This window comes from Dipodomys spectabilis, unplaced genomic scaffold (assembly GCF_019054845.1).
Source record: "Dipodomys spectabilis isolate Male_0828 unplaced genomic scaffold, ASM1905484v1 ptg000050l, whole genome shotgun sequence".
Lineage (NCBI taxonomy): Eukaryota > Metazoa > Chordata > Mammalia > Rodentia > Heteromyidae > Dipodomys > Dipodomys spectabilis.
The window spans coordinates 13113854-13185942 of NW_024870727.1; positions in this window are offsets into that span (position 1 = coordinate 13113854).

A 72089-nucleotide genomic window follows, 5' to 3' on the forward strand; every position below is an offset into this window, starting at 1 on the left:
CATTTTCTATAAAGGCAGAGATTATAGATTCTGAAATCATATGCATACATGTGTACTAAAATGAAACAGAAAAACAAATGAATACAACATGGTAGGAGCCAGCTATATCATTAATAATGTAAAGAGAAGCTATATCATTATTAAAGTAAGGAGAAGGTGTATGTAATTGTGGATTTGAGTCGGGAATGTCAGGTGAAGGTATTCATGGTGTAATTCATTCCTGATACCATATGTGTGTATTTGTATATATGAGAAAACACATGGAGTATTATATATTTCTGTATTTTATTCTACTGACAATGACGAGGTCCCAAAAGCAAAGAAACCAGAGTAGAAAAAAGCTCTGTTAGCTACCAGTTATTAATTTCCAAAGGTAATTTTATAATAGAAGAGCTAAGTATTTATTCACAAAATGACAGGTTGCAAGGTCAGGCAGGAGATACACAAAGTGAGCTATAGAATATTTTATGGTGGAGAGAAATCATGTACTCAAACACACACACGTGCAAACACACATACACATACACACTCAGTACACACACAATGATGATGGTGATAATGATGATGATGATGATGATGATGGTGCTGGTGGTGGTTGTGTAAGTTTCTTAAAGGACACAGAGAGAGGTGCATATGTCAATTTAAGCACACAATATACATTCACTATATTAATATGAAAAAAATTTGAATAAATTCCATAAATGACTGTATTCAGTTTTCATGCTTCATATCAGCTGACTCCATAACCCGATACCTAAGACAAATAAACTGTAAACAGTAAAAGGCTTTCAGGACTCAGGAGTGGGAAGCTCCATTTTATGGGGTGGGGAAAGGCTCCTGTGTCATGCTGGGGCTTTGTGATGCTGAAAATCTCCCACACCTAGAGCCAGGAAGCAGAGGCACAGGCCTTACAGCATCCCATAATCCCCTTTGTAAGAAACACCTGCAAGTACCCAAGCACCTGCTGAAAGTCTTCACCTCCTGCAGGAATCCACACTTCATGGAAAGCCTGCCTTAAAACCAATCATTTAGTACACGGGCCTTTGAAGAATCTAAGCATCCAAACTATAGCAGTGTAGAATATGGGGAAAAATCATATGAAGATACATTGTCAGTAACTTATGTAGATATTCACACTTTACAGAGTAGGTCCTTGAGTAGAGGGCCAAAGAGCAAATTATCAAAAATAAACAAAACAAATGTTCCTTGAAGCAAGTACTTTTCTCAGTTTTCTCCTCAATGATATTCCCCCCTCAGAAAACAAAATGAAACAAAACAAAACAAAACAGAAAACTAAAACAAAAATACCCACCTTGATGGAGTTGGTTCAGTTACAAATGATTCAAAAGCATTATAATGTGAGGTTCACACCTGGTGAACCAAATCACACAATCATAAATAGAACAAATGTTATAGAATTTAAGGCTTCACCAATTGAATCTCATCTTTATTCCTGCTGAACAAGTCCCTGACCTTAGATCTTAATGAGTAATCACTGCCAAAGGATTAATTTTGAGATATGCTTTGAAAAATTAAGTGATTAAGGTCTTTTAAAAGTTTTAATTAGAAAGTACACTTTATGACCATTACCAGGGGAAAATGCCACTTCAAGAGAGACTTCTCTGGGCTCCTACTGTGTCAGAAAATTACAGCGTGTCCGTCTTTTGATTTGGCTTCTCAATAATAGATTTCTACCTACACATATAATGTTTTCTCCATTTTTAATGCTTGATGCTTCAGTGGAAATATGTGACATACTGCTGTGATAGTATGTTGCTATAAAATAATATTAAATTGGTGTTAAGAAGCCTGGGAAGTGTGAGAACAGAAGGGTTCCTGGAAAGTGTCCTGAGTTCTATTGTACTAAGAATGTGTGCTATCAAGGTGCATCTTTTAAGTGCCCTGACTGTGTAATTACTTTTCTGCAACTATTTATTCTGGGTTTGTCTTTGGTTTTTTAATACTATCTGGGTAAATTTTCTAGTAAGTACCTGGATGATTCCTGAGACCTTTCTAGCTTTATGTCTCAAATTCTTTCTTTCTTGGAATTTAGGGGTTTTTTTTTGTTCCACCTTGCAACTTGAAATCTGTGCCCAGTGAATTTATTTATTGACATGGCAAAAGGTGAAGTCAGACACAATCAAGACACTTGTGAACAGTGTCAGAGCTCTTCACAGTTACAAATGGAAAAATGTTTATGGATATTCACTTTTTTATTACTGGAAGTGAGATTAGCAAACCCAATTGCCTCTGAGTGTTAAATACTTAGGAGATATTGAGCTTTCTTAAATACTTCCGGCTGTCAGATACATGGCTCTGCTAATTATGATGGCCCTTGGACAGAAGCTTAAGGTGCTTAAACCAGGAAATCCTTCAAGTTATTAATATGTATCTAGTAAATAGTCATATACAAAGGTAACAATTTAGTTAAAAGAACACCTAATGCTTAGGCACATGAGGTGATAGGATAGATAGGAATAATTAAATATGGTAATTATTAAATGACATGAAAATATATTCAGTATAGTTTAGAGATATTTGTTCTGTCAAAAACGACATTCACCACTAGTTATTTATTTTTAAAAAATAATGGCATTAGCCGGGTACTGGTGGCTCATGGCCATCATCCTAACTACTGAGGAGACTGAGATCTGAGGATCTCAGTTTAAAGCCAGTCCAGGCAGGACTCAAAGCCAGTTCATGAGACTCTTATCTCCAATGAACCACCATAAAACCGGAAGTGGTGCTGTGGCTCCAGTGGTAAAGTGCTAGCCTTAAGCTGAAGAGCTGAGTGCCCAGACACAGAGTTCAAGCCCCAGGACAAAAAAAAAAAGCATCTGTGTGAATACACACACACAGACACACTCACAAAGACATGTGTGTGAAGAGAAAGAGCATTTTCTCTTTCCCCCTTGTTACTCTATTTGCAGCTCAGTTTCCAAGGTAATGGACTTAAATACCTAGATTATCTCATTCCTTTCCACAAAACCTGACACTTTTAACCCAGAGTAAGCTCTAAAATCTCAAACTTGTCCTCCATGAACTTACATCCCAGCTGTGGTCTTTCCCACTCCATCCCTGACTCTTCCTTGTCCCACTCATTCCTCAAAATACACACAATGCTCAGATTTATTTAAAACGGCCATGATCCCTCCTGATGCTTTGTACTTTGCTTACTCTCTTGGACATCATTATTCTCTTAAAACTCCAAAGTGAAGACTCTCTCCCTCTCTTACCCTCTTTCCATGACTGGTTGTCATCAAGATAGGTAGCCTAACAACTGCTTCATCCTGCCAGCTCTCTTCACCCCTGTAGCTGGGACTTCCATCCCCCACCCTCACCCTGCCCCCCTCAACTGCTCTACGCACTCAGGCTCACTTGTTATACACTTTAGTACTTTACTGCTAATCATTCTGTTAAAAAGTATTTCTAAAATTAGGGAAGGGTCTTTGTTTACTGATGTATTCTAAGCTGCCAGGAAAATTATATTGAGGAAATTGTTTCAAAGTAGCAAACTTGTAAGAAGAGAGGAAGGAAGGAAAGAAGGAAGGAAGGAAGGAAGGAAGGAAGGAAGGAAGGAAGGAAGGAAGGAAGGAAGGAAGGAAGGAAGGAAGGAAGGAAGGAGGGAAGGAAGGAGGGAAGGAAGGAAGGGAGGGAGGGAGGGAAGGAAAGGAGGAAGGAAGGAAGGAAGGAAGGAAGGAAGGAAGGAAGGAAAAGGAAGGAAGGAAGAAAGGGAGAGAGGGAGGGAGGGAAGGAAGGGAAGGAAGAAAGAGAAAGAACCAATGAATGAAAGGAAAGAAAGAAAGAAGGAGAGAGAAAGAGAGAAAGAAAGAAGGAAAGGAAGGAAGGAAGGAAGGAAGGAAAGAAGGGAGGGAGGGAGGGAGGGAGGCAGGGAGGGAGGGAGGGAGGGAAGGAGGGGAAGGAAGAAAGAGAAAGAACCAATGAACGAAAGGAAAAGAAAGAAAGAAAGAAAGAGAGAGAGAGAGGGAAGGAGGGAGGGAAGGAAGGAAAGGAGAAAGGAAGGAAGGAAGGTAGGAAGGGAGAAAGAAATGAAAGGAAGAAAGAAATGTACTATGTGATTTTTTTTGTTTCTCTTGTATGTTCTTCCCCCACGGTATAACCCCTGTTTTCACTGTATATGATGTGGGTGCCCTGCATCTTGTATATACATTTTTCTAATTTGGGGAGGGGAAGGGAAATAAAATGCTGAAACAAGGATATAGGTTGACCCATTGTAACAATGAGATGTACAAGACACTATGTTGAAAACAAACTTTACAACTTGGTAGGGGGAGTTGAGGAGGTGGGGAAGAAAGGGATGGTAGGGGATAAACAAAGAAGGAGGTAACAATGAGATGTACTCATTACCTTACTCATGTAACTGTAATCCCTCTGTACACTATATTTACAATAAAAAAAACAAAAATGAAAGAAAGAAAAAGAGAAAAGAAAAGCTGGATGAAATGACTAGAGAAGGGAGCCTTTTGGTTCCCATTAAAACAAAGAATGGGAGCACTGGTAAGTGGTAAAGTTGACATAATTCAAAATGTTAAACGTTTCCACTTGAGAGAAATAATATTTTCCTTTGCAGTAAAATAGTTGCTGTATTTCCCCCCCATTATGCCTCAGATACCTAGTCACCAATACATGTGGCTTCTTGCACGTAATAACCTTATAGTGTTCCATACTGAATGTTACAGGGTACACGCTTAATGTTACCTTTATTTCAATGCCTACAGATTGGAACATGGTGATTTGGACTTCTCTTGGTAAACACAACATCTGTTTGTAATTGGCAATACATGTGCAAAGAGCTTTTAAATGTATTACTAAATGTCAAAAGTCATATACATTGTTTGTAGAATTCTGGATTCTTTGAGTATAATTATTGCTACCACTCATGAAGATGCATATACTTTCTGTACCTCCACAGTTCAAGTTGAAAGTAGACTTGCATACTTTCCAAAGTACTGAGTTGAAAGCAAGTTCCTTCCACATAATGAGCATATTCACTGATTCAGAAAATGACATAAATAATGGTTTTTAAAAGCCACAATATTCCAATAATCCTGGTGATAAGTAGAACACCACAAAATGCATGATATGATTGGTGGTACATTTCAAACTCTGTAGGTGGAAATGGACTTTTAGACTCAGAGAATACTGCCTTCTAATGAACTTTAGCTGGATTGATTTACTCATATGTTTACAAATCATTTTTACTTCCTTTTCTAAAACTAGTGTCTTGTATTTTTTCTCTTGTTTTCAAGTGTGTGCTTTTTTGTGTCCAAATGTATGTTGGGATTGTCATGTGTCACATTTTCAATCACTTCCAGAACTTTTACAGATAAAGGCTCCGTGACTTTGCTGATGTCCCTTTTTTCCCCCACAGCTACAGAACCTGGAAATCAACCTGGCAAAGTTAACGCAGATGATAATAATATGATATGATCACAGGGACAGTATTTCTAATCCTATCTAACTTGAATAAATATAATTTTCAGTCAATGTGAACCATCGAACCAATGCTAAATATCTAATTCTTATTAACAATGATACAACCTTGCTCAAGCCCAGTTGTGTAAGAGAATTGCTGTCTCACATTGTATCACATTGTCACATTTCAAGAAATTTCTTTTGAATGAAAGGCTGAAGACTCAAAAGAATATCTGAACTGCTGTTTCCACTGAGTTTCTGAAGTATACAGAAAGATGAACCTAGTGGTTGAAATAAAGCAGATACAAACAAACTTCTCCAATTCTTAAATTGCCAGACATATTTTCTCAATTGGAATGTTTATTTGTTCAATATTTAAGAAATATAATTAAGCACAACTAGCTACACGGTAGGTATATAAACTAATAGGAACTTTTATTAGAAAATATCATTAATAAATGTCTCAGGCTGGGACAGTGGCTCAAGTGGTGGAGTGTATGTCTACCAATCCAAGGCTCTGAGTTCAAACTCAGAATCTCCTCCATGCAATGGTATATCTCACTCTCATAAGCATTGCATGTTTATACAAGGAAAGATCAACAATGAAATAAAACTGCTCTACATAATCACCAGCGTCACTGAAGATATCACGATGGAAATCCACTGAAGTCTGGTATATGCCAGAGAGAGTTCCAATTGTGTACCCCTTGAGACAATTAATTTAACAGTCTAACAAAATGAACACCAGGAAGCTTATAGTGAAGAGGGTTGGGGGAGGGAAGGTAAAGATGAGCGGGGTGGACAATGAAGAGAGGAAGGGTGGGTGAATGCTTTTGTAAGAGTCAGTGTAGATATGTAAAAATGGAAGCTGGTGGGGTTGGGAGAGACAAGGAGCAATGGTGGAAGTGGTAACACTGATGAAGCTCCATTGTAGTCATGAACTGACATGTTGAAATCACACTCCTCCTCGACTACTTAAAAGATCATACAATTTTTAATAAAAAAGAATTAGGAAATATCCAACAAAGGGAATATAAAACAGACACAGAGCAACAAGCACTGCATATTCTATTTCACGCATGGAAACAAATGGACAAGAAAACCTGAGAGTAGAATCACAGAGTCTATGAATCAGAGGAGATGCTAGAGGAGGTGGGGTGAGTGGATGGCATCCAGCTGGGTCGGGTCAGTGCAGCTGTGTTCCAGCATGGAGCTATCACTTCCGGTTCCACTGTAATGTGCCACAGACTCTGTGTGTGTGTGTGTGTGTGTGTGTGTGTGTGTGTGTGTGTGTGTAAAATGCATAGTGTCCTATGGGCTAAAGACCAAGGTGAAGAAAGAAATCTTTCAACTGGCTATGTGTGGACAAATGCTGAAATCCATTTCTCCTCTAAAAATGAAATTACTAAAACACACGATAGTTAATGTAAGAGTGCTCATTCAAAGCATTTTCCTTAACAGTATTCTGCCTCATGAAATTAACTCACTATGGTTTATAAAAGCGCAGGATGACATTCTCATACGCATCCTGACTCCCCTGACAGAATTTTTCAGTATTAGTTCAACAAGATTCAAAGCAAGAAGTATTGGCCTCATATAAATATACCAACATTCATGAGCAAAGAAGAGAATTTATCATCTTTTCATGCCTTTTCCACTTATTTTTAATCATTTCACATATATTAATGAGCACTATTTCTCTATTTCATTTTATAATATGTCACTGGAACCATTAGTGTCTTTTTTGAAATAAGTATATTCCTCAGCATTGTAGCCATTTTGTTAATGATGTCAAGGCATGTGTTTTTACGTACAGTTTATTTCTTGAAATTTGAAACTTAAATAACTGACATTTGGTGTTTACCACAAATCACATTCAAACTAAAAATAATTTTTATACAACCCAAATATCTTTCACTTTCTTTCATTACAAGACTAGTGTTGACAACTTCTTTGATGTATTGCTTTGGCAAGTTAAGTTTTCCAATTTTCTTTGAAAAATGGTGTACAATATCAGGACCAAAATAATATAACTTAAATATATAGGCACTTACATATTTATAGCTTTATTAATTTGCTAATAACATTACAAAGTTATGTCTTAAATATGCTTATTTATAGTGTGGATTACAACATCATGGAAGTCAGACAAACTAAACAATGAAAAACAAGTTTTCTTAAAGTTATTTACTTATTTATTTATTTTAAATAACTTTTTTTATTGTGAAAATACTGTACAGAGGGGTTACAATCATATGAGCAAGTAATGAGTACATTTCTTTCTTTCTTTTTTATTGTGAAAATACCGTACAGAGGGGTTACAAATACATGGGCAAGATAATGAGTACATTTCTTATCAAGCATTGTTGTCTCCTCCTTTGTTTTCCCCCTCCCATCCCTTCCTTCCCATCTCCACAACTACAATCCTCCCCCCCCCCCCCGAACCCCCCCCATGCCCTTTCGGCCTAAATTGTAAAGTTCGTTTTTGGACATAGCATCTTGTACATCTCATTGTTGTAATGGACCAACCTGTATCCCTATTTAAGCAATTTGTTTTTTCCCTTCCGCTCTCCAGATTATACCAACATCAAATACAGTGAAAAATGGTATTATACCGTGGGGGAGGGACATACAAAACAACAAAAAAATCATTTGGTACCTTATAAATACGTTAGAAACAATAGCAAGAAAGAAAAAAACCACTTGTGCCTTTATTTTGGGGTTCATTTCACTTAACATCATTCTTTCTGACCTTTTCTGCTTGTCTCAGACATATACTAGTTGTTGCAAATAAGGGAAACCATGGGACCTATGTTTCTTTGGGCCCGGCTTACTTCACTTAATATAATTTTTTCCAAGTCTTTCCATTTCCTAACAAATGGGGCAATGTCATTCTTTCTGATGGAGACATAGAATTCCCTTGTGTATATACCACATTTTCTTGATCCATTCATCTACTGAGGGGTATCTGGGTTGGTTCCATATCTTAGCTATGGTAAATAATGCTGCAGTAAACATAGTGGTGATGATAGCTTTAGTATGATCTTGTTTGTGATCATTTAGGTAAATGCCCAAAAGTGGAATTGCTGGGTCATAGGGGAGCTCTATGTGGAATCTTTTGAGGAACTTCCATACTACTTTCCAAAGTGGTTGACAAGTTTGCACTCCCACCAACAGTGCAGTAGGGTACCCTTCTGACCACAGCCCCTCCAACATCTGTTGTTAGAGTTCTTGATTATAGCCATTCTAACTGGGGTAAGATGGTATCTTAATGTTGTTTTGATTTGCATTTCTTTTATGGCTAGCGAGATTGAGCATTTCTTCATGTGTCTATTGGCCATCCTTCGTTCTTCTTCAGAGAAGTTTCTCTTTAAGTCTTTAGCCCATTTATTTATTGGGCAGTTGTTTCTTTGAGGATTTATTTTTGGGAGCTTTAACTTTTTGAGTCCCAAGTATATTTTAGATATGAGTCCCTTGTCTGTTTCATGACTAGTGAAGATCTCCCAATCTCTGGGGTTTCTATTGATCTTGCTAGCTATGTCCTTTGCCATGCAGAAGCTCTGGCAACTTCATGCAATACCATTTGTCCAACCTTTCTTTGATTTGTTGTGCTTCTGGGTCTCTATTAAGAAAATTTTTGCCTGTCCCAAGGAGACCTAGGGTTTTTCCTATTCCGTCCTGTAATATTTTCAGGGTGTCTACTTTTATTCTGAGGTCTTTGATCTATTTGGAGTTAATTCTGGTGCAGAGTGATATATAAAGATCTAGCTTTAGTTTTCTACAAGTGTTTAACCAATTTTTCCAGCACCATTTACTGAAGAGGCTGTCTTTCTTCCATTCTACTTTTTTAGCTCCCTTATTGAGGATTAGGTGGCTATAGGTTTGTGGGTTCATTTCTGGGGTTTTGATTCTATTCCATTCGTCCTGAGGTCTGTTTTTTGTGCCAGTAACAAGCTGTTTTGATTATTACGGCTTTGTAGTAGAGTTTAAAATTTGGTATTGATGTTCCTCCAACACTGTTCTTTCTGTTAAGGATCATTTTTGCTATTTGGGGTCTTTTATTGTTCCATATGAATTTTTGGATTGCCTCTTCTATTTCCTTTAAGAATGAGGTTGGAATATTGATAGGTATTGCATTGAACTTGTAGATACCCTTGGGAACTCTTGCCATTTTCATGATGTTGATCTTTCCAATCCAGGAGCATGGGAGGTTTTTCCAGTTTCTAAGTTCTAAACAAGTTTTTTGTAAGGAGTTCAGGAATGAAGAAAACTATTTTTTTCAGGGTTGCTCAGGTAAAAGAATAATTCCTGTCCTATTACTTTATCATGGCTTGTTAATCTTATGCCCTTGTCTTCATAGGATGCTCTGAAAAGGTGGACATACAGGGCATCTGACACAGCAGTAGTTCACTTCCAGAGTTCTGCCATCTGAAAGTTCAAATCCAAGGTGCTGGACTTGTGTCTAAGATAAACCAAGAAGATATAATCCAGTTAAACAGGCCAAGAAAAAGCAATGAGATTGAGGAAGTAATCAGAATTTTTCCATCAAGGGAAAGCCCTGGCCCAAATGAATTCACTGCTGAATTCTATAAGACTTTTAAAGATGAAGTAACACCAATACTCCTGAAGGTTTTCTGTAAAATAGAAACAGAGGAAGCAATTCCAAACTCATTCTGTGAAGCCAGTAACACACTCATTGCCAAACCAGGTAAGGATCAAACAACAAAAGAAAAAGAACTACAGGCCAATTTCTTTCATGCACACATATGCAAAGTTATTCAATAAAATACTAAACAACAGAATCCAGAAACAAATATTTAAGTCATGTATTTTGACCAAGTAGGATTCATCCAAGAGATGCAAATCTAGTTTAACATATGCAAATCAGTAAATGAAACAGAGCCAAACACAAGAACCCCATGATCCTCTCAATAGATGCAGAAAAGGCCTTTTGAAAAAATACAACATCTACTCTTTGGAGAAGTTAGGAATTGAAGGAATATTCCTTGTTTGTTTTATTTTTATTTTTTTATTATTGTGTAAATACCACACAGAGGGGTTACAATTACGTGGGCAAAATAAAGAGTACATTTCTTATCAAGCATTGTTGCCTCCTCTTTGTTTCCCTTTCCCATCCCTTCCCATACTCCCCACTCCTCCTACCCCCCACCAGAGTTGTAAATTTCTTTTTCGATGTAACGACTTGTACATCTCATTGTTGCAATGGGTCCACCTATATCCCTAGTTAAAAGATTTGTTTTTTCCCTTCCCCTCCACACCAACATCAAATACAGTGAAAGCTTGGGTTATACCGTGGGGGAGGGACATACAAAGCAACAAAGAAATCATGTTATAAATATGTTAGAAACAATTGCATGAAAGGAAAAAAAAACTAAAAAAACATTTGAATACTTATCTTGGGGTTCATTCCCCTAGTGGACAGAAGGGAACCTTACTGCATTGTTGGTGGGAGTGTAAACTTGTTCAACCACTTTGGAAAGCAGTATGGAGGTTCCTCAAAAGATTCCACATAGAGCTCCCCTATGACCTAGCAATCTCACTTTTGGGCATTTACCTAAATGATCACAAACAAGACCATACTAACCAGCATGACTATGTTTATTGCAGTATTATTTACCATAGCTAAGATATGGAACCAATTCAGATGCCCCTCAGTAAATGAATGGATCAAGAAAATGTGGTATATATACACAATGGAATTCTATACCTCCATCAGAAAGAATGACATTGCCCCATTTGTTAGGAAATGGAAAGACATGGAAAAAATTATATTAAGTGAAGTAAGCCAGGCCTAAAGTTTGTTTTTTTGACAAACGTCTTGTACTTCTCATTGTTGTAATGGGTCCACCTGTACCCTCTTTAAGCATTTTGTTTTTTCCCTTCCCTTCCACAAATTATATCAAGTTCAAATACAGTGAAAGCAGGGGTTATATCCTGGGGGGAGGTACATACAAAGCAACAAAAAAATCATCGTATAAATATGTTGGAAACAATTGCAAGAAAGAAAAAAACATTTGAAAGAAGGAATATTTCTTACAATTATAAAGGCCAACTGCCAACATCAGATTGAATGAGAAAAATTAAAACCATTTCCCCTAAAATCAGGAACAATGCAAGGATGTCCACTCTCTCAACTCCTCTTCAATATAGTTCTGGAGTTCATAGCAAGAGCAATAAGGCAAGAAAAGCATGTGAAAGGGATTTACATAAGGAAAGAAATCAAAATATCCCTATTTAGAAACAATATTATCATATACCTAAAGGAACCAAAAATCTCCATCCCAAACACTTAGATGATCAAACACTTTGGCAAAGTAGCAGGATACAAAATCTACCCACAAAAATCAGTAGCCTTTCTGTATGCCAACAATTTATAAACAGAAAGGAAACCCATGTATACAACTCTATTTTCAATAGCCTCAATAAAACCCCACAACAACAACAAATGTAGGAATTAACCTAAAATGTAAAAGATCTATATAGTGAAAACTGTAAAAATTCCTGAGGAAAAAAATTAAAAAGGACACCAGCAAATGGAAAGACCTTCCCTATCATGGATAGGTAGACTCAATATTGTAAAAATGGCCATGCTGCCAAAAATTATATGCAAATCAAATATTCGTCATTTTATTATTATTTTTTGGAAATCCCAATGAATTGATTTACCAATAGACAATTTACCAATAGACAAAAATATCCAAAAATTCATATGCAATAACCAAAAACCTAGTATAGCCAAAGCAATTCTAGGCAAAAAAAGCAATATGCGTGGTATCATAATAACAAACCTCAAACTCTACTACAGAGCTATAATAACATAAACAGCTTGGTCTTAGTACAGAAACAGACCTGAAGATCAATGGAATAAATCAGAAGACCCAGAACTAAAACCATACACTTGTAGTTATCTGATATTTGATAAGGGATCTAAAGACATCCAGTGGAAAAAATAATGCTCTCCTCAACAATTAGCATTGGGAAACTGGACATTCATATGCAGAAAACCAAAAGTGAATAAATGTTTTGTCACCATGCACTAACACCAACCCAAAGTTTATCAAAGACCTAAATATCAGACTCAAAAATTTGATACCTTATGGCACAGTAGAAGAAACATGAAAAATTATAGGTATAGGTAGCTACTTCTTGAAAAGAGTCCCAGGGACACAGCAGATTGGAGAAAGTCTTGAAAAGTGGGACTATATCAGAATAAAAGTATCTGCACAGCTAAGGACATAGATACTCAACTAGAAAGAAGGCCAACAGACAGGGAGAAGATCTTTACCAGCAATACGTCAGACAAATGCCTAGTATCAACTATATACATATATATGTGTGTGTGTGTGTGTGTGTGTGTGTGTGTGTGTGTGTGTGTGTGTAAGACACTCAAGAAAGTAACCCCTCTCAAACCTAATAAACCAATCACAAAATGGGCAAAGGGACCGACGGAGAGACTTCTCAGAAGAAGTACGAATGCCAAAGAAACACATGAGGAAATGCTCATCATCCCTGGCCATAAAGGAAATGCAAACTAAAACAACTGAGATTCCATCTCACTCCAGTTAGATCAGCCAATATTGTGAATTAGAGCAACAAATGTTGGTGGGAATGTGAAGAAAAGAGGACCTACTACACCTTTGGTGGGAATGTAAACTAGAATAACCACTGTGGACAGCAGTCTGGAGGTTCCTCAAAAAACAGAATACAGAACTTTTGTATGATCCAGCTATGCCACTTCTGGGCACCTACCCTGAACATCAAGAGGCAGGATATGATAGAGATACCTATACAAACATGTTCATTACAGGACTATTCACAATAGTCAAGATATTGAAACAGCCCAGATGCACCACAGTAGATGAGTGTATCGAAAAATTGTGGTACCTATACACAATGGAATTTTACACAGCCATTAGAAAAAATAAAATATATTTACAGAAAAATGGATGGAACTAGAACAAATTGTGTTATGTGAGGTAAGCCAAGCTCAGAGAAACAAATAACACATATTCTCTCTGAAAGACTGAAAGGAGATCTAAAATATACTGGTATATAATAAATTATGTAGGATTCTAAATACTCACACACAGTGAGACCATAAGAGGATATTCTTAAGAGACAAATACAGAGGTACAATGTCTTTATAACTCTTCATATCAACCTAAAATTATAGATAGATAGATAGATAGATAGATAGAGAGATAGATAGAAATGAACTCCAAGATAGAAACAAGAGACCTCTCTTGTTTTCTTTTAATTTCTTAATTTTTTTATATTTTGATTTTTGGATGATTCTGTCTTCTTTTCCTTACATATGGTGTATACAAGTGCGCATCTTCGGAAGGGTTTAGGAGAAGGTACAGACCTTGAGTGAAAAAGTACAGCCGTGGAACTCACTAGACACTGATGAAAGTGGGGACAGGGATGGGAGGGAGGGGGCTGGAAGAGAGGGAGGGAACAGAAGACACTATATGAAACGTAATGTACTCATTACCTGACTCATGTAATTGTAACCCCTCTGTTCATCATCTCTATAATAACATTAAGTATTTTAATTAATTAATTAGAAAAGAGTATCCTCCTTTGGTCTCACTGTGTGTGAATGCCTAGAGGCCTGTGTAATTTATCAAGTCCTGTTGTATTTTAGATCTAGCTTCTGCATATGGCAGGAAATGTGCCATTTGTCTTTGAGCATGGCTTCCTTCATTTCACCTGATTTGTTCTAGGTCCATCAATTTCCCTGAAAATGCTATAATAGTGTTCTTTCTAATGGCTGTGTAAAATCCCATTGAGTGTACGTACTGCATTGTTTTTGATCCGTTCATCTATTGTAAGACATGTGGGCTGTTTCTCCAACTTGGCAGCAAAAAGAACATGGATGTTCAGGTATCTTAATGGTATCCTGGCGTGTGATGTTCTGGGTAGATGTCCAGGAGTGGTATGGCTGGGTAGGAGGGAAGATCAATGTTTAGATTTTGAGAAACTTCTAGACTGCTGTCCAGAGTGGTTGTGCTAGTCTACATTCCCACCAACAGATGGGATTCCTTTTTCTTCACATCCCCACCTACATTTGTTGTTTGAATTCACCATGTTAGCTAATATAACTGGGGTACGTTGGAATCTCAAAATTGTTTTAATTTTGACCAGCCTTGTCAATGGATGGGACACCTGGACCAAAAATAAAACTTCCAATAAGGAACCTGCAGAATTAATTACCCATCGCACATAGATGAAAGAGATTTCTGTAGAAGTCACATAATGTACCTTCTCATCAACCCATGGAACTACCTCCAAAATGCTGCAGATCATTTTTGAGATCTAAAGCAAATGTGAACAAATAGAAAATATCCAAATAAATTTCTGCATTTTATCATAATACAATAGAATAAAACTAGATATCAATACCAATATAAAGTACAGGAAAATTTCTAAATCTGAACCATTCACTTTCAAAAAAACCATGTGTCAGTGAACAAAAAAGGAAAGAAATGGGAAAAAAATCCTGACAGAAAATGAGAAAAATCATGACCTTTGGGACACAGAATTCAATGCAATTGATTTTTCAAAAACAACTTTTACAGCACTCATCCAACTAATATATTTCTACAAACTCTTGAATGCTTCAAAAGTGAATAAAGAAACAAATAATGTAAATGTATTTTGATTTTAATGATCTAAGAAAGGTAGAGATGTGAGAGAATGTTTGATCTTTACAGTAGTTTTTAAACCATTTAAAATTTAGTTTAAAGTTATAGTTGTTGAGGAAGTGATCAAGTTACTGACAACATGGAGTTGGATTGTATTGCATATTTAACCTTAAAACATATTAGTAAAATAAAAGTATTGATCAGATTAAAAGAGATCTGTAATTCTATTTCAGCACCACTGGAAAATCATATTAAAGATCAATAATACTCTATAAAACACCACAAATATTGGATTATAAGCATTACTAACAATGTTAAAGAATCATCTAACATAACAAAACCGAATCATTTTAACTTAAAATAACCACAAAAAAATTATTTTTACTTTATAAGGATGTAACAGAAAGTGATAGAATCTAATGAATATAACAATAAAGCAACTTATTAAAACATTGGACTCTTATGCAGTAAGATAAGTCTTCTGATGTGTCATTATATTCTTCCTGAAGATAGAAAAATGGAAGCATGTAAAAACATGAGACAATGGTATTTGAATGAAGAAAGATACATATAACTCTGGTGTCTTCAAAGTGGGTATATTTGTTCTAAAATCCAAAAAAGACAGTACTGAGCATAAATGCATAATGAAAACACATCATTGCTAATGTGTAGTTTGCTGTTGCGAAACAGTGTTGATATCATTTCATCCAAACATTGTTTAGATGGATCTAGTAGCTCACATCTCCTACCTCACTGCCTGGGAGGGGGAGATTTGGAATATTGCAGTCCAAAGCCAGCTCACACAGAGAAATAAGGCATCTTTTCAATACAAGTCTGTAGGAGGTTCCAGTGGAGAGACTGAAGTTCAAAAACAAAAATAACCAACCAAAAGTAGGACAGGAGATATGAGTCAAATGGTGGATAGAGGACTGGCAAAGCAAACAAGTTGAACCACCAAACATTTCTGAGTTCAAACGCCAGTGCAGGCAAAAACAAAACCAGTGTTTTAAGATTTATGCACATGATACATCTTTGGGACTTCTTTTCTCTAGCTTAATGCTTTAGATCTGTTTCCACCCACAATGGGCAAAGATAACCAATCATTGCTATTCAAACCACGTGTGAGAAGTATGTAAAGAGCTTAGACTTCAGATATAGATCTCACATATTGAAGCCTATTGTCTTTCCATAGCTGCCTTTCTAGTTCAAAGTTACTTCTGAGTATAAAAGACAACAAGAGAGACGTTGATTTGTTCCAAATTACCTCTTCAGCTGTCAGCGATGGTGGAATCTATGAATTCAGTTCACATTGTGGATTGTAATTTTATTTTCCCTCACATCTGCTGACTCTGCAACTAAGGCAAAGGCCCTATTCAGATGTGTGAGCCCTTGAAGTAGACAGGGATGGTCCGTCAGTAGCTTTCACCATTGTCCCCTTCTGCATGCTGGGATTCCTATATGCTCTGAGAAGAGCATATCACAATTAAGTGAGGGTATTTCAACTCCATTTTTTGCATTATGATATCTTTACTATATAATCAACATGAAATGAAATTGCTTTTTTTCCAAATCACCACAAACAACTGAAAGTAATATTTGCTGATAATTAAATTTTGTATAAATGTATAACCACAACCAGAAGGAAGCTATAGCTGAAAAATAATCCCATTATGAATGATTTAGCAATTCTCAAAATATCTGCTTATTGAAGTAGAGTAAAGCTTGTCATTTTTTTCACTCTTTCGCTAAGTGCTATTCCAATGACTAAAACTGTTTTTGGCCCTGTGCTGATGGCTCTTGACTCTGATTCCAGCTACTCAGGAGGCTGAGGTTTGAGGATTATAGTTCAAAGCCAGCCCAGGCAGGAAAGTCTATGAAAGTCTCATCTCCAATTCACCACCCAAAAAACAGAAGTAAAGCTGTTGTTAAAGTGGTAGAGTAACAGATAAGCAAAAATGCTCAGGAACAGCACCTGGTTCCCTGAATCTGAGCCCTAGGACCTGCACAAACAAGAAACAAAAACACTTTTCAGAATAGGTATACAATATGAATTGTCTTATACCAGTTTGTGCATACTTTATAGGTTTAAAGTCAAATTTTATGACATCATTACACATTTGTATATGCTGTTAGAAATATGTAAGTATGCAATGTACATTGTATCTATTAATGTGCCTATTACTTTCTCTTTAACTGTCAGTAATTCATATTTTCTCAAAGTCATATTTAAACTTTAATATAGAACAGATTTCATTTAATAAGTGCCAATATTTTAATTTACTAGAAATAAACATATAATGCCAGTAGATTAATTAACATGCAGTTGATTATGCAATTATAAAGTCTTACATAAATTTGAATACTTCAGTCTAATCACCCACCATCTTTGGCAAAGACCTTAAATTACCCTTTTTTTTGCTTTGCCCATACATTATTATAATTTTTGTTTTATCTGATTATTTTTCATAAGCCAACTGTAGTTTCTCTGAGTAAAAATCTACCTTAGCCTCCAATTAACATTTAGAAAGCATGTCTTTCATGAGGCCAGTTACAGCTGGAGGAAGAGAATATCTTCCTCTTTCCTCCTGAAAAATTTAACTGTAATTTCCACTGACATAAAGTTGTACATTACGAATATTTCAATACTAATCATATGTGAAGAGGTGCACCTTGGAAGAGCTTCCAGGTCCTCTTCCTTCCCATTAGCAGCTCAGTGATTTATTTGTATTAATAATGAATCCAATTTTTAACAAAATCATTTCATTTCACCACAACCTATAATTCATGTATTTCTAGTTCCCATCACCAGTTGTTGAGAAAAAGAAAGAGTAGATTATATGCTATATTGTCTCTAATGGCTTGACTATGGAATGTCCCTTGCAGGGATTGTGTGGTGAACCTGGCTGGGTGATTGGTCCCCAGCTGGTACCACTTGGGAGATGATGGAAACTCTATTTGTGGGACCTTCACGAAAGAGGAATGTGGAGCATGATGGATAGATAGATAGATAGATAGATAGATAGATAGATAGATAGATAGATAGATAGATAGATAGATAGATAGATAGATAGATAGACAGACAAACAGATATGTAGATAGATAGGTAGACAGGTAGAAAGACAGATAGCTAGATAGACAGGTGATAGATATAGATGTGAGATATAGAATGATAAACCTACATTTATGTATATGTATTTCTATATTTCTATTCTTATATATATGCACATAAATACCAATATATTTCTCTCTGTGTGTTTCTCTCTTTGTCTGTGTCGCTGTCTTTCTTTTTCTCTGGATCTGTGTCTCTGCCTGTCTATCTGTCTCTTTCCCTTCCCAACTGTCATCAATTAGTACCTTGCTCCACCACACATGTCCACCATGGCGATTCTTCTCATCACAAGCTCATTAGAAACAGAGCCAGGAGAACAAACACTGTAAATCCCAAATCCATGAGCAAAAATAAATCCTTCGTGCTCTTCTGTTGTTTGTCACAGGTATGAGACATGGCACTAAAAGACTGAATAACACAATATTCTCTTATCCATCTATTATCTTAAAAGTTGTCGCAGTGGTATTTAATATTCCTAACAGTGTTCAGGGCAATAACAATTACCTTCATGACCAAATTCAATTTTATAATAATTCTCAGTATATTGATCAAATATTTTCAAATTTGAGGAGATAACAGTTCTACTTATGAAATAAATTCTAGCCGTTGGGCTGATGAATTATTCAATTTTATTCCTGCTGCTTTATTAATCATTATAGAATGACTAAATTCATACTCTCTCTAGCTTCTTTTATCTATTCATTTTATTTAAAATGTTTTCATTTTATTAAACTAATGAACATATTATTCTTCCCCACACCTGTTTTTGGTATGTTGAATTCAGTAAAGTAAACACTATTATTTCAAAATTTTAATAGCTGGTATGATGAATGAACTGAAACAAAATGCTGAGTTAATAATCATCTTTATGGAGTGCAGGTAAATTTAGTGTTGTTAAACATTCACAGTTTTTAACCACTGGACAACTACTTATTCAATTTATAAAAAGGTGAGTATTTAGAATATATATATATATATATATATATATAAGATATTTATAGGAAATATGGAACAGTTACCTTGGGAAGGAAAAGAAATCTGGGTGCTCATGGCTTACACCTACAATCCTGACTAGTTACAAGACTGAGATCTAGAGGATTTTAATTCAGCAGAAAGGAGGATCCATCACCAACCAGGAGGAGGACACAGAATTAGAGGGAATCAGGAAAAAATATACAACAGTGGGACTCATCAGCTGCACTAGACATTGATCAAAACGAACTAAGCAACTTAGTGGCAGCGATGGGAGGGAGGGAATGAGTGGGAAAAAGGGAACTGCTGACACTATGCAAAAGGAAAAAAATGTACATATCACCCAATGTAGAAGAAATAACTGTAATGTCTAAGCTCATAGAACTCATAAATTTTATAGACCACAAGAGACAATTTGTCCCATGAAAGTTAGAATGTGTTTGTAACTTTAACTAAGCATCACTATCCCACAGTACTGTGAAATTTGGGAAATTATGTAATCACTTAATCACAATAAAGAATTTGGAAAAAAAAAAAGAGAAATAACCATCCAATTGCACATCTGGGGACATGGTTTACATGGTAAAGGATCAGCAAAACAACAAGCTGAACAAGTTAGCTGAGCAAATATGAGACCCAGAGTTCAAAGCTTAGCACCATGAATAAATAAACAATTAAATTAGTTAAATGTAAATGTGCTTTGGTTGTGAACAAATCTCTCCATAGAAAAATGAACAAAAGTCAATCATGCCACGAAAAAGTAAAGACACATGACTTATTGAGCCTAATTAATTCTTTTAATCAGGCAAATATGAATGCAATAAAATAAAAGAATGACTAGCAATTTTTTTAATTCAAAATTGAAAACACAAGTCAATGTTACTCTGGTCAAATGTTTCTTATGAGTGAAGATGTTAGATTCTAATACCAACGTGCAAGTCTTCACTCTGGGAACTGTTAACTTCTATAGAAGCCATGCTTTAGGTAACTCACAAAGCTCTTCATATAATCTCAGTCTACCTTAAATGAGCATATATGTTATTGATATGTCAATTTATTGCAGCCTACTGTATGCGCTGTTTCCTCTAAACTCCTAATTTTATTTCTACAATTACTTTATGTAGTTCCAATTTATAGGAATGATTTACATTTACTGCAATTAAGTTGATTTCTCTTATTCTTTTTATTTTCCTTTGTATCAATCACATGTAGTTTGTTCTGCTGCAGCCACAAAACTGGGAAAAACTACTGGGAGAAATATCTTTTCAGGTAGAAAATTACATTTTCAACATAGTTTTTTGTACATCTCATTGTTGCAATGGGTGAACATGTATCCTTATTTAAGCATTTTTTTCCTTTCCCCTCCCCCAATTAGAGAAGTGTATATACAAGATGCAGGGCACCAACATCAAATACAGTGAACATAGGGGTTATACCGTGGGGGAGGAACATACAAAGCAACAAAAAAAATCACATGGTACATTATAAATACATTAGAAACAATAGCAAGAAAGAGAAAAGATATTTGTGTCCCTATCTTAGGGTTCATTTTGTTTAGCATCATTTTATATGGTCATATGTACAACTTCAGCAGGAGGCGGGGGGAGTATTTGTGGAGTTGGGAGGGAAGGGAATGGTAGGAGGAAAACAAAGGCAGAGGCAACAATGCTCAATAGGAAATGGACTTGTTACCTTACTCATGTAACTGTAAACTCTATACAGTATTTTTACAATAAAAAATGTACAAAAAAAGAGAAAATTACATTTAATTCAAGTTAAGTCTTCTGTAAGTTGAGGTATATTTCCTTCATATAAATGAATACCTTAATTGAAAAACAAAAGTATATGAATTTTTCCTCTCAAAATCTAGCCTTTAGGAGTTAATTCCCATTTCTTGAATAGGAACAAAGGAATGTTTCTCTTTATCTGTAACCTGCCGTCTGAGCCACTAGCTGAAGCTGACATTTCCATTTTTTTTGAAACTCTCTTTCTATTAAACTCATTGCTTTTCCAGGATTTAATTTTATGGCATAGGGATTATAGATTCCTCTAAGTAAATGATTTTGTCTGATATTACAGCATATGCAGATGGAAACAAAGTTACACACATACACATCTACCAATTTCCATTCTGTCATTTCATTAAGGATTCTAATGCTAAACAGGACATAAAAGTAGCAATTTTATTTTAAAACTAGAAATATATTTTCCCCACTACTTGAGAAAAAAAGAGGCAAAGAGTGCTCTTTGCTTCATATTCTCTTCTTATTCCTGTGATATATGATGCTAAATGCTAGTTGACAAACAGCCAAAAGGAAGGAGGAAGAAATAGAATGAAAAGTAAAACAAAATCGGTGGCATTTCCCTAAGGGAAAATATACATGGCAAAAACCATGAAAACCAAATTGTAATAGATGTTGGATGGCCATCTAAAATGACAAATGCAGTTCATATATCAAGAAAAAATGGGAAAGCAAATGTACATATTCTCATTCATACTGTTTTCACAACTACTGCCCCAAATTCCAAGTGCTCTACTCATCAACACAAGAACAGACAAGCCAACGAAGATAAATACATAGCTTCTTTCTGTCAGAAGTAGCTCTTGTATTCTTCCTAGTATCTAGGGTTGTCCCCTCTCCTCTTGTTCTACACAGCTTCAGAAATGACTTTTTTTGGTCCTGTCTTCTTGGAAAGCTGAGGAGTACACTGGAGCTCCGGATGCAAAAGACAAAGAGCACTCAGAATTTGTTCTACCCATTAACCCAAGGACAGACATCACAACAAAGATAAATATACTTCTTCTGTCAGAAATATATTCTGTGTTCATCCTAGAATCTAGGGCTGTCCCCTCCCCTCTTGCTGTCTACAGACACAGAACTGAATTTTCCTCTTGACTTCTTGCAATGCTGAGGTTGTAATTAATCAATAAAATCCTCTACTTTGAGTGCTACCCATAATTTCTCAGACATGTCACTTATCACAGTCTAATAGAGTGTCAAAAGTTGCTTTTATTGACTGGTTCTGCTTTTGTGGAAAACTATATCATGCCTGAATGAGTCTAGGGTCCTATAAGATTTTTTTACATATATGTGCTACTTCATCCTGACTTATTTTTTTAAAGACTGAGCTCCTTGTCCTCAAAACAATGAAATCACAATGCTACATCACTTGTCAGCATTTACACTTTTAAGAATTAGTTTCACTTTTTGTTAATTTCTGCAATTTCTTTGTTAAGTTTTGCAATTTCTGCTGATTTTTTTATATTGCCACAGTAAATATATTCTGTTTCACATTTGCAGTGGTTTATATAATTCTTGTTCTTTCAGAAGCTCTAATATAGAGAATGACATTTATTCAGGTTTCAAATTATTGCTGTTTACTTATTGAAAAACTCATTTTTATATACATGATCAGTCAATAAAAAAGACTCAAAATTTGTCTCCCACACTTTATTCTGTTCAATCCTTTCTAAATACATCTTCAGTTTGTGAATTAAAAAAATAGAAATGTGATTACTCTGAAGTTAAACTGAATTTTCCAATTTGTGATTTATTTTGTTTTTAAATTAGAGTATGTTCTAATTTAATGAATATGTTTAGAATATGTTTACAAGGTTTCAATGTAATAGTTCCATAGTAGGACACTTCAAATATTTTGAAAAGGAAGAGGAAATATTATTGAAAGATGAAATCAGCCTACATATTAAGGCTGTTTATGAAGACAGTTTGATTTAGACTTTTGGGTTTCAGATGTGATGTAGAGGGTTGTTCCTCATTTGTATATTAACTCAAAATATGTATTCACTCTGTGGGTTGTATCAGGCTATTCCAATTATTTCATTGCAAAGCCAGAAAAACTGGAAATGATGGCAATTATTAAGTGAGTAGCCCAAGGCATGCTTCCAATTGTGCAAATTGCTCTGATTTTATCAAGTGTTTCCAATTTGCTTAATCTTAGCTACATTTAAAATTAATTTTAATTCAATTTTCAATTCCCTATTAATTCAAGAAACAATTTAGCTTTCTCTAGATTTAGTTAGATATGGCTTTTTAATACCCCATCAAAAAATAAAACACAGTCACATAGTCCCGATATTTTATTCTGAAGTATCCAGAAAGCATTCGTTTCCTTGCTTCCAACCCACTAATATGTCAGTTTACTTTCCATAATAAAGAATTCAGAAAGTAAAAGTAAGACCAGTGATTGGATTCATCTATGGACTATTGCCATTTATTTCAATGTCAGCAGTCCATATAAGATCAGCAAACACAGGCATTTGTTATTACCAGAAGCGCTACAGGATTTTTCTTTTTGAAGAAATTTACAGAACAATCTCATTTGGTTTATAATCTAGGGAGAATTTTTGAAAGAAATATCTACTGAGATACCAGGAAAGCAAAGCTAATCACCAGCATTGACCACTGACTAAATGATACTGCAGAGTTTTATTTAATGAGGACAAATCATATGTCCAAGACATAACCTAAGTGACATCTGGGAGATTTGGTTCAGGTGCTAAAGGTGGTTTGAAGCCTTGGTGTTTTAATTTCTGCTTCCTGTCAAAGCTAATTTACACTGAACCAGTTACCCAGCTTTATGTAAAGGACTTGTGGTGGCTACTGTCAGCAATTTGAACGTACTAGCTTATTCAGCAAGTGATCTTGTAAGACATTTGTCTAACCTAGTACCAAAAGATGGCACATTAATCATATTCTATATTTTAATATTTAATTTTCCTTGACATTTAAGGACTTTGAGTTTTTCTTATGTTCACCATGGTGTGGGAGAATGGAAAAGGGCACTTTCTTCAACATATACTTACCATGATTTACTTTTTTAAAAAAACAAGTTATTGGTTCAGATTTTCTTTTTGTGACTACAATTTAAACCTGCTAGGCAGGTGCTGTTCCAATGGAGCCATCTGCTAAGACTTTTTTTGCTTTATTTATTTTTTAAATACAGTCTTGCAGTCTAAGACTTGCAGACTAAGACTTTAGTCCTCTTTTGTCTCCCATGAAGCCTGTATTACAACCTTGATCACCATGCCTTGCTTGTTAGTTGAGACAGTGTCTCGCTAAAACATCTGGCAATGATTTATCTCAAACCAGGATTCCCTAATCTCCATGGGTGTATGTTCCCATGCTCACCTTAACTGATTGCTTTCTAGCAACATTTTCCATTCAAATGAATTAGAAACCACATGTCCTTTTCCCTAGAAAGAATTCTGAGGAAAGAAATCATGAAATCACAGGTTCTGAGACTAATGAATAATGAGTATTGAGGATGGAGAGAGTGCAGTTTTGAACACTGAAACTCTGGAAAACTGAACATAGTTTAGAATATCCAGAGCCAAAAAAAAAAAAAGAGAAAACAGTGAAGGGGATCTGTGGGAGACTAGATGAGACTTACTGGGAAAATGGAGAGGAGTGGACAGTGTATCCCAAAGATGAGACTCTTATCTCCAATTAAATTACAAGATCTAGAAGTAGAGCTGTGGCTTAAGTGGAAGAGTGCTAGCCTTGACCAGAATTTGTCAGGGACAGTGCTCAGGCCCTGAGTTCATGCCCCAGGATTGGCACAAAGAAGTTTTAAAAAGTAACACTGGGGCTGGGAAGGTGGCTCAGTGGTAGAGTGCTTGCTTTGCATGCCTGAGGCCCTGGGTTCGATTCCTCAGCACTACATAAGCAAAAAGAAAAAAAAAGCCAGAAGTGGCACTGTGGCTCAAGTGGTAGAGCGCTAGCCTTGAGCTGAAGAGCTGAGGGACAGTGCCCAGGCCCAGAGTTCAGGCCCCACGACCGGACTCCCACCCAAAAAAATAATAACATTGCTACTGGTACTTCTCTGTCATTTTCCACACATCTTTGCACACCCATAATTTATTACTATTTTCCTAGTTTTTTTTTTTCTGGCTTGCTGTGGAGTTCCTCATACCAGGATGCTTCTTCTTTGCCAGCTCCCCGGCTACTTCATTCCATGACTTTTCCAGTTTCATATACCACACTTTGAATACGATGTAAATTATTTCAAGGTAAACTTGCTACTTGTTTTGCCTCCCTCTTTGTCTCTTTCTCCTCCCTCACTTCCTTTTTTCTAAGTACCTGTTTTAGAATTTCTAAATTCCTGTTTTAGGATATACTTTGAGCCAGGCACCATTGGTTTACGACTTTAATTCTAGCTACTCAGGAGACTGAGATCTGAGACTGATTAAAAGCTATCCCAGATAGGAAAGACTGTGAGACTCTTATCTCCCACTAAAAAGCCAGAAGTGGAGCTGTAGCTCAAGTAGTCAAGTGCTAACATGGAACAAAAGAGCTCAAAGATAAACCCCAAGCCCTGAGTTCAAGCTCCATCTCTCTCTCTCTCTCTCTCTCTCTCTCTCTCTCTCTCACACACACACACACACACACACACACACACACACACACAGACATGATATACTTAAGGTGAAATAGTCAAGTACTTTACTTTTATTGCATTATTCACCTGTGTCATCTGGCATCTGGCTATACTAACAATACCCTAATACCTAATTTAGCATGTAAGCCTTTAATTCAATCCAAAAGGAATAGGCATATTGTCACATTTCAGAGGACTAATTTTTAAAATAATATTTTCTAGCCCAAGTTCATTTTGTTTAGTGAAAGCTTTTTGATTCACACCTTTGATAACGAATTCTAACCCCTGGCAAATATTGATAATCTTATTTAAAATATGTAACATATAAGTTTCTGCTTTATTCTCTTCATGTTGCAATTATCACTTAGGAAAAATGTGTGAAAAGCCATCATGTGACATTGAATAGCTGAGATTCAAACACCTCCGTATCTACATTGATCAAAGTACAGTAGTCCTTCACAAACAACCTGTAGTAAAGGCCATGACCATTCTAGCACTCTTCCCTGGGGACCCCAGAAGGCATTCTTGTCATGCCAGTGACAAAACTAAGGAACATTGCTTATATGCTATGGCCAAGAGCTAGATTTTTGTTTCATTATTTGCCTTGTGTTTGTTTTGCTTTGCTTTTATAAGCTTACCTGGGGTAAGGGGAGAATGCAGTTTGCTCTCACAAATGGGCCTTATCTCTGCCTCTAAGGTCTCACCTTTCCCTACAACACAGAGATACCACATAAACCCTTAACATTCATCACATCAACACTTTACAGAGTTCTTTTTCCTTAAAATAACAGAGCTATTATTTGAATAAGAAAAAAGAGAAATCACATCACACAATTAAAATCACATCACATCTGGTCTCGAGGCAAATACAGTATGATAAACCATTCATTGGATAGTTTATTGATAAATAAGTATGTGCTTACATGTGCATGTAAGTACATGTGTGCACAGGCATATGTGTGTGAGTGTGTATGTGCACATGTATGTATTCATGTGTGAATTTCAGTCACAAGTTCTAGGAATGTCTTGGCATCCCACTAGCATACACTTTGGTTATGGCCTTCTTCCATATTTGCCGCGTCTAATTTACCTGCTTTGATACCTTGGAGTAAAGCTAAATTCGGAAGCCATCCTAAATGGAGCCTAAAATCCATTGGTCACTTATGCTGCAAATACGTTATCATGGCAAATGGATCAGTATGCTTATTCTTTCATAAATTCCTTTATAGAAAGCAACAGGAAAGGCATTGGCATTTTGTAATGGTTGCTGCTGTGCATTTTCCAGTCTTCTTTTGAGAAACATGCTGATCTTCAAAAGATGATATTTCAGAATTTATCTCTACCATTCTACAAATGTGGATTCCCAAAGAAGCACTATCATATTTTGGAAACCATATCAAAGGAATGATCAGCAAGTCTTCAATTCAAATTCTGTTATTTATATATATATATATGTATGTATATATATGTATATATATATACATACATATATATATATATATATAGTCATTCTACCACAGGATCATCATGAACTGTCTTATGCAAATTAACTTTGGAGTGCTTGCAATTCACCTTATAGCATCACATATTTTTTACCAGTCAAACAGAAAGTTATATTGTAATACATACCTCTTCAACAATATGCTAGAAAGACAGCATTAGTACACTGGCCATACTATGTGTGGGTATCAAGTGGGAGGAATGATGAGTCACTTGCTCAGAGAAGAGATGCACAGCCTGCCATCAGCACCTGTGCATGCAGATGATATATTTGCCTCACATCCCCCAGAGCTCAGGACACAGCTGGACCCTCGTTTTTGGCTCCACATAGTACTGGGATGGTGCCTGAGGATCCTGCAGAACAAAGAAGCACCCATCAAGCCCAGGCAGAGAAAGGCTATCTCAAACAAGGCAATATGCCCAGATGGCTTTTTATCTCAATGAAAGGAAATTGTCCAGGCCCAAAGGCCACTTTTGTGCACTTAAAAGGACTCCCAGGTAGTCTTCAATGCACTCATTGAAAGTTGATGACATCTGTATTTTGCTGCACTAATGTGGTTTAATATAATTTCTGAGCCAATGTGTTGACAGTTACCATTTCAAATATTTGTCAAACATGTGTCAAGTGTCATGGTTGTGTAATGGATAGATGTGGATATTTGTATGAATATACCTTACTTGAACTATCTTAATGATACCATGTAATACAGTAAAGTAGGGAGGGACATCCTGGGTAATGGAATAAGTCAGTTATTGCTTATTTAATGCATATATACCTTCTGAGATAATTGCAAATTAGCACAGAGGCTTAAGCTAGAGCTTAGAGCCTAGAAATTATGTGCTTAGCATACATTTGTTCAACAGTACCATATGTATATGTGCGTGTGAGTATGCGTGTGCCAAATGTGCATATGTATGTATATATATATACATATATCCTTTTGTCATCTATCTAGCTATATGTCTATCTATCTATTATCTATCTATCACCTGTGTCTATGTATGGATCTATCACCAGAACTACCTGGGTTATTGCTATATGTCTATCTATCTTTAATCTATCTATCACCTGTGTCTATGTATGGATCTAACACCAGAACTACCTGGGTCATTGCATAATTTATACAAGCATAAGTTTTTCTTTATAAGTGTCAGACAGCAAAATAATTTATCAGAAGTTAGAAAAACAAACCCAGCTCTGCCTCTTTCCCTCCCCACTTGATTATGCGATGCATTTGCATAAGCACCACTGGTTTAACCTTCATCTTTCAAAACTGCTTTATTTCCCTCTATATTTTCAGGCTGCTGTCAACAATGGCATTCAATTGATACTAGAAACTTCGTTTTAATATGTCTTTTTCTAGATGTTTGAAACCACCAGTATAGGCTGAGGGTAAGTCAAGTTCAATGATTACTATAGAATTCCCTTATTTACTAGGCTTTTCTTTTCATTTTGATTAGCTTGTCAAAGCAAATGAGCTTATATTCTACATGTCCTGACATCATTGAAAGCAGATAGAGAATGAACAACCAACATTAACAATAGAAGCATATTTAGCAAAACAGGAGAATGGCACCATTTTAATTGTATGTAGATGAGTAGTATGAACTGACCAAATTGCACATATTTCAAAGTTAAATTATTCAATAATTAAAAATTCTACACTACATTTATTTCTCTAATTAAGCTATAATTTCAGTAGGAAGTAGTTTGTATAGCTTTAAAAACATATTTAATGATATGCTTTTGGCTTCTCTTTTAATTTTCTAATCCAATGCTATGGCACAGAATGCAAATATATTTAATATAACACCTGGAGAGGGTTCCTGCAATGACAAAAATCATTATAGCTAATAAGGATAAAGTATTTTGAGTTATTTTAATTGGGAATGAAGCAGTATATTCTTGAGAATTTCAGTGTTGAATAACTTATTACTACTAATACTTAGGGAAGTTTTTAAATCCATTTTACATGTACTTCTTTTAATCCTCAAAAGAATGTTACATTGTTACATTATAAATGATCTGTCAGTAATGTTAATCTTTACTTATTGCTAAATATTCAATGTTAGGGGCTTCTGTAGAAATCTTCAATTTAATACTAGATTTTATAATTTCCTGCAGAATTCAAGTAGCATTGTGTTTCTGGTTTATTTTAGTAAATAAAAATGCTGAAAGGCAGTGTTATAAATTTGCTTATATCATGAAGAGTTAAAGAAAATTGAAAATGTTACAGTTGATAAAACAAAGTCAAATCTGAAACTTCTATAATGCTGTCAACTAATGTTTGAAAGAAGTAAATGTACATAAATTAATCTGATAACATTTATATTAAGAAAAGTGAATTTAGAATTTATTTTAATTTTCATCTATGTTCCTTGGAAGCAAGTGTTAAACTGAATTCATATTTAACACCAGCACCAACCAGGGGAAAATATAGAGGCTGAAGTCTATTTAGTACAATTCCACTTTTGTTGTTTAATTGCTCACAGAAAAAAAAAAATTGCACACTGGAAATGTACTGGGTGAGTTTATCTTACTCCTCCCACTCTGTGTTTGTAGTTTATTTCCCAAAGCTTTATTGTTATTTCTTATTACAAAGTTTTATTTCCAGAGGTGAAAATAAACTACCTTCTCCCAGACTGCCATTGAGAGTCATTTCAGTAATTAATTTGTTTTTACTGACTTTAAAAGTTTCCTACAGAGAAATTTAACAGCTTGTGGTCTTAAAATTGTAGTAAATGTCATCAACTTTGATCATTCCTTTGAGGTTAAAATATGGCTTTTCATTTTCCTCTTGGGAGTTTTCAATCTTTTATATTTCTTATAAACTCAAAGGTTTGTTTTTTTAAATAAATAATTGCAAGACCCTGTGATATCCTTTTTGTTAGTTCATCATAGTTAGTTTAAATCCCAGCTAAATCTTGGGCAAACTATGATTATAATATTATACAATATAAAACAATATATCCATCATCCATTTATCCATATGTATATATTTATAAATCTACATCTATTTATATAGCCATGACTTTATAAAGTAATCACTTTATAAATTGTCTGTTATCAATATCATTATCATCTATATCCATCTATGAAGCTCAACTATCTATAAATCTATAAAACATATCTGTCTACATCTACATCAATACATATATCATCTTATCTATATCCTTATTAATGTCTACATTAACTTATTCGAATATTATCTATCTATATCTATATTATCTACTTCTACACTCAATAATGGTCTATTATGATGAAGACTATTTTAAAATAGTATTTGTGACTCCATGGAAAACTATCATCACCCCTTTTGAAATACCTGAAAAAACCACACCAAAGATGGAAAGATTTATTTAGGCTCACATTTTCAGAGGCTTTAATCCATCCTCACTAGGCTTCATTGTTCTTAGGTCTATGGCAAGACATAAAAATCATGACTGAAAAAGTGCCAGTGCCCCACACCTATAATCCTAACTACTAAGGAGGCTGACGTCTGGAGGATTGTAGTTTCAAGCCTACCTGGGCAGAAAAGTTCACCAGACATCATCTACAAAATGATCGAACAAAGGCAGGCCTCGAAGCAGGCAAGCAAGACAAAAGAGCAAAAGGCCTTGAGTTCAAACCCCTGTCGCTGTAGCTCACCTCTCTCTCCACACACACACACACACACACACACACACACACACACACACACACACACACACACACACACACACACACAGAGACTGAAGTGCTTGGTGGGGAGAACTTCGTGGCAGCCAGAATGTAAGGCCAGAAGGAAAGATTAGGGACCTTTCTCTAGTTTGGAAGACACCACCCCAGAGATTCGATTCTTCCAACCAGGACCCCTAATTCATGTTGTCCCTCTCTCCCCAGTGGCCGGCTCGATTATGAATCCACCAATGGGAATTCATCAAGTAATCAGCTCCCTCACCATCAACTCAGGTCCTGAACTCCGAGCGAGGAAGCAGGACATCAGCACACGTGGCTTTCACCAAGTTCCTTCACACCCGGGCTGCAGGGTCACACGTGCTCTCAGCAGCAAAGGCAGTCTGAGTGGCCTGGGAGTCCTCCTCACGCCCCAGCCTTCTCTACACTCTGGGCCCACCCCAGCTGTTTTAGACAGAGATGAGACCTGGAGACCACCACAGGAGCTCAGCACCCCCCCCCCCCCGTTCATCTCCCTCCTGACCTCCTGCCCGTGTTAAAGGAGGTTTAGTGACATCACAAGTCACATCATTGCCCCCTGCTCAACAGTGACCAAGTCCCCGGCTCGCTGCTATCAGGATGAGGTCTGTGGGAGCAGGGATGTCCTGCTCTGCTGGCTTTAATCTAGAAAGGTACCGGTGAAGGCCTGGTGGGGAGTGCAAACCTTGCCCAGTTGAAAGGAAGACATCTCGATCCTGATTGAGGACACCTTCATGCAGGACATGAAACATCTGCATCTGCTGGACAGACTCCAAGTGACGTTGCTCACACCATCACTCTGTAATATGATATCCTGAATGTCCAGCTTTTATTGGAAGATCACCTCGTAAGTTTACACCCTAGAGGGTTTCAAACTGAATAAAATGCATACACGTCTTCTATGTAATAAATATTGCATGTGATCAATATTCTAATTTTGTGTGTGTGTGTGTGTGTGTGTGTGTGTGTGTGTGTGTGTGTGTTTGCTGGTCCAGGGGATTGAACTCAGGACCTGGTGCTGTCCCTGGGCTTATGGCTCAAAAACACTGGGTTAACACTTGAGCCAAAGCTCCAAGCTGGCAATTTGGTGGTTAATTGGAGATAAGAATCTCATGAACTCTCATCACAGCCTTCTTGAGCTGATTTTGTACCAAGATCCTCAGATCTTGGTTTCCTGAGTAGCTAGGATTACAGGCATGCACCACCAGTGCCTGTTAATATCTCACCTTTGATACTGTACTAGAATGGTTTAAAAAGTAATCATAGGGAAATCTGGAATGTGCATTTGAGATGTCACAACAATTTAGAATTTCCTGCATACATATTTCAAAATAAAAGTTTCCCCAGCACCTAAATGACAGAAAGGTGATGATCAGGAAAAAGGACAGTTAATGAATGGGTATTAACACCCAATCTACTTAGGGTTATCTTTTCAATACTCACTAAGTGGAACTGGAATAATTCAAAACATAAATAGAATTACAGATTAACTCTCTTTTGTTTCTTTCTAAGGGCAGAAGTTTTGGAACAAAGGTACCAGACCATCACTGAACTGAGACTCTCACAGCCTCTCAGTTGGAAATGTAATAAAGAATATTAAGATCTTCTTGGAGCCAAACTGCTACTCACATGTATTTGATTGTCTCTCTTGTAGCACAACTGAAAGTCTAAGAAATGCACATACCAGTATATCAGCATTCCAGCTCCTAAGAAATGTCGAATTTGCTATGAAATTGGAGTAGAAGAACATCTTTAAATTTATTTCAAAATCCTATTCACAATACATTAACGCCTTCTTCATTACAAATGAGAGCTTCCATGTAACTGTGTTATTCTTAGTTGTGGCAACAAAAATATATTCTTGTTGGCAATGTGATACTAACTTTTAAAAAACCACTTGCTATCATAATAAATAACTTTTGCTGAGATACTCTTTTCTAAAGTTTCTGCTTGCCTGACAGATTTCTCAGCTAGTGACAGTTCATTTCTTGAGGATCAACAGCTCCTGGAACAACAACAAAATGAGCATCATTTTCTCTGCACTAGTCAGGGCACAAGCAAGATGTCAAATGCAGTAAACACTTATCTACCTATGAGCTTCCAAAAATGTTGCAGTTTAAATCGTGCCATTGCTTGTCAATGGTCAGTTTTGACTCAGTTGTGTGGTACTGACAATATTCAATGCACACAGATCCTGATTATGTTTGATGTTACTTTAGTGCCAGCGGTAATGTAATCAGTGATAGAACATTAATGTAAGCAAATGAATTGTAATTCTAGGCTCTTAGCCACAAACTTGCAGATTTGTGCTAATAGGAAATTCTTATTAGCAAAGCTACACACTACATTTTTCATGTCAAAGTAGGATAGCTTGATGCAGTCTATATTTTAATCAGGTTTACTTTTTTATCACTCGTGTTTTCTTTTCTTTTTCTTTTTGTCTTTTCTTTTTCAGTACTGGGGATCGAACCTCGGGCATTATACTTGCTAGACAAGTTCTTTGGCACTGAGCAACCTACCATCCCTTATCACTCATATTTTCTACATTAAACTAATGCTACTAAAATAATCTTCTGAAGTAGATTATATAAAGATATAAAAGTTATTTCTGAAATGGTAACTGATTATTAACTAAATTTGTATTTAATATTTTATTATTACATTTTAAAAGAAAGGGTATTGAAAAGTTTTATTGATAAATCATGAAATTTTCTACATGGGCAATGGAACAGAATAGACACTTTTGTAGTGAGAGTGACATGGACAATATATGCAAAATCAAAATATCCAATTTCTCAGTTATTTACAGAAATGCAAATCAGAAGAACATTGAACACCTCACCATAGTCCCATAGCTCACACCAAGAAATAAGAAGATAAGCTGGAGAGGTTGTGGACCTTGGATTGTGAAACATACACTTATTCACTGTTGGTGGCAACGTTAATGATTCCAGTCACTATTGAAATCAATATGACAATTCGTCAAAATTTAAAATAAAACTTCCAATGGTTCAGACATACCTCTCCTGAGTATATAACAAAAAGAATCAGATATGTGACTCCATACAGATTTACATGTTCATAGTGATATGATTCTCAATCTCCAGCATATGGAACAACAGATAAATGGATGAAGAAAACGTGAAAAATTTACAAAATTTATTTTTTGTATACTCAGTTATTCAGAAGAGTGAAAAACTAACATTGGATAGAATGTAGATGAAACTGGAAATTGTCTTTTTTCTTTTTTTCTTTTTGTGTTTAATTGGAGATAAGAGTAGTACAGACAGTCTTTCCTGCCCAGGCTGGCTTTAAACCTCAATCTTCAGATCTCAGCCTCTGGAGGAGACAGGAATATAGGTGTGAGCCCATAGTACCCAGCAATGGTGGTCAGTTTTTAAGTTCAACAAGACAGTGCTTCAAACAGAAATATTGCATGTTAATTCTTTTTTTGGGGGGTGTCCGGTTGTGGGGCCTGAACTCTGGGCCTGGGCGCTGTGCCTCAGCTCTTCAGCTCAAAGCTAGCGCTCTACCACTTGAAGCACAGCGCCACTTCTGACTTTTTTTCTTTTTGCTTATGTGGTGCTGGGGAATCAAACCCAGGGCTTCATGCCTGCAAGGCAAGCGCTCTACCACTGAGCCACCTTCCCAGCCCCCTGCATGTTAATTCTTATATATGGAAAGTAGAGGGAAGAACTATGTTCATTCGTGATGATAGAAAACTAATAGTTGGGTGGTAAGGGAAAGAGAAAAGCAGGAAAGGAGGAAGACATTAAGAGAGGAGTAAATATGACCAAGCTATATAGATCCATGTACTCAAGTGTGATAATGAAACACATTGCTTAATAACATTAATATATACTAATGAAAACCAAATATATAATTATCTGGTAATTAGTTTTCTGAAGGTTGAATGAAAACACAGATATACCGATATAACAAAATAAATTTACAGACAATAGTTTTCTACGTATGTGCAGTTTATAATATGTGCTTTATGAAAACAAGCAATTTACAATTATCCAGAACAAAGTAGAGTTTAGCTAAATCCAAAATGAATTTATTAGGTCACAGACTCACACAAAATAGTTGATGACCTTTATGCTCAGGTCCCTGAGGAAGTTCTCATAAGATTAGTAAGTACACTGCCAAATTTATGAAATTAAGTACCATAAAATAAATATTCTCAAAGCAGAAAATAGAACAGGCATCAGAGTTTCTGGATGCTTTCCTGTAAGAAGTAATAAAATAAATACTTTCAAGTTTATGTATACAGATTTTTTGAGATATGAGCTGCAATATATGCATTCTGTATTACATTAATTGAACAGTTAAGGTATATTTATTCTCTTAGTTTATTTGACAATTGTGTAAAAGTTATAAAGACCAGAAGGACTTTATAAAGGACATTGAGAAACAGTAGCTGGTTCTTGGAGATTCAAAAATCAATCTATTCTCAGGCAAAACTCCTATACTGACAACATTATTTATGTGTGTGATTGTCTAGCTGTTCATTTAATTCATGAACTAACTGAAAATATAGATTAGAATGGAATTAATTTTCCCTATAACTATTGTTAATCTTTTGATTTGTTTTCCTTATTTATTGATGTTAGTTCTTAATAATCACATCAGAGAACTTGCACACAAAAAATTTGCAAATGAATTAACTATTTGTTAAAAGATAACAAAATCCCTCCTTAAACTGTTTTTGTTTTTCTTTTCCTCTGATTGATGTTAGGTTGTAGCCATAAATTAAAGTGTATGTATTTACTGAAAATTTTTTTACATTATTTTCAGGATAGAGAGGCTATTTTTTAAATGATAGTGGAAGAAATAGAAAGAATTGCTTCCAAGATAGCAAATGAAAATAAATGTAAACATTTATGATAGTAAAATATACTCATTTCCTGTTTTTGAAGTCAATAGCAAAATAATGAAGAAACACAGACTACTACTCAAGATCTGCTTTAAATTAATGAGTGCATAACAAAGGAGGAGGCTGCAATGCTTGGTAAAAAATGTACGCATTATCCTGCCCATGTAATTGTAACTCCTCTGTACAGTATGTTCACAAATAAAATAAAATTAAATAAAAAAAATAAATTAATGAGTGCAAAATGACTGAAACCCTATATATTATAGTAAAAATGAAAGAACTTTAAAAATTAATGATGACTTTATCATAATGGCTATTGACAAAACAGAGAATGAAATTTGGAAATGTTGATTAAACACAAATCAGCAAAGAGAATGACCTATTTCCTAGTGTGTACAGTGAAGTTGTTGGGTGATATTACAATTCTGTCTTCCAATGACCTACTTAAATGTGCACAAACTAAAATATAAATACTGCTATGGAATGTTTTCTGATAAATGACATATTGGCATTTTTAAATTGAAACTTTTTCCCAATTATCAATTTCTAAATTGCTTCTGTAAAACTAAAGAGAAAAACAATTGCAAAGATAATTACTGGTGGATATTGTGGACTCTATCATTCACCTTGAATTATCCCATTTATATTATTTGATAAAACTGCTTGACATGAATATTCTGAATATTCCTCTTCACTATGTAAATTTGTTGTTAAATCTTTATTCTTTGTCCATCTGTAGATGTGTGACATATTTATATTCTATTTAAATCTTCTCATGTAAAATTATATATGAATATAGTTTTGAAAGAAAACTTCAAATTAAATAAAATTGAAATTCCAATTTTACCTCAAATTAATAATTATCATAGAATTGAGAAAACAAATAGGCCTGTAAAAGCATTAAGATGATCAATCTTCAACTTCATAGATAATTAATATCTAATCAGAGCTCTAGAAAGAAAGACCTATTTTTTATGGTGTGCTATTTTTTTCTCTCTCTTTTTTTCCTTTTTCTTCTTTTTTTTTTTCAGTCTTGGGGCTTTAACTCTGGGCCTGGGCACTGTCCCTGAGCTCTTCAGCACAAGGAGAGTGCTCTACCACTTTAGCCACAGTGCCACTTCTAGTTTTCTGGTGGTTAATTGGAGATGAGTCTCACGGACACTCCTGCCTTGACTGGCTTTGAACCATGATGCTCACATCTCAGCCACCTGACTAGCTATGATTACAGGAGTGAGCCACCAGCACTCAGTTTTTTTTTTTTTAATTTAATTTTTGTTGTTGTTGTGAAAGTACTGTACAGAGGGGTTACAATTACATGGACAAGGTAGTGAGTACATTTCTTATCAAGCATTTTTGCCTCCTCCTTTGTTTCCCCATACCATCCCTTCCCCTCTCCACTCCTCATCCCAACAATCCCCTACCATCACCTCCCCCACCCAAATGATCACAAACAAGACCACACTAAAGCTACCAGCACAACTATGTTTATTGCATCATTATTACCATAGCTAAGATATGGAACCAACCCAGATGCCCCTCAGTAGATGAATGGATCAAGGAAAGGTGGTATATATACACAATGGAATTCTATGCCCCCGTCAGAAAGAATGTCATTTCCCTATTTGTTAGGAAATGGAAAGACTTGGAAAAAATTATATTAAGTGAAGTAAGCCAGGCTCAAAGAAATATAGGTCCCATGATTTCCCTTCTTTGCAATAACTAGTATGTCTGAGACAAACAGAAAATGCCAGCTTTTTTGTCTTAAAAAATATTTCCTGGGCTGGTGGTAGAGTGCTTGCCTTGCACGCATGAGGCCCTGGGTTCGATTCCTCAGCACCACATAAACAGAAAATAAAAAAGCCGAAAGTGGCGCTGTGGCTCAAGTGGTAGAGCGCTAGCCTTGAGCTGAAGAGCTAAGGGACAGCTCCCAGGCCCAGAGTTCAGGTTCTACGACCGGACCAAAAAAAAAAAAAAATGTCCTTACCTGTATGAGGTCTTGGGTTTGGAGCCCCAAAACTACCTTAAAGAAAAATTGATAGGAAGAAAAGAAACTTTTTTAAAAATTTTATTTATTTTTTATTGTGAAAATACTGTACAGAGGGGTTACAATTACATAGGCAAGATAATGAGTACATTTCTTATCAAGCATTGTAGCCTCCTCCTTTGTTTCCCCTTCCCATCCCTTCCCAGCCTCCCTCACCCCCCCACCCAACCCTCCCCCCCACAACCAAAGTTGTAAAGTTCATTTTCAACATGACAACTTGTACTTCTCATTGTTGCAACGGATCTACCTGTATTCTTATTTAAACGACTTGTTTTTCCCCTTTCCCTCCACAAATTATACCTACATCAAATACAGTGAAAGCAGGGGTTATACTGTGGGGGAGGGACACACAAAGCAACAAAGAAATAATCTTATAAATGCGTTAGAAACAAATGCATGAAAGAAAAAAACAAACATTTGAATACATATCTTAGGGTTCATTTCCCTAACATCACTTTATCTGACCTTTTCTGCTTGACTCAGACATATACTAGATATTGCAAATAAGGGAAACCATGGGACCTATGTTTCTTTGGGCTTGGCTTACTTCACTTACTCTAATTTTTTCCAAATCTTTCCATTTCCTAACAAATGGGGCAATGTCATTCTTTCTGATGGAGGCATAGAATTCCCTTTTGTATATATACCACTTTTTCTTGATCCATTCATCTACTGAGGGGCATCTGGGTTGGTTCCATAGCTTAGCTATAGTAAATAGTGCTGCAATAAACATAGTTGTGCTGGTAGCTTTAGTGTGGTCTTGTTTGTAAACATTTGGGTAAATGCCCAGAAGTGGAATTGCTGGGTCATAGGGGAGCTCCATGTGGAGTCTTTTGAGGAATCTCCATACTGCTTTCCAAAGTGGTTGAACAAGTTTACACTCCCACCAACAATGAAGTAAGGTTCCCCTCTGACCACATCCCCTTCCAGCATCTGTTGTTATTAGAGTTCTTGATTTATGCCATTCTAACTGGGGTGAGGTGGTATCTCAGTGTTGTTTTGATTTGCATTTCTTTTATGGCTAGGGAGGCTGAGCATTTCTTCATATGTCTATTGGACATCCTTCTAATTTTTTGGGGGGGGTCCGGTTGTGGGGCCTGAACTCTGGGCCTGGGTACTGTCCCTCAGCTCTTCAGCTCAAGGCTAGCACTCTACCACTTGAGCTATAGCACCACTTCCGGCTTTTTTATTTTCTGTTTATGTGGTGCTGAGGAATCGAACCCAGAGCCTCAAGCATGCAAGGCAAGCACTCTACCACTGAGCCACCTTCCCAGCCCCAAGAAAAGAAACTTTTACTCATTTGACAGTTTGATTATAAATGGAAACGTGTACTTTGTCATAAGTATATATATATATATATATATATATATATATATATATATACACACACATATATGTTAGTATGAAAATTTACATCATATACATAGCCTTTAGAGCATTTTGTAAAAAACATTATATGTTAAATAAGTTTAATATTTCAGCTTTAATATATATTATTAGAAAAAGGTAATGAATAAAAATGTAATCAGGCAATTAGAAATCTCAGTGTTATGACAAATATGTTTTAAATAACCCTGATAATATTGGATAAGTCTGTTTAGCTAACACTTGGAAGTCTCCATAGTATTAGAAAATGAAGTTTTTCAAGCTTTTCAAAATTTTGAAGTTTGGAGTAATTTTATTATAGCTAAAACCATATTTGAAAGCAAGTTTAAACATTGAGTAATATAATTCTCTAACATCCTGATCATATAATTTCCCTTACAATACAACATGGTATTCGTGTATTTAAAGAAAGTAAATTATTTCAAAAACATAATGGAAATAGGTTTAATATTTTACTTCATACTGTATCAATCTGATTACAGAGAGGAAAACCAACTAACAAAGAATTAAGTTACTTGGAAATTTTTAAATGTTTGAATTGTTCTTATCATACTTGGCATTAATATTTATACAAGTACTTCCCTTGATATTTTTGAAATGTACTGTAATTTTATTGATATGTTCATTTAATTTGCATTCAATAACTGAAGTTTAACTTATTTGCAGCTTGCCTTCATTCTGTTATTTACTCCTAATAGGCTGATGGTATCTGAAAATAACAAATTAAGAGGATAAGTAGATCTTTATTTGTTGGTTCTTTATTAAAAATTACTTATTGTTCTGGAGAACAAAAGAAATGGAAATTACTGAAATAGATAGATACATACATAAAAGTTCTTAGTAAACCAACAATTGAAAGTTTTTCTCAGAATAAAAAAAGAATTTATATTGCAATGCATTTTAGTACATTTTACCTACCAACACTATTGCTTTCCAGATAAGTGTGTAACAGAATATGTCATGTTGACCAATATGATCACAGGGCTAAATGGAAGTTGTTCAAGAAAGGTGTCCAGTAACACAATACTGTATCATTCCACATTTCACACACCTATGAAGCTCAGAGTTCAAACTATAGATCTAGAGAATAATGATAGCTCTCAACCTGTCAGAAATTTTACGTCATTGACCAGCTAGAGTCATCATTTCCTGCCAATGTTTTCAAGGTCCTGGATTGAGGAAAATCACCCACGCTTGGGCTGTGTAGAGTTCAGCAATGAGTCATGACACTACCCAACTTCCCCTAAGAACAGCCACCTTAGAATTAGTCGAAACATTTACTTTCTCACTACAAGGAAACGCATTCAGTTCTATCGTGATTTTAAGACATCATTTGCTATTTTTGCCCAATTAAAAGCAACAAGAGCACAGGCTACACAGACACAAATGCAATTAGTGATAACAAAGGACTAAACAAAAGTGTCTTCACATTAGATTAGCTAAGCTGAGCCATCTACATGTAGGAATTTATATATTTTTGAAATTCCTACTGATATTTGGTAATTTAATATTTAGGCTGTGCTTGGTCAAAACTGAGTGCAATAAGACTGGATCTATCAAGTGTGTCCTGTACTAAGTACATACACAAGACATTCCTAACCTCTGTTTTCTTCCTCTCTGGCAGTATCGCATAATTCTGTGACAAACTAATGTGACACTGCAACAAATGAGGAAGATTGAGTTGAAAGATTGATATTTCAGGATTTGTAATTTTACTGAGGACTATACAGAGAAAACATTAAACTACTTGAGGCAAACTTTCAATGAATAAAATTGTAAGGATATAAGACAACATGCATTTAAAGACAAACCACTGGTAGTACATTATTATCATAGATGTTAAAAATATTATCTTTAAGTAGTTGAACAAAGGAGTTGCCATGTAAAATAGCAGTTTATGAATAACTACGTCTTGATCAGTAGCATCTCCATCAATATTCCCACTCCCCTTTTCCCATACTTTTCTTAATTTTGTGGTATATATGATGAGTTCTTGGCTACGTTTCTCCTCCTTTTCCCTTCATTGTCTTAAATCATTTTTTTACTGGAATTACATAATATTGGAAGTAATTTTTAGAATGTATACCTTCTACATTGCCCAAGAAATTGGTTTCATCTAGCTTAAGGCTTTGTAAGAAGGTAGTATTTTTCACAGCATTTTTCTGTCTGTGCAACCTACTTCTATGTGGCTCAGCAAGCATGTAATATAATTATTTACACAGTGTGTACATATTTGGAAATATTACATATAATTTAGGCAGATTTTTTAAAAATAAACTTTCTCTTAATTCAATATTAAAGTGAAAGTGGAAATTATAAGCAGTAGTTGTAAAGCATCAGAAGACTTTGATGACTTGAATTGAAAAATTACTAGTATTTTCATGTTAAGGTAAGTAATTCATGTAATGTCTTTTATTAATCTTTAATCCACAACTGTTGAAAAGAAATTGTTACAAAATGGAGTATTATATGTCAGAGAAATAGTGATATAAAAATGACAAGACAACCATGTTGTCCACAAATCAATTCAAAATAAGTAATTACACTATGTTTCAAGAAAGGAAACTCAGGTCGTAGGTAAGAAGTAGACAAAAAACAGATTTTGCCAGGCAAATAAAATTTTAAGGTAGAAAAAAATTTAAGTAACTTCTGCAAAGTCATAGAAGAACAGGTCATGTTAGATTCAAAGTGAATGGAAGTATTTCTTCCTTGATCGTTCAGGACTTCTTAATAGCACATCATATATCATAGATATATGCACATTTTATGTCATGGATATATAATTATCTCAGTGACTCTATTGCCTTCTGGAAGGTGGTGGATGATTTATCTTTCCGTGGTTAGTAAAGGGTAAATGTATGAAAGAAGGATGTGAAGAGGATGGAAAATCTAACATTTCCATTTACCTTTACCCAGCCCTGTTAGCAGTAGCTGTTGAGACTTCTATAAGCCATGCCCTAGCTACTTAGCCACCTTCACTAATCTGCAACTCTGAACGGAAATAACTTTACATGCTCCGTATCTTCACACTTCAACATTACGCCTGTTCATTTAACAAAGTCCCCAGAGATAAGAATGTGTTCACCAGAAGAATGTTAGCACCAGGCCAGTCAAATATGCAGAAAGGGAGAAGAGCAGCTTCCTATATTTTTTTCTCTCTCTCCCTCCTTCTTCCTCTACCACCCTCTCACTCTGTCTCTCTCTGTCCCTCTCTCTGTCTCTCTCTCTGTCTTTCTCTCTGTCTCTGTCTCTCTGTCTCTCTGTCTCTCTCTGTCCCTCTCTCTGTCTCTCTCTTTCTCTCTGTCTCTCTGTCTCTCTGTCTTTTTCTCTGTCTCTCTGTCTCTGTCTCTCTGTCTCTGTCTCTGTCTCTCTCTCCCCCTCTCCCCACCCACCATGGTCTCCCTCGTTTCCTCTTTTTCCCCTAAGAATTGCAAGAATTCACATTTGTTTGTTTGTTTTTAAATTTTCAAGAAACCCAGAGAGTTCTTACCTTGATTAAAAAAAAAACTCAAATATCTATAGAAGGAGAAGAGGCAGCGATTCTGGTTAGGGAAACTTGCACCCACATGAGTGGTAAAATCTAAACAGTCATGGCATGCTTACAATAGGCCTAAGACTATGGATCTGGGTGTCCTTTCCTGAATCAATGTCCTAAAATGATCATTAGATGTGTAGAGTGGCAAGGTGAGGTGGCATCCTGACTTTTTTTTTTTTTTTTGCATCCTGACTTTTGTATTCATGATTTCAGACATCACATAACTTTTGCCTGCTCACCCAAGTTTCCAAATAGGAGTTATTTTTCCCAGCTTTATGATTCATAGATATTCTTACTATTTCATGTCAATAGAAAAAAATCAAAATTATTTCCTTTGAATTTTTGTCAGCCAGAAAGCACAAGATTCCACCAACACAAATATCTAATAATTAGGAGAAACAAAACTTATCTGAGCTTCAGGTGTCTTTATATAAAATACTAATAGGACCTGAATATGATATAAATGAAGTGTTTCTAAATTTTCTCCAGTGGAGTATGTCATTTGGTTATGAATATAACAGAAAAGGAGTTTCAAATATGAAAGAGCTCAGACTGTTTAGAACTGAGATTTTTACTTCTATGATACAATGTGTCCTATTAGTAAATTAATGAATGCATTTATTACCTTTTTAAAAGATGCCTGGAGTTCACATCTGTAATCCTCACTACTTAGGAATCTGAGGTATGAGAATCACACTTTGTTTGCCAGTCAGGCAGGAATGTCCTTGAGACATCTGTAATTAATTCTGGCCAAAAGGCCAGAAGTGGAGCAGTGGCTCAAGTCATAACATCATCCTTGAGCAGAAAAATCACGTGGAAGTGAGAGGCCCTGGATCCAAATATCCATGCTAGCACAAACATACACACCACACACACACACACACACACACACACTAATAAAGAGGTGTCTATATTTTCTAAATGAGAAAAGCAAGGCTTAGAGATGTTATTTAATTGCTTAATAAACTCAGACTGTGGAATTCACAAATCAGCTCTTGATTTTGACCTGAAACCTTAGGATACTTTTACTGTCACACAGCACGTATTGAAGAAGGGTATAATTGAATAAATGTCTAGAAAGGTGGAATTATTGAAAAAAAAATTTTCTGTTGTGCCTGAAAATGCTGATTTGTATTATTTTTTTCCAATGCTTCTGAAAGTTGAACAATTTTTTGGCTTAACCAGAATCCCAGTTCTAGAAATATTTGGGAATAATATGCTGAAATCTGCTCCTTCTAATGATATAAGATATTAATATTTATAGAATTTCCCCCAATAACTCACCAGCAGGGCTGTTTAATGAACCATGGAAATATTGGATGTGTGCATCTGAGTTTCAAATGATACCCATTTTTCTACAGAGAGATCTCTAAGGAACTCCAAGTCACTGTAACTGTATCTCATTACTGCATACCAGGGAACAAGTTCCAAATTAGCACAGCTAATACATCACAAATGGGCCTGCAGGTCACCTTGATTCACCACAGCAGTGGTTTGAAGCAGGTTAATGCTGCCCCAGAAGAAAAATGTTTGGGAACAAAGTTCCACTCTCACCACAGTGGTGCATGTTTCTTGTAAACGAAGACCGTCCAGTCAAGCTGCTCCTCTCTCTGTTTCTCTCTCTCTCTCTCTGTTTCTATATCTATCTATCTATCTATCTATCTATCTATCTATCTATCTATCTATCTATCTATCCATCTATCTCATCTCTCTTTCCTATCTTCCTGTCCCTATCTCTATCTTCCTGTCTCTGTCCCTTTCTCTCTCACACACATAACCTAATGAACTTTTGACTTCTTATTTTGATTTATTTTATCAACAATGGAAAGACAATTCCTTGTATATTTCATTTATTATCTTGGAACAAAGTGGCAGCAAAGAAGTGTGTGTTTCAGTCATGTGGATTTATAGAAGTCTTACACTGGTCATCTCTGAAACAATAATCACTGATACTTTAGGGAAGTTAGATTGGAGTTTTGTGTGATCCAAAATGATTGAGAAAGTATGCTGAAAATATTTTCATAAGAATATGGAGAGAGGAAGGAAAGAGCAAAACTTTTTGATTTGTATCTATTTATATAAATACCTATAACCATACAAATAAATAAATACATATAAGCACAGATAAATGATAGATAGCATAAGATACAGATAGGTAGATAGGTAGGTAGATGGATATTTAGAAAGATAGATGATAAATTCAGAGATAATGGATTCAGGAGGAGAGAGATATAGAGAGAGAAAGAGAAAATCTATCACGTACCTCTTGATTTGATTTGTTTGGAGCTTAAGAGATTTCCCATGACACAGATTCTTAAACTTAGAATGGTCTGGACACTCACTCTCCCATTGATTATAAATTATCAACCAGGTCTTTTCTTGTGACAACGCATACATGAAGATGTATGCATTCATTCCCATGTGGATTTCCTGGTGCAACCAGAGATAAATTGTCTTCCCTACCCAAAGGAGACTGACTAGTCGTCTTTCATGCCATTTAGATGAGTTCTTAAGTTTCTGACTTCAGTGAGGCTGTGACTCCACTAAGTGGTTTCTCACACTGATACCTGTATTTTAGACTTACATCAAAAATACAGAGACCAATCTGTAATTCTAGCTACACAGGAAGCTAAGATGTGAGGATTGTAGTTTGAAGCCAGCCCAAGCAGAAAAGTCCATGATGCTCTTAGTTCTAATCAATCAAAAAATGAAAAAAGTAAGCAGTGGAGCTGTGGCTCAAGTAAAAGAGAGCCAGCCATGAGCACAAAGGCTCAGAGGCAGCGTCCAAGTCCTAAATAGTAGGCTCATGAACATCGTGCATGTGCACACAAACAGACATACATGCAGACACACACACACACACACACACACACACACACACACACACACAGAGTGCTCTAAACTCTTTTTGGGAGGAGGCGGGGGGGGGGGGGGGAAGGGGTCCGTTCGTGGGCCTGAACTCTGAGCCTGGGTGCTGTCCCTCAGCTCTTCAGCTCAAGGCTAGCGCTCTACCACTTGAGCCACAGCGCCACTTCTGGCTTTTTTCCTTTTGCTAATGTGGTGCTGAGGAATCAAACCCAGGGCCTCAGGCATGCAAGGCAAGCGCTCTACCACTGAGCCACCATCCCAGCCCTGAACTCTTTAAACTAGTCTACAAGGCACTATGTGGAAAAAGTACTTTACAACTTGGGGGTTGGGGGAGGAGTTGGGGAGGTGGGGAAGGAAGGGATGGTAAGGGAAAAACAAAGAAGGAGATAGCAACACTTGATAGGAAATATACTCATTACCTTACTCATGTAACTGTAACCCCTCTGTACGATATTTTTACAATAAAAACATGTAAAATAATTTAAAAACATTAAAAAATTAAAGAACAAAGAAAAGTCTCCCCTGGAATCTACAAAAAGAAACACAGTTATTTTGATATCCGGAATGAATTAGCTGCAATGGATTTATCATGAACCTCTTACTGGTGACTCTAAAGAATCTTATGAAAACAGTATTCACAATAGTAATAGCATTACAGATAATGCACTATATCCACATCAGTGTTTTGCTACTTGAATATTTTAGGTTGAAAAATATTTGAAAGGCCTTGTGCAATAGAAAATATATAATAAAGTATTTCTGTAGCCAGGCGTTGGTAGCTCACATCTATAATCCTAGTTCCTCAGGAGTTTGAGATCTGAGGATCATGGTTCAAAGCTATCCTAGGCAGGAAAGTCCATGTGATTCTCATCTCCAATAAGCTACTCAGAAGTGACACTGTGGCTCAAATGGTAGAGCACTAGCCTTGAGCACAAAGAGGCTCAGGGACAGTGTCCAAGCCCAGAATTCAAGCCCCAGGACTGGAGCTTGAAAAAAAGAAAGAAGAAAAAAGAAAAGAGAAAAAAGTACCCAAGTGCATCTCAATGATAATTCCCAACTTTATAAACAATGAGAGACAATAAAACTCTAAACTTCATTAAGAAAACCTAATTTCCGGACTCATGGGTTACATCTGCTGCTGCGCAAATTCCTATTTACTACTAAAGCGGGTACTGACAATTGACGCTTCTTTGATTAGGGCTTGATTCATCGTGAGGAAGTAGGCTTCGCTGCCTGTCAACTCATTCCTAAGCAGCCTGCAGTCTTCACAGTGAAGGATGAAACTCATCTGGCAAAGTCTTCCGCTTAATACATGGGGAAGAAAACGATTGCATGAAATATGCATGCACCATTCAATAGGCAGCTTCATTATTATCTATTGACTACAGTGGGTATCTGGAAAAAAAGATGAAGTCTCCCAGGCAATCTAATACTCAACTATAAATATTCATCAAAATTTCCACAATAGATTCTTTATCTCAGTCTCTGCCATTAAAGTGGTATTAAACATTAGAACAATTCTGAAGAAGATGATGGGTAATTTCTGGAAAGTGTTAATAAGAAGCATTTCTTTTATTCATTGAAATTGACTTTTCTATGCTCATTGGAAGGAAAGTAAAGCAGGCTTAAACTTTAATCAGTTTAATTCTGCTAACTTCTTTTTATAGTACTGTTAACTTGCTCTACTTATTGATCCCCATAGTGTGATACAGGATGTCTTCTGATGTCTCCTCCTTGATACTCCTTATTCAAATCATAATCCCCAGTAGGTCTAATTCACATTTACTTTTCCTATTAACTTATTTTAAATATAAATATCTCTGATCCATATTTCATATGTAAAAGATTGTGCTTCCTTATTAGACTCTCATAAATGTTTCCAAGTTAGTTTTAATCTTATATATTTCAACAACCATGGAGAAGCTATTTCCTTCAGTTGCTTAACAGATTTCAGAAAGCTATCTTAAACCAATCAAACTCCTCCACTCTCTTGCATGACCCCGGTATGGGTTTACTCATTTCTCCTGTTCTAACACTCTAAGGAAAGTAAAGTCACCAAACACCATGCTCTAGATTTTGACACATAAAATTAACAGTCACTGTGAGATATATGACATGTAATATAAAATATTCTCAGGCTGGGAAGGTGGCTTAGTGGTAGACTCTTTGCCTAGCATGCATGAAACCCTGGGTTCAATTCCTCAGTACCACATACACAGAAAAAAGCCAGAAATGACGCTGTGGCTCAAGTGATAGAGTGCTAGCCTTGAGCAAAAGAAGCTCAGGGACAGAGCCCGGGCCCAGATTTCAAGCCCCAGGACTGCCAAATATATATTGGAATATACAGTTAACTAAGGAATGATATTTGACTAATATAGCTACCTGTTTGATAAAAATAAATGATAGAAATGATTTAAGAACATACCACTGAAAACCTAATGAACTAGCTTTAACTATATGAGCAATAGAAGAAATCTATCAGTAAGTTAATCAGCAGTTTACAAGAATAGTATGCTTAAATTTTCATGGAAATATTTAAATAAATTAAATATATATTCATATTTTAAGTTCTCAGTGTGCCAGGGTCAAAATTGGATTTCAGGTACTGCAAATAAAGCAAGGTACACATTATCAAGCGGCTAACTCTGTAAGTTATGAAAATAAGAACTAATATCAGAAGTTAAGAAAAGTTTAGAGAAAGAAATTTGTAGCATTTTCCAGATGGAATTCTAAGGCTCTGAATGGCCTTTAGTAGTTCAGAGCATAGAATGAGCTTTGAGTTCATCACTGAACAATTCAGAAACTGCAAATACGAGGAAGACAGATAAGATCAAATATGTTAAATGAATAGATGGAGATACCAAGGTGATATCCTTTTGTATGTTAATATATGCCAATAAACAAAAAAAGAAATATAAATCTCTCCAAGAATATGAATTGTATTACTGAAACAAAGTGCAGATCAATCGGTGATTGTACACAGTTAGCTTTCAAAAGCAAGTGATTTTAATTGTGACTGAACAGTTATAATTTTAGATATATTCCTTAGAAAAATTCTTCTATGAGAATAAAGGAAAAAGCTAGAAAAAATGGAAAAGAATCATACCAGCATTACTTTTTGGAAAAAAATTGAACGTAAGATACTTAATTGTGTATCACTCAGCTTAGGGTCTGCATAAATAACCTATGATTTGTTCACAAAATATACTCACAGAAATCAATGAAAATAAATGAATTATACTACCCATGTGGTTCTGGGGCCCCATCGACAGTAAATACATGCTTTACTACTGAACTGCAGCACAAGCCTGAGATGTTAAATTTTCTTTCAAGTGATTATTTCTCGGAATGAATGCAAAGATAGGTCTGCAAGAAGGCATTTACAATATACGCTAATAACTGTAACATCATGCTGTTTCCAAAAGCTTTGATACCCGTATTGTTTTGTTTTGTGTGAGTCCTGGGGCTTGAATTCATGGCCTGGGCACTGCCTCTGGACTTTTTGCACAAGGATAATAGCACTCTACTACTTGTGCTACAGAACTACTTTTGGCACCATTTTTAATTGGAGATTATTATCTCACAGACCTTCCTGCCTGGGCTGGCTTCAAACTGCAATCCTCAGATCTCCTTGATATTCACATTTTTTTCACCCAAATTAAATCCAACAAGGTTGGTGCATCTTCTCTGCTCGTTTATATTTCATTCTCAGCCATTATTGTTTCTCAGTAGAGGGCCTGAGAAAGGTTTCCAGTCCTAAAGAATATCAGTAGTGACTTGTTGGTGAACCCTACTTCTCTCACTTCTCTCATTTCCCACTTCCCTCATGAAATGTAGGCCTGGTACAGGCTATGCAATTCAACCAAGGCTTTCCCTGATGAACGGTCAGCGCTGGATGTTCCCAATGTCGAGAAATGTTGAGTCCCACCTACCTGGTCCTTCCCAGCTTCTTCAAGCCTTTGTACACACAACTAAAGGAACCTAGAGTTTCTTCTTGATAGGCCTTTATTATCGTCTGTGAATAGGCAACACTGTCTCCAATCCCATAGGACAATAACTATGCACTCTTCTTACTGTATGACACATAATTATTTTAAAGAAATCAAGGTCTTCTGAAAGATATTGTCCTGGCCTGATACTTAGATTAATGTGTAGAAGCAGATAGAGTGTTGACATTAATGTTTTATGTTGTCGTCACCTTAGCAAAATGAGTGGAGATAGACATTCCCAGGACCATTGCCACCACAGCAAGCTGTAGAGCATACACAGAGAATTTCTGGAAAATTCTGTTAGAGTTCTTCCAGGAGACTGCAGATCTGCTTCACACATTCAATTCATGTTTATTTTTGTTGCTATTGTTGTATGGGTTTAGGTAGGTGTGTGTGTGTGTGTGTGTGTGTGTGTGTGTGTGTGAGAGAGAGAGAGAGAGAGAGAGAGAGAGAGAGAGAGAGAGAGAGAGAGTATACTGGGGCATGAAATCAAGGCCTGGGAATCACTGAGCTTTTCTGCTCAGGACTATTACTCTTTCACTTGAGTCACAACTCCACTTCTGGCTTTTTACTGGTTCATTGACAATAAGATTCTCATGAACTTCCCTGTCCTGGCTGACTTCTATCAATGATGTTCAAATCTCAGCCTCCTGAATAGCTAGGATAACAGGTGTGAGGTACTGGTGCGCAGCCAATTTTCAATTTAGGGAAGGTATTTTTCCTGTTCTGAGAGTTCATATATTTCCTTCATGGTCATGAAATGCACCTAAGTTACATGATCTCTATACTGAGCTTTTGTGATACAGCAAAAATATCAGAATTCCTCTTCAATGTATGAAAATAAACCAAGATCTGTGAACATCTTTTTGTATGTGAAAAGAGACAATGCTGAAGGGGAAAACATTCTCAACTTTTTAAAATTTTTATATCAGCATTTAAAGTACAGTTATTATGTTCTTGTTCTTAAAAATGATATGTGCTGTTCACTTTCATTAGATACCGGAGATGAGATTATTTTAACAGCGGCACTCATTTTGAAAATCAAGCTAACCACTTTGTCTATCATCTTTGTGCATGAAGAAGCATACATCCATGTCAGGGGCCAGAAAGAACAAGGTCTGAGTGAATCTAAACTTCACCCTATTTGCTCAGTGGCTTAACCAATTTAGCAGATCATTCACGCATTTTTTCTATTTTTAAACCCCATTAAGTTAGACAATACAAAGCCAAAAGATATTGAACTATAAATGGTAAAAATCTGTATTATAGGTGTCAATTAAACATTTTTTCTGGGTATATAAATATTGAGTTGTAACAAATGTTAATATTCAAGAAACTTTCTGTGGAATAGCTCAACTTAACAGGAAAAGATTTTACAAAATAATGATGTGGCAAATACATTTTGTTTCTCTTTTCTTTAGAAATGGCAGAATTTGTTTCTGTACAAAAAGAAAAACAGAATAAAAGGGGAAAATTCAAATTCAAATACAGGGTTGGTTCAATTCTTCCATGCAACAATGCATCTCTTAACAATAACAGAGAATCTAACATCATTATTGCTGGCTCCTGCTTTTGTTTCAAGAGCATTAATTGTTTGTGTAGGATGAGGAAATGCTACAGCATAATACTGATTGTCATCAATGGAATAGCCAGAGTTCACATCAGTAAATTGTAGGTTATAAAAACTGTGAATGACTTTTTCTCCTTGCATTATCCTTTCAAAAGAATTTTAGTCTTTTTCACTTCAAAGGAAATTAAGTCTTAATTATTTTCAGGAAGAATATTTTTTAAATTTTCTCAACGACTTGAAATAACAAAATTTGATACTCACAGGAAATCATGCACCTTGTTTCAAGAGATAAACAGTCATGATTCATGTACATTACTAGAAGAGGGACCCTTTATCAAATTGTTTTCTAAAATAGATGGTTATAAAGTCAAATATAATATCCTATTTTTCCTTTAATATGTCCAAAGTGAGGGTTAAAAATTTGAGTAAGGGCATATAATTGTAACTCCTCTGTGCAGTATCTTTACAATTAAAAATATTTTTAAAAAATTGAGTCAGGGTTAAAGAGAATAAAAAGCAGAAGTAGTGAGTCGTTTTTGGTGTAATTAAAGCTAGACAGTATAAATTATCAGTGTTAGTGGAAAAATTTGTTCCAATACTCACTCAAAATCATCACAAAGACATGTCAGTATGGTTCATCAATGTTCGTTTTGATTTGCAACAAGCCCTTGCATTGGAGCCCAGATTGCCTCAAATTCCTGGTCCTTCTGCCTCAGTCTACCAACTGCTGACAACCACACCGTGAACTCATTTGTCACTTACAAATTTTTATAGAAATACATGCAAATGCGTGAATGCACTTTCAGGACAGTCACATTCTCTAGCTCTGTTCACATGGCTACTGAGAAATATCGACAAAAATGACAGACTCACGAGTCCCTGAAAACCTTCTCATTCCACCAGACTTCAACTCAGTTTTCTCTTGGTATTCAAGGATGTAAACTGTAAGAAAACAGAGTGTGTATGGGCATAGGGGGAGGTAGGAATGGAGAGAGGGAAGGCAGGTTCCAGGCCTCATCTTTTACTGCTAAAGAATAAGATAGCCAGGACCTTCTATATGCTTATGTGAAACTGCAACACCCAAACTTATTACAATTGCTCATAGAAGGGGTATAGGGGACAAGGAGTGGAGGGGATGGTTTTGTTCAGCATATGTATACTCATGAATGAAAACATTCCCCATACAGTGAAACTTTTTTTTATTGTGAAAATACTGTACAGAGGGGTTACAATTACATGGACAAAATAATGAGTACATTTCTTATCAAGCATTGTAGCCTCCTCCTTTGTTTCCCCTTCCCATCCCCCCCTTCCAACCAATCCACCCCCCATCCAATCCTCCCCACTATCCCCCACACCAAAGTTGTAAAGTTCATTTTCCACATAATGACTTGTACATCTCATTGTTGCAATGGGTCCACCTGTATCCCTATTTAAATGATTTGTTTTTCCCCTTCCCCTCCACAAATTATACCGACATCAAATACAGTGAAAACAGGGGTTATGCTGTGGGGGAGGGACATACAAAGCAACAAAGAAACAATCTTATAAATGTGTTAGAAACAATCACCTGAAAGAAAAAAAACATTTGAGTACATATCTTAGGGTTCATTTCCCTAACATCACCTTATCTGAACTTTTCTGCTTGACTCAGACATACACTAGATATTGCAAATAAGGGAAACCATGGGACCTATGTTTCTTTAGGACTGGCTTACTTCACGTAATATAATTTTTTCCAAGCCTTTCCATTTCCTAACCAATGGGGCAATGTCATTCTTTCTGATGGAGGCATAGAATTCCCTTGTGTATATATACCACGTTTTCTTGATCTGTTCATCTACTGAGGGGCATCTGGGTTGGTTCCATATCTTAACTATAGTAAGTAGTGCTGCAATAAACATAGTCATGCTGGTAGCTTTATTGTGGTCTTGTTTGTAAACATTTGGGTAAATGCTCAAAAGTGGGATTGCTGGGTCATAGGGGAGCTCTATGTGGAGTCTTTTGAGGAACCTCCATACTACTTTCCAAAGTGGTTGAACAAGTTTACACTCCCACCAACAATGAAGTAAGGTTCCCTTCTGTCCACATCCCCTCCAGCATCTGTTGTTGTTAGAGTTCTTGATTTTTGCCATTCTAACTGGGGTGAGGTGATATCTCAATGTTGTTTTGATTTGCATTTCTTTTATGGCTAGGGAGGTTGAACATTTCTTCATGTATCTATTGGCCATCCTTCTTTCCTCTTCAGAGAAGTTTCTCTAATTAATAGAGCTGGTAAAAATGGAGAGAGGGAACTTGGAGAACCCAAATTTAGTGATCTTTGAGAATTGTTCACTTTGAGTTTGGAATTCTTTATGAAAAAATAACTTTATCTTTTCTCTCTTGAAACATAGATTTGTATTACTAAATTATAGTATTAAAAATCTGTGGTAATCCCTCTCTTCCTCTTCTGCTGAGACAGTAAATTAGTTGTGGTTTAATATTTCCTGCAGTAAAATGTTCCAAAAATATCATAAAAATGGTTTGTTTTTAATTAATCTGCATGCTTCCACAACAAAACCAAACAGTATGGCAATATAAATATTATATTTAAAAAGAATACTTGCTAAGTGTTTGAAAAATGGTGCTACTTAAAAGAAAATAAGTTATCTACTTCTATTCTCAAGAGGGCAACGTATGTTTCTAACTGTATTGTTAAATTTTCTTTATATTCCTTTTTAGGGGGGGTGTTCTGGGGCTTGAACTCTGGGCCACAGTGCTGTTCCTGAGCTCCATTTGCACAAGGTTAGTGCTCTAGCACGTGAACCACAGCACCACTTGTGGTTTTTTCTGCATAGTTTACTGGATATAAGAGTCTTACAAACTTTCCTGCCCCTGATGGCTTCCAACTGCAAGCCTCAGATCTCAGCCTCCCAGTCCCAAGGATTAAAGGTGTGAGCCACCTTAGCCCAGCTTGATTTTCCTTTTGTAGGAAAAAATATTGACGTGTGCTGTGTCTCTATGTATATACGAATGTGTGTGTAATGCTTTTGAAAGTCTTTTTTTATTAATAAGTTTTTTTTGTTATGAAAATACCCTACAGAGGGGTTACAATTACATGAGCAAGGCAATGAGTACATTTCTTATCAAGCATTGTTGCCTCCTCTTTTGTTTCCCCTACCATCCCTTCCCATCTCCAACCCCTCCTCACCCCGACCCCTCTTCTGCCCCCACCTCCCCTCACCAAAGTTGTAAAGTTCATTTTTCGACATAATGTCTTGAACATCTCATTGCTGCAATACGTCCACCTGTATCCTTATTTAAACAATTTTTTTCCTTCCCCTCCCCATATTATACCAACATCAAATACAGTGAAAACAGGAATTATACCGTGGGGGAGGGACATGCAAAACAACAAAGAAATCATTTTATAAATATGTTAGAAACCATAGCAAGAAAGAAAAACCATTTGAGTCCTTATCATGGGGTTCATTTCGCCTAACATCAGTTTATCTGACCGTTTCTGCTTGTCTCAGACATATACTAGTTATTGCAAATAAGGGAAACCATGGAACCTATGTTTCGTTGGGCCTGGCTTACGTCCCTTATATAATTTTTCCAAGTCTTTCCATTTCCTAACAACTGAGGCAATGTCATTGTTTCTGATGGAGGCATAGAATTTCATTGTGTATATATACCACATTCTCTTGATCCATTCATCTACTGATGGGAATCTGGATTGGTTCCCTACTTGTAGAAAACTGAAGCTAGATCCTTATATATCACCCAACACCAGAATCAACTCCAAATGAAAGTCTATATGAGTGTATACTATTTTTGTTTTCGTTGTTGCTGGTCATGGATCTTGAATTCTGGGCCTCAGCACTGTCCTTCAGCTATTCAGCTCAAGGCTAGCACTCTACCACTTGAGCTACAACATCACTTCTAGTTTTCTGGAAGGTTATTGGAGATAAGAGTTTCATAGACTTCCCACCTGGGCTGGCTTTGAACCACGATCCTCAGATCTCAGCCTCATGAGTAGCTAGAATTAGAGGCGTGATCCACCGGCGCCCCAGCCAAGTGTATACTATTTTGATGAAGAGATTTCATTGTTACATAGTTGGTCCTGTGTTAGACATTTTAAACTTTACCATATTTGATCCCTTTTATCCTCAGCTTTACAGCTGTAGGGTCAATAACTTGAGGATTCCTAGCACTTCTTTTTACTTCTATACATAACTTATATTTATAAATGTATCCTACACTTTATCATAAATGTAACCCTATGTTTTGTTTTCTGGTATCTCCCTCAAAGTAATGATTTTTGGATGGATTGGCTATTCTGCTCAGTTTTATATCTCGTACAGCTCTGTTTTATGAAGTATCAGGCTAGAAAAGTACATTTCCTGTTCAGTTCTCCTCTGACTTGTTTTTTTTTCTTTCATTTCATCTCTTAGGAGAACTAAGCAACATGGTCCAGAGACAATATTTGATATCTTGTCTTGACTTTTCAATGATGCTTATTTTATCTATAGCAGTTTCTATTTGGATAAAATTCTATCTAATTTTACACTGTTCCGATAAGAATTTTGAGTATCTCATTTTAAGATATTTTTTCAAGTGCCTTCTCTTTCTTCTTTGGATTTCTTCGACTGAGAGCATTCCTTACTACTTCGAATATGATATTTTTTTCATCTTTAAAAGGATTCAGGGTTATTATCTAATAATGGCCAAAACCAATGTCTTCCAATGAGGAAAAACGTCTCCTAAAATATTTATGAAACTAGAAGCTTTCTGGAATGTTCTCTGAGTTCTTAATTTCTTCAGAGATTATAGCAATAGGCCGTCCAGATTTGCATTTTCCATAAGTACTGCCTGTTGCTTTCATCATAGATACAGTTTGGTGAGAAGGAAGATAATTACTTTTCTCTCACTGTCAGTCTCTCTCTCCTTGTCCCATTTCATACTTGCAGAACTATAACCAAGTCTCAGATATGATCTATGTCTACACAAACATGGCAAAGTATTTTTTCTAATTTCTGTGTCTTTCATTGGTGACATGATTATCAAGACTGAAGGAAACCATCCTTTAGTGCATTTTAAATCTTTTTCACATAATAAACACATTTTACTTTCAAACAGATAATCAAGTAACTAATAAGCTGTTAACTTATTACACTCTGGCCACAACAAATGCCTTCACCTGCTCAGAACATTTTTGCTAGCTTTTGATTCTTAAAAATGAGTACATAAGTAACAATTATTTTTTCCATCTAAATTAGTAACCAATTTGAGAAGACAGAACTGTCCATAGAAAACTAGTCAGAGCTATTTTTAGCTTTGAGACCCCACTAACTTCACCTTAAAATGTAGAAGGCTAGAAGTAGTTTTTGCCTGAGGAAAGTTGATAATAAATGTAAGAAGCAGGAGATAAATAATAATAGGAAAGAGTCTCTCTTAAAACAAGGAGTGTATCACTTGTTTAAAAGATTGGTCAGGCACTGGTAGCTCACACCTATAATCCTAGCTACTTAGCAGGCTGAGATCTGATTATCACAGTTCAAAACCAACCCAGGCAGAAAAGTTTGTAGGATTCTTTTTTTATTCATTTTTTAATTTTTAAAATATTTTTATTGTAAAGGTATTGTACATTACAGTTACATTAGTAAGATAATGAGTTCATTTCCTACCGAGCATTGTTACACCCTCCTTTATTTTCCCCTACCATTCCTTCCCTCCCCACCTCTCCAACTCTCCCCTTCCCAGTTGTAAAGTTCATTTTCAACCTAATGTCTGTACATCTCATTGTTACAATGGGTCAATCTGTATCCTTGTTTCAGCATTTTATTATTTTCCTTCCCCTCCCCAAATTAGAAAAACGTATATGCAAGATGCAGGACACCAGAATCAAATACAATGACAACAGGGGTTATACCAAGGGGGAAGAACATGCAAAAGTAACAAAAAAAATCATATAGTACATTAAAAACAACACTTTGTGTGATTTTTAGCTCCTATTTACCAGTGAAAAGCTAGAAGCAGAGGAGTGGCTCAAGTGGTAGAGTACCAACCTGGAGCAAAAAAGCCAAGTGAGAGCTCCAAGGCCATGTGTTCAAGCTCTACTACCAACAGAAACGAAAGAAGAATTTAAGATTGGCACAGATGAAAGGAGAATGGCTTCACTTTCCATCCAAAAGGATCCCCATTAGGAAGGTGAAGGGCATGGCCGTTATACAGTTGTCCGGGGAATATGTGCGGGGAAGATTGTTTCCATTTACATTTGGAGCCCTTTCCTAGAAATGACAGTCAAGTTTTACCCCATTACAGTGGATGTATTAAACTTAACTTTCTGGTTTCTAAATACCATGTGAAGATAGAGGAAAACTCTACTCCAAGAGAAAATATTAACTCATAACATATCCAATAAATGGCTTGTTTGTGGAGTTTATTAAACATCCTTGGAGCTCATAATAAGAAAACAAACAACTCAATAAAACAAAAAGAGGATCAGCGACCTGAAGAGAGTTATCACTCAATAAGTACACGGAATGATACTTAATGTTTTTAATCAGTAGGGGAATTTAAATTAAACCACAACTAGGTTAGCACTCCATGTTTAATAAAAAGGAATGAAAACAAGAACCCAAACTGAAATATCCATTCCTTGCAAGAATACATTGAAGAGCTAATGTATTCTATATAATTTTATTGATATGTACTTTAATTAAAGTAACATAAACTTAGAACTCTGGTTACTTGTTTTGGTATAATTGGGTCCTTCCTCCAAATTTGTTCATTGACATTTCTTTTCCAAGGTATCTGCACATGACTAGCTGAGTACTCTCTTCACACAGTGTTAGTACCATAAAACCATATGATGACAATGGAAGAGTATGAAATTATATAATATCGGAAGATGGATCACGGGAAACAAGACAACTCTAAGACACTGAGACCCTGGGCTTAGAACCTGCAGAACAGAGGAAATGAATTCCTGAAGTTTAACTCATCTAGCTTACTACATTTCTTCCGACAACCCTGGAAATCTAATTCATTACCAGAAGTTCATATTTAAGGTAACTTAAACTTAAACATAAACAACAAAATAAATAATTATTATTGGGAAATGCCCAGAGTGCTTTCATGTATAAAATTTCATGGGAGACACATAATTCATAATATACATATATATACATATATATGTATATATAGCAATTTACCACTATTACAAACAGATCATTAACTTTAATCTGTAATATAAAGAAAACAAAAAAGGTATTTGCTATTAGGAAACATTAAGTTGATCATATTTATTCAAATTTATTGAATTGCTAATTTAGTTTATTGCAAATGACTTTCAAAATTTTACGTATGAATTGAACCACTTTAGAGACTCCTCAGCTAGAATACTTATATTTTGTATGATCAAATATTGCTACCATAATGCTGAATTACAGCAGTTAAATTCATTAACACTTAACTTCATATTTCTCTACTAAAGAAAGTATTAAACAAAAATGAAGGATTTCTCAGAAAAACTATGTTTTCATTCACTAAGTAATGTCAATTTTAACACATAGACCTGACATTATATTATTGTAGGAAAAAGTACATTCAACATATTTTAAATGGTGACTGCAAAGTTACATGTTTCTTTTCCAAAATTATACATTAGTATTTTTAAGTCATAATAAAATGTTAGCCATCCTTATTTCTCATGCAGGACTTAACCACTTCACCCCCCATCCCCAAATATCATAGAGACCCGAATAGTAGTCATGGGCTGATAACAAACCTAAGCAAACCTAAATTAGTGATATTGAAATTTCTCCTGGGTGGTAGGATGCATTTGCTAGATATGGCAAGAACATGCTCTTTTGTATGCTAATAGCAAAATTACGACTAAGATGTTGCTTATGTTGTAGATGACATAGATCCTATTCCATAAAGGATGATGTTTAGAGGAAAAACTTTGAAAATCAGGATAATAAAAAAATCATATAAATATTATCAGATTCAGTTAAGAAAAAATTAAAGGAGATGATGTAAAATATTTGATGGATTTAGTTTCTATCACACTGTCAATGACAGGGATGAAAATGTCTTTGAAAAATTATATGTGTGTATAATGTTCTGTGTGTATAGTATATAGTACTATTGCAATATAAAATTATATTTTATTCTCTCTTTCTTTGATGATAGAAAACATACTTTTATATTTTATCTGGATTTCTAAGGTAATAAAATATCAAATTTTAGAAATGTCATATATACATCTGTGAATACATATAGTCATAATACACATATACTTATAGGCATATCTACACCTATACACATACAATTTTACCTGTGCACACATCTATACATCTATACGTATGTCGATGTATTAACTATAATAGATAGGTTTAGACAATGTAGATTATATTTAACTTATAAGGAATGTATAGTATTTTTATCTATTTGAGAATGAGAAGGGATTCATCTTATCAGTGAAAAGATATCATTTTTATAAAGCTCTCAATTGCCGTGTGATATTAAAGTCAGCATATTAGTAACAAGTAAAAATTATTTGCAATCAACAAGCCCTAGTGATCTGTTCCCAGTAGTTCTATTAATGTTTACTCTGTCAAAAGGAAATTACAGCTCATATGTTCTGGGTAAGCAGCTCTTTAATTTGAAAGGGTTTCCTTTGTGTTGTCTAATACTGACATATTTATTTCGTACTCTTCATTTTTTTGTTAAAATATGTCTAAATTTGAGAATTTCTTGAACTACCTTAGGACTCAATTTTGGTTATACATTTTTGGCAAGACCAATACATGGTGATATAATATTAATCCAAAAATACATGTCAGAAGGCTACAAAATGATGTGTTCCCATGTGTATATGAAAAATAAATGACAGTTCGAGTTCATTTCAAAAACATGTTATTCTTACAATAAAATTCATAGTATATTATTTCTAGGAAGTTATAAGGCAAGAAGAATATATTACATTGACAAATTATATAAAATTATAATCTGCAATTTTTTATTATTAAATCTTTTTTTTATTGTGAGAATACCGTACAGAGGAGTTACAATTACATGGGCAAGGTAACGATTACATATCTTTTTTTATTTTATTTATTTTATATTTTTTGTGAAAATACTGTATGGAGGGGTTACAATTGCATAGGCAAGATAATGAGTATATTTCTTATCAAGCATTGTGGCCTCCTCCTTTGTTTCCCCATCCCATCCTCCACTCTCCCCACCCAATCCTCCCCGCTCCCCCCCCCTCCCCTCCGCACCAAAGTTGTAAAGTTCGTTTTTTGACATAACGACTTGTACATCTCATTGTTGCAATGGGTCCACCTGTATCCCTATTTAAACGATTTGTTTTTCCCTTTCCCCTCCACAAATTATACCGACATCAAATACAGTGAAAGCAGAGGTTATACTGTGGGGGAGGGACATACAAAGCAACAAAGAAATCATCTTATAAATGCGTTAGAAACAATCGCATGAAAGATAAAAAAACATTTGAATACATATCTTAGGGTTCATTTCCCTAACATCACTTTATCTGACCTTTTCTGCTTGACTCAGACATATACTAGATACTGCAAATAAGGGAAACAATGGGACCTATGTTTCTTTGGGCCTGGCTTACTTCACTTAATATAATTTTTTCCAAGCCTTTCCATTTCCTAACAAATGGGGCAATGTCATTCTTTCTGATGGAGGCATAGAATTCCCTTGTGTATATATACCACATTTTCTTGCTCCATTCATCTACTGAGGGGCATCTGGGTTGGTTCCATATCTTAGCTACAGTAAATAGTGCTGCAATAAACATAGTCATGCTGGTAGCTTTAGTGTGGTCTTGTTTGTGATCATTTGGGTAAATGCCCAAAAGTGGGATTGCTTGGTCATAGGGGAGCTCTATATGGAGTCTTTTGAGGAACCGCCATACTACTTTCCAAAGTGGTTGAACAAGTTTACACTCCCACCAACAATGAAGTAAGGTTCCCCTCTGTCCACATCCCCTCCAGCATCTGTTGTTATTAGAGTTCTTGATTTTAGCCATTCTAACTGGAGTGAGGTGGTATCTCAATGTTGTTTTGATTTGCATTTCTTTCATGGTTAGGAAGGTTGAGCATTTCTTCATGTGTCTATTTGCCATCCTTCTTTCCTCTTCAGAGAAGTTTCAAGTCTTTAGCCCACTTATTTATTGGGCAGTTGTTTCTTTGAGGATTTGTTGTTGGGGGATTTAATTTTTTGAGTTCCAAGTACATTTTAGATATGAGGTCCTTGTCCATTGTATGACTAGTGAAGATCTTCTCCCAATCCGTAGACTTTCTATTGGCAATTTTATGTTTTTAAGAACAAAAAATTTCTATTCATTTTTACATTCCCATGGTACAAATATGATTATGTAATTTGAAAAAATTAATGCACAAAAAGGGTAAGTTTTTTTGGTTCTGGGTAAAATATAAAACACTAAGTTTAAAATTAGGTTGTGAGACTCCACTGAACGGCAATGATCATATTAACTGCACCAATACAAATAGCTTCAGAGGAACTGTCAAATGAGATCTTGAATTTCAAGCATCAGCTAATTCAACAGTTGTTTCTTGGGTTCTGAGTTAATATAGTACTGGACAAACATTTTATATATCCATGTATGTATAAATATGTGTATATATACATATATATACATACACATAAATATATAAGACAAGAGTGGGTGATAATCTCCCTATAGTTGATGTTTGAAACCAATTCCGAAATCGATAGGGGGTCACGTTCTAGTTCCTTAGAGTTTGGGCTTTGTAACAGAAGTCACGGAAGCGTTTTGTTGGCTCTTGTTGTTGCTGAAGTATTTCTATTATGATTGTGGATTCTCATTCAGCATATCTATAGTACTTTGGGCCCAACTAATTTCTTCACAACTAATTTCCCTAAATCTTACTTTCATATTCCTAACATGATATAATACTATGGCCAACTCAAAAAATATTGGAGCCACAATTACTTTTGTGCATAAAACATTAATTTACAAATAAGATTTCATGTATAACATACATGTATATGAATACATAAAGACTTATACAATAAATACACATGGATAAAATAAATGTGGTAATGCACAAGTAGCTCATGCTTGTAATTCTAGCTATGCAGAAGAATGAGATCCGACAATCACAGGTTAAAGCCAAACTGGGCAGAAAAGTCTCTGGGACTCTTTACTCCAATTAATTACTAAAGGCCAGAAGTGGAGCTGTGGCTCAATTGGCAGATGCTAGCTAACTTTGAGGAATAAAGCTCAAGGACAGCACCCAGGAGTTCAAGCCCCAGTATCTGCACAAAAATTAATATTAAATAACAGTGTGGAACAACTGGCTAATCTATAAACTATAAAAATTCTTATTTTATGTTAAAAAACATTTTTGTGTTAGTTATCGTCAAGATTGAGTTTCCTTTTATGCCTTTGGGGCATGGACTGCTATTCTCTTACTTGTGGGTGCCTTTGCTACTTGAAAGACAAATTTGCACCCTTGTAAACAGCTAATGTTGCTCAGGTTGGCTTTTACTGAAATCTCAGTATCTCTGCCCTACAGGTAGCTAGAAACTCAGGCATAAGCCACCCACAAGAGGCAAGCAACAACAACAGTAATAACAATGCAATAATAATAATATAATAAAAGCCTCATATGGTCTGAAAGTATGTAATTCATAGAATATTTTAAGTCATGCCTTTTCTAGGACATTCATTAGGAGGTTTTATTTTTAAAGCCTCTTTCAAACATCTTCTGTTTTCTAATGCACTATAGAATTAATTTAGGTACTTTGGACACGGTTTTACGTAAAAGCATTTATTGTTTACATGCTTCTGATAGCACAGCCAAATCTAAATGCACTCTCTGGTTTTTTGCCAGAGGACGGAGAACTCTGCTGCTGTTCGCACAGCTCTCAGGCTGATTGCGACAATGGATGAGATTGGTGCGAAGACACCTGTGCTGCTTGGCAAAGGCGTGGGTCTCTCTCCCCAGATGGAGCGGCCCTGCCTTTCTGCCAGCCGCATACTCAGCCGGCAGAGGTCAACCACTTCTTCAACACAGAGCCTACCATTGGGACACGGTGACACATTTGGATGATTACCTTTCATCTTTTCTAAGAGCCGGGCAGCACCCACCAGATGCCCCATTTCCACTGCCGTTGCTGTGTGCTTTCTTCTCGACAGCCAGCACCTGCAACTGTCCCTGTAAATGTCTTTGGCCCCGTTAAGTCTTGTGGAAAGGTCTGAGAACTCCTACCAAAAAGATGGGATTCTACATTCCATTGCTCAGAAGTTGGAAACAAGACACCAAGCAAAAGGAAAACAGGGTTGTGATTTGCACGGTAAGGTTTACCATAACACCTGGGTTTTGTAAATAATTTTTAAAACTGTTTTTGTTATCTTTAAGTAGTTGTACAAAGGATTTGCCATCCGTGGAGTGAGGTTCTGGACGCAGGGCCTCTTGATCAGAATCAGTCTTTCTACATTGTCATTCTCCCCTCCCAACCCGCCCCTGCCCTCATCTAAATTTTAGCTCAAGTACTGAGGTTTTCTTGCAATTGAACAAGGCAGTTCATAGAATGATGCCTGATGATGTCACCACTCTAACATCTTCACCCCCCTTTGACCTACCCCTTCTCTTAGAGTAATGAACGATTTTTATATAAAAGTTTAGCTCAACCACTCCTTTTGGGGGAAAATATAAAACACACAATGGTATTTATTTTTTTAATCCAACTAAATCATGGGTGCTGTTGCCTTTATTAGAAATCCAAAGATCAAGGAGGTAAAGCTGTGGGTCAAAATGGTAGAGTGTTAGCCTTGAGCAAAAGAGTGTAGGAACAGTGCCAGGCCCTGAGTTATAGACCCAGAACCAACCAAACACACATGCAACACACACACACACACACACACACACACACACACACACACACACACACAATTAAAGTCAAGATGCTCTTGCCCTACTCAAAAGATTCCAGAATCTTCCAAACCCATATTCTTAGGCTTGATGTTTTAAAACTCCATTTAAAAATCCATTCTTTGGGATATTTATATTTATATTATTTATATTTCTGTTTTTAGAAAATGTCATGAAAATAATTTAGACACAATAGCCATGATATTCCAATATATTTTGAAGTATTCTGAAAAAGTTTCAGTTTTAAGAATGACATTCATGTAAGGTAGATGCAATACATTTATAAATGTATTGCAAAGGAAAACTAACAAAGCAAATAAATATAACATGATTTCTTTAACAAAAAAACAATCTGGGTGACATGATCTTGTATTAAAAGGATCCCATGGATTCTACTCCCAAGTTACTTGAGCTGACATGAAACTTTGGCAGAGTAGCAGACTATAAAATTAACCCTTAAAAATCAATGGCATTTCTGTATTCTAATAATGGGAAAAGCACAGCTGAAATCAGGAAAGAAACTCCTTTTGTAATAGCCCCACTAAAAATAAAATATGCAGGAGTTAACTAAAGAAGTGAGGGAGTGAGGGACCTCTATGATAAAAAATTTTAAAAACCTAGAAAAGGAAATTCAAGCAGAATTAAGGAAGTGGAAGAACCTTCCATGCTCCTGGATTGGGACGATCAACATCTTGTAAATGGCAATACTGCCAAAGGCTATCTACAATACAAATTCAATGCAATACCTATCAATATCCCAATCTCATTCTTCAATGAAATAGAAGCAATCCAAAAATTCATATAGAACAATAAAAACTCTGAATAGAAAAAACAATCCTTAGCAGAAAGAACAGTGCTGGAGGAATATCAATACCAAATTTCAAACTCTACTACAAAGTCATAGCAATAAAAACAGCTTGGTCCTGGCACAAAAACAGACCTGAAGACCAATGGAATAGAATTGAAAACCCAGAAATGAACCCACAGACCTAATCTTCAATAAGGAAGCTAAAAAATAGAATGGAAGAAAGACAGCCTCTTCAGTAAATGGTGCTGGCAAAATAGGTTATTCACCTGTAGAAAACTAAAGTTAGATCCTTATATATCACCCTGTACTAAAATCAACTCCAAATGGATCAAAGACCTCGGAGTCAAAGCAGACACCCTGAAAATATTACAGGATGGAATAGGAGAAACCCTAGGTCTCCTTGGTACAGGCCAAAATTTTCTTAATAGAGACCCAGAAACACAACAAATCAAAGAAAGGTTGGACAAATGGGATTGCATGAAGTTGCAGAGCTTCTGCATGGCAAAGGCCATAGCTAACAAGATCAATAGAAAGCCCATAGATTGGGAGAAAATCTTTACTAGCCATACAACAGACAAGAGTTTCATATCTAAAATACACTTGGAACTCAAAAAATTAAATCCCCAACAACAAATCTCAAAGAAACAACCACCCCATTAGTAAGTGGGCTAAAGACTTAAAGAGAAACTTCTCTGAAGAGGAAAAAAGAATGGCCAATAGACACATGAAGAAATGCTCAACCTCTCTAGCCATAAAAGAAATGCAAATCAAAACAACATTGAGATTCCACCTCACCCCAGTTAGAATGGCAACAACAGATGCTGGAGGAGATGTGGCCAGAAGGGAACCCTACTGTATTGTTGATGGGAATGTAAACTTGTTCAATTACTTTGGAAAGCAGTATAGAGGTTCCTCAAAGACTCCATATAGAGCTCCTCTATGACCCAGCAATCCCACTTTTGGGCATTTACCTAAAAGGATCACAAACGGGACCCTACTAAAGCTACCAGCATGACTATGTTTTTCTCAGCAATATTCACCATAGCTAAGATATGGAACCAACCCAGATGCCCCTCAGTAGATGAATGGATCAAAAGAATGTGGTATAGGAAATGGGAAGACTTGGAAAAAATTATATTAAGTGAAATAAACAGACCCAAAGAAACATAGGTCCCAGGGTTTCCCTTATTTGCAATAACTAATATATGCATAGGATAATCTTACCAGACAAGCAGAAAAGGTCAAAAGCTCTGTACATCTGACCATACAAAGTGAGCTAATTGAAATAATTTGGGAAGGGGAAGGAAATAACAAAATGCTGACTGATTGTAACAATGAGATGAACAAGACACTTTGTTGAAAACCATCTTTACAAGTTAGGGATGGAAGGGAGGGAGGAATTGGGAAGGAGAGGATGGAAGGGATGGTAGGGGGAAAACAAAGGAGTGGGTAACAATGCTCCATAGGAAATGGACTCATTACCTTACTCATGTAACTGTAAATGCTCTGTACAATATCTTTACAATAAAATTATTTAAAAAAGAATCTGAGGAACTGACAAAAGATATAAAGACCTATTTTTTTAATTTTACAATATCTTCTAGTGATCATAAAATTAAAAATCATATTAATATTTTGAACTGCCTAACTTATATACCTACAATTAGTTCCATTTTTATTAGACTCTACTGAATCGCAAGCAATTTGATAAAAGTAGCCTGTGAAGCCTTCCTATAGTAAACAGTTAAAGTATTTCTGTTCCTGCTAAGCAAATCTCAGGTGGTTTTCTCTATATGAAATTTTTTTCTAGATTTTGTTGTTGAAAATTTTCCCACAATCAATATCAATCTCTCTCTCTCTCTCTCTCTCTCTCTCTCTCTCTCTCTCTTTCTCTCTTTCTCATCCATCATTAACCTGTGGGAAGAATATCATTAGACTCCAAATTCTATAAACATTGATGTTGAATTCAGTTATTGATTCTTCATTAATTTTAATGTTAAAAAAATGAAGGTAACATGATTTACAAAAAATCCTTGAAGAATTCTGTCATTCTCCCCATTTTCTGCAATGCTTACGTATGCATAATATAAATAAACTAGTTATAGTTAAAATCAGGAAATTTACCTGAATGTATTATACATAAGAAAAAATTGATTCCTTGGTTACAAAGGTTTATATTCATTCACTTTTCTCTTTTCACTATTTCTCATAGTGTGATTCCAGTAACTCACATTAAACATGTAAGTGTATGTTGTCATAAAGCTTAAGATGGGGAAATTCTATTACCACCAACCTCACCCCAGCTCTGCCCCTCCCCCTTGGCCATTTTACCCCCATGACAGTCACTCCTTCACTATAGTATCCTCCTTAGTCTTGGCAAATGATTTAGCCTAAACAATCTATAAATTTCTTTCAATTCATCAATCATTATCTCCATCTCTGAGGAGCTCAGTTCATATATTTCAGACATAAGTAAATTATCAAGAATACATGGTAATTTATATATTCTGGGACATATATAGTTAATGCAGGTTTTAAACCTTGTTTAAACACTCATTATCAAGAGAAAAATCTACTTGAATCTTACTCATATGTCAAAACACCTAGCATTAAATATATCTTTCTTCATCAGATGATGTTTATCCTTCCATTATGCATTTGACTGTGTTTCATGCATGTGTGTGCATAGTAGATATATAAATGCTGATCATATATTTTTATTTTTAGACACTAAGATCTATAATGTAATTATTATAGAAGTATATTTTATTTTATTATTAGAATTTTAATGTATTTCTAAGTATTGAATTATTAGTAGTATACCCACAGACATCCCTCTTTCAAAGTGCTATCTTTGGAAGATTTAAATGCATATCAGCCTCTGTATTTCATCAAAATATTGTAGTAAACTATTTGTTAATTCCATAAGTTTCTAAGAACTCCTTCATAATACAAATTGAATATGGTTCCAGATAGTTTTTCAAACATATTTAGCACTGAATATTTGAAATTTGAAGAAGAATAAAGTTAAAGGACACTATGTTTTGAGTGAGGGAAAGATGGAAGTATTAAGAGCAATTAGAGTTGTGAGCACTTCAAAACAAACTGTTTGGAAAACAGAAGAGACCTTGGGTGCTAGTTCCTCTGGATGTTAATCAATATGATGGCTTGAAGAAGGAATTAGTGTGTGTGTGTGTGTGTGTGTGTGTGTGTGTGTGTGTGTGTGTGTGTTGGTGCTAATTAAGGCACAGTTTTTAAATGTCGCATCTGTTGTTAATAACACATATAAGATTTATTACATGTAAGATTTAATCTTGCACAGATCTGGCATATTTAAAAAATATCGGGTAAGATTTAAATCTGAGATGAGGACAGAAAGGAACCTTACTTCATTGTTGGTGGGAATGTAAACTTGTTCAACCACTTTGGAAAGCAGTATGGAGGTTCCTCAAAAGACTTCACATAGAACTCCCCTATGACCCAGCAATCCCACTTTTGGGCATTTACCCTAATGTTTACAAACAAGACCACACTAAAGCTACCAGCACAACTATGTTTATTGCAGCATTATTTACCATAGCTAAGATATGGAACCAACCCAGATGCCCCTCAGTAGATGAATGGATCAAGAAGATGTGGTATATATACACAATGGAATTCTATGCCTCCATCAGAAAGAATGACATTTCCCCATTTGTTAGGAAACGGAAAGGCTTGGAAAAAATTATATTAAGTGAAGTAAGCCAGGCCCAAAGAAACATAGGTCCCATGGTTTCCCTTATTTGCAATATCTAGTATAGGTATGAGTCAAGCGGAAAAAGTCAGAGAATGTGATGTTAGGAAAACGAACCCTCAAATATGTATTTTAATGTTTTTATTTCTTTCATGCATGTGTTTCTAACGCATTTATAAGATTATTTCTTGGTTGCTTTGTATGTCCCTCCCCCACAGTGTAACCCCTGCTTTCACTATATTTGATGTCAGTATAACATGTGGAGGAGATGGGGACAAACAAGTCGTTTAAGGATTCAGGTGGACCTGTTGCAACAATGAGAAGTACAAAATGTCATGTCAAAACCAGCTTTACAATGTCGGAGGGGGGGGGGGGGTATGATTGGGTGGGGGGGAGGGGGGAGGCTGGGAAGGGAGGTGAAGGGTAAACAAAGGAGGAGGCTGCAATGCTTGGTAAGAAATGTATGCATTATCCTGCCCATGTAATTGTAACCCCTCTGTACAGTATGTTCTCAAATAAAATAAAATAAAATTAAAAAAAAAAAATAAATCTGAGATGATTTTTTTCCTCTTTGGTTTAATAGAATCCAGTATCTAGGGCTAGATTTTAAGCATAAACCTTTGAAATGGATTTATAGGTACCTTTTTTGTTAGGATATAGTTTGTGACCTAAAAATACTTATTAATATTTGTCTTTTAGGATAATAATTATAATGCAAATGAGTAATACAAGGATATAAATAATTTTATTAATGAGATTTTTTAAAAATAATGAGTAGTTTGGGGGCAGGGTCAAGTAATCTGAGATCATTTAGATTTAAGTATCATTGTGTTGATATTTGTAAGTATTCCTTATTCACAGGTCTGCCTAACATAGATTTTATTTCACATTCTCTTGTATACAAGTCTGTGAAAAATAACAATATGAACAATATAACGTTACACTTGAACTACAAATTCACATTAGAGATTTTTTTCCTAAAACTTTTTATTGAAGTCTTCTTGTTCATGAAGTCCCACTATTTATTACCATACAAATTGTATATTTAAGTAATGGTTTCATTAATTGTTCAAATATAATTTGTCTTGTTTTTTTGACAGCAGCTTGGAATGGCAAAACACACCAGAAATGGTAATCTTTTCTTTGACCTCTTTCTCCATCTAATTGGAGAGCAGCGCTTCTGTGATGATAATGGTCTCCATGGATACACAGACTAGGTACTGGGAGGTTCAAAAGCAGCTTAACTATGTTGGAAGGACCCATGAGGTTGTTCCTTTGCATTTCAACAGATAAAACAATGCTTCTTTTGATACTGAAATAAATGCAGAGGAGACTTCACCACGTATCCATGGTTTACAAATGTCATCTATGCATGGTTATCCAGTCTGGGGGACTGTATCTAAAACTGCAATTTGTCAAAGTAAATTTTAATGGGTACAATTTGCTACTGTTCTCTGGAGAGATCAATATCCCTGTGCTGTTCAAATAATGGAGAGACAAATTGCCCAGTTGGAAGATTCATCATGTTGGTTGTGAATGTCAGATAAATGTTATGTGCTGGAGGGACATCAGAAAGGCTGCTGAGAGAAATGAGATACTTTATAAATAATATTTATGTAAAAAGAGAAGCTTGACTAATATGAACACCAGTTTAATTTTTCTTCTTGCCTTTCTGGAATACAAGAGTTGAAAGAAGATAAGGAATAAAACCTTAACTATTTTACATTTTAACATTTTTTGACAATAGCCTTTCCTAGTGACACATACTCTTAAGTATGAATTGTGTGTGTGTGTGTGTGTGTGTGTGTGTGTGTGTGTAAAGTGGGACAGTACAACTTCTTGGTAGTCAAGACTTATTGATTTTGTTTTCTATTAATTTAAAATGGTTGGTTCGTCTTAAGATTTTCATCATGAACACCATGTAAGAGATTAGGGTATAAAATCTATCTTTAATGCCTCTTCAGTCTACTGAAAGAGTGAATTAAAAACAGGCAATTTTTTATTGTGAAAATACTGTACAGAGGGGTTACAATTACATGAGCAAGGTAATGAGTACATTTCTTAGCAAGCATTGTTGCCTCCTCCTTCGTTTCCCCTTCCCATCCCTTCCCCATTCCCCTGTCCACCACCCCGCCCGAGCCAAAGTTGTAAAGTTCGTTTTTCGACATAACGACTTGTACGTCTCGTTGTTGCAATGGGTCCACCAGTATCCCTATTTAAACGGTTTGTTTTTGCCCTTCCCCTCCACAAATTATACCAACATCAAATATAGTGAAAGCAGGGGTTGTACTGTGGGGAAGGGACATACAAAGCAACATAGAAATCATCTTATAAATACATTAGAAACAATCTCAAGAAAGAAAAAAAAAAAAAAACATTTGAATCCTTATCTTGGGATTCATTTCGCCTAACATCAACTTTTATTTCTCAGACATACAAATAAGGGAAACCATGGGACCTATGTTTCTTTGGGCCTGGCTTAATGTGCAAAATTATCAAATGAACAATTGACAATTTGACATTAAATAAAAAAGGCAAAAATCATTCCATTTCTTTCTTTACAGTCAAGCATTCTAGCGAGTTACTATGAGGCAACTACTGAATACAAGACAGACAATCACCCACCATCATGGGCTGGCATATTAGGATAGGAAGATTTCTCTGGAAGGCTGTGTTTGTTTGACAACATTTATGCTTTACTCTGTCACTCATCCTCAAAATCAGTCATTTTAATTCCAGAGCTTTGTGTCACATAATTTAAAAAAAATTACCCTAATAAAGTTTAATTACATGTTGGTTTTACAAGGAAATATCACTAACATTTATTTTAAATTTGTTGGGCTGAATATTTAACCTATACGTATCACAAACACAAGGAAAAGAAGGAAGCCCACAGACATTGTTAATGTACTACGAAGTCCTGTTACAATTGTGTACTACAAAGTCCTGTTACAATTGCTGTGGTAGTCTGCTCTTCTTTTTCATCTGGTAATATTATGTTACATGTGGTATGATATTATCAAGGAATAAAGTAGCTTTTAGTGAAGATACTCATAGCAGTGCTTTCTAGTTAAAAATTATCTCAATTAGTGTTTTTGATAAAATGTAAAACTATATTAATTTTGTAAAAAAACACATATTAAGTTTTGTATATAGTTCCAAAACATACTCACATCTTTTTATGAGCATTACAGTGTGCATTTAAAGCTTGTTGGTTTTTATACTCAAGTCAGCAATGCAGCTCATAATATATAGGTATGGGCTTAGAACTAGACTATGTAACTAAAATGATACACAAAATAATATTAAATATTTATGGCTGTAGTGATATCATTAAATGTATCAGTCATTATAATTAAGACCTTACAGGTGAAGAAAAATGCCACATTAAACATCATATTTTCACTGAACACATAAAATATATAGTCTATTTATCCAAAAGTGGATAAAATTGACTGTTTCCATGATAAAAGACTGCTCTACTATGCTCTGTTAGTGACTTATGACTCTTCAAATCCCATTTTATGCATCTCAGTCTAGAACAGTTCTCTAGGA